Source organism: Myodes glareolus, chromosome 19 (assembly GCF_982192425.1).
Source record: "Myodes glareolus chromosome 19, mMyoGla1.1, whole genome shotgun sequence".
Lineage (NCBI taxonomy): Eukaryota > Metazoa > Chordata > Mammalia > Rodentia > Cricetidae > Myodes > Myodes glareolus.
In genome coordinates this window covers 17,958,929-18,031,017 of record NC_142044.1, presented here as the reverse complement: position 1 = coordinate 18,031,017, position 72,089 = coordinate 17,958,929, and the positions used below count along the sequence as shown (strand labels likewise).

Here is a 72,089-nt window from a genome sequence, read left to right as displayed (position 1 = left end):
AAAACAACTCTGAGTTTCCATCTTATATTTATCTGAATGGCCAAGATCAAAAACACTGATGATAACTTATGCTGGAGAGGATGTGGGGTAAAGGGAACACTCCTCTGGTGTGGTAGGTCCTTCTGTCTATGTGTTGCTTTCATTGGTTAATGAATAAAGAAGCTGGCTTGGTCTGTGTGATAGGGAAGAGTAGAGCTAGGTGGGGAAAACTAAATTGAATGCTGGGAGAAGCAAGGTGGAGTCAGAGAGAACTCATGTAGCCCCATCAGAGACAGACACTGGAACTTTAACTTCATGGCAATACACAAATTAATAGAGATGGGTTAAATTAAGCTGTAAGAGTTAGCTGACAACAAGCTAGAGCTAATAAGCCAAGCAGTGTTTTAATTAATAAAGTTTCTATGTGGTTATTTTGGTTCTGGGTGGCCGGGATGAACAAGCAGCCTCTTAAAACACTCCTCTATTGTTGGTGGGAGTGCAAACTGGTACAGCTGTTTGGATATCAGTATGGAGATTTCTCAGAAAATTAGGAAACAACCTACCTCAAGACCCAGCAATACTGTTTTTTTTTGGGTATATATCCAAAGAATGCTCAATTGTACCACAAGGATACTTGCTAAACTATGTTTATAGCAGCATTGTTTGTCACAGCCAGAACTTAGAAACAACCTAAATGCTCCTTGACTGAAGAATGGATGAAGAAAATGTGGTATATTTACGCAATGAGTACTACACAGCAGAAAAAAATGACATCTTGAAAATTGCAGGTTAATTAATGGATCTAGAAAACATCATATTGAGTGAGGTAACCCAGACCCAGAAAGACAATTATCATATGTACTTACTCATAAGTGGCTTTTAGACATAAAGCAAAGAAAAACTGGCCTACAATTCACAACCCCAGAGAACCTAGACAATAATGACTGTAAGAGAGAGATGAATGAATCTAATCTCCATGGGAAGTAGAAAAAGACAAGATCTACTGGGTAAATGGGGAGCATGGGGATGACGAGAGAGTGTAGAAGGGGAGGGGAACAGAGAAAAATATGTAACTCAATAAAAACTATAAAAATTCCTAAAATAAAAATAAAGTCAGCAGTGTGAAGGCAGGAAGTGACCCTGCGTGGATGGTCAAATCAAGAAAGTATTGTAGAACAAGCTTACAGGTGACTGAGTTTGTTCCAAGTGTAGTGGGAAATTAGCATCAGACTTTGAAACAGATTAAAAACAAGTAACTGATCCCAATGTGTCTTTTAGGATACTTTATTATGGTGTGTGTATTAGGAACTGGACAAGAGCTGAGGGTATCAGACCAGAAGGCTGTTTCTCCAGGAAACGAACAGTGGTAATTTGTGTCAGGCATGTGCACACACACACACACACACACACACACACACACACACACACACACAGAGAGAGAGAGAGAGAGAGAGAGACAGAGACAGAGAGAGACAGAGAGAAAGACAGAGAGAGACAGAGAGAGAGACACAGAGAGAGAGAATATATATAATCAGGACTTGGAGATGAAATATAATCTCGATAAAGGAGTTGCTGGCAGTGTGTGTGTGTGTAAGAACAGAACAAGAATATTTGAACCACAACTGAGTCAGACATTTGAATTGCTATGGTTTGCTAATCAGGTAAATGAACAGAGGGGCAGAACTGTGAAAAAGTAACCTGGAAGCAGTTTTTCTTAGAACATGCCAAAGTTGAGATTCCTGTGGGAAAACCAAGATACTGCATTCTAAGAAGAGGGTGCAGAGATGTTCTTAGTAAAATTAGCAGATGGAACTATTTTCCTTGGAGTATCCTTGATAATTTTTCATGGGTCATCATCAGTTCTATTCAAACACTCGAAGATTTTCTTTTAGTTATGTATTTCCTCACAGATTCAGTGCTGTACTTGGATCTAGCTAATGCATTTGTATCAGGTTCCGAATTACTCCCACAGCAGTCAAGTTGATAAAGTCAATGGCATTTAAAGCCTCTCTTTGCCATCCTAAACATCTAATCCAAATCCTTATAAAACAGACATGAGCTCACAGTGTGGCTTAAAAATGGAGGTGCCAGACCTAATGGGAAATAATTCAGAGCTATAATTCCCTTAGCGACTATAAGTCGCTGTGTTCAGCTGATACGCCCAGTGTAGTTAGAATAAACAGTGGTCGCAGCAAGGCCGTGGTGACTGTTGAGGAATTGTTCCTAAGGAGAAGATTTATTTGAAGGTCATCATTTGGATTTTATAAGGTATTAGCTTTTTTCTTGCGTTTTCAGACCAAGTGATAAATAAAAGGAAAATGTAGTATTAAGCTATTCGGAATATCTATTCACCTTGGCAAGTGGTAACTGTGTTCTGTCAAAAGACTGAGCTCTTGGTTTGAGAGAAGATTGCTTCACGGTTAATACTGATGACTCCTATCAGAGTGTCAACTACGTGAGTAGCCCACTAAGTATATTTAAAGTTAAACTTACAGGGATTCTGGCCATGTGAAAGGAGGGTGAACATCTGTTCCAGATTGTATGGTATTGAGTGTGATTTGGGGATGACAAATTTGGACTTATACTAACATGGCTTTGGCCAAAAGTGGATAAGATTTTCCCTTGCCTAAAGTGAGTCTGATTTAACTATGGTCTTTAACTGGGTGGGTGGGTGGATTATTGTTTTGAAAGTACTAAAATTCGTAAGTATCTCTACAAGTCACTTAAAAATTGAGCTGGGTGAGGTGCCACATGCCTATAATTCCAAGATTTAGTGAGGCCATGGCAGGAGGATAATGAGTTCAGAGTCAGACTGGGCTATATAGTGAGTCTCTCTCTAAAGAAAAAAAAAAGGAAGAAAGAAAATCAGTTAAAATGTTAAAATTGAATATCCAGCTACAGAGTTGGTTCACAGTTAAGAACCTGTATTAGTCAGGATTCTGTAGAAGTACAGAACTTACAGAATGAATATATGTATACACACATACACACATATGCACACATATGTGTGTATATTGCATGTGTGTGTGTGTGTGTGTGTGTGTGCGTGCGCGTGTGTGTGACTTATTAGAATGGCTTACAGGCTGTGGTCCATCTAGTCCAACAATGGGTGTCTATCAACAGAAGGTCCAAGGATTCAGTATTTGTTCAGTTCACAAAGCTGGGCTGGATGTTTCAGTTAATCTCCAGTTTACAACAGAATTTCTAAGAAGTAGGCTCTAACGCCAGTGAAGGAATAGGCTTGGTAGCAACAGTGGGAGCAAACAAGCAATGAGGGCGCAAGCCTTCTTCCATGTCCTTTATATACGCTGCCAGCAAAAAGTGAGATTAAATGTGGATCTTCCCACCTAACGATCTGGGTTGGAAGTGGGTTTTCCCACTTCAAATGGTTCATTAAGAAAAAAAAAATCTTTCACAAATGTGCCTAGACATTTGGGTTTTAGTTAATGCAGGTGTAGTCACATTGGCAATGAAGAATAGCCATTATAGGATCTGTACTCTCTTGCAGAGGACCTGAGTTCAGATCCTCAAATTCAGATTGTGCGGCTCATAGAGCCTGCGATTCTACCACCAGGAGATCTGGTGTCCTCTTCTGGCCTTTATAGACACCACACTGATGTGCACATATCTCTATCATCACCAAATAAACAAAACTAAAAGAATGAATGCATAAATAAAGTAATTAAACTCTTAGTTATTGAAACGCCCATGCAGAAGTCAAAGGCAGAAAGGTGACACACTGGAGCCCGGGTAGCCTTGGTAACAGATCATGGTCATGTCTCAATAATGAGAAGAAACTAAACAAATGAAATATGCTAATTTTGAGATCTTAAAAAATGAACATTTAGCAATCTCTAACAGTTTCTTTTTAATAAGTTTCAAGGTGAATAGTGGTGGTGACTTGCACTTTTTACGTAACTTCCACCTCAGGACAGTGACAATAATAGGCTCCATACATATTGGCCACACAGGGCAGGGATTTATCAAGAAAATTAAGAAAGGCAGCAACAATCATGCCAAAAAGAATTTCCCGTCTTTGTATATGAGGTTCTCAAATTTACATGAAAATGGAAAATCACTGTAACATAACCTTATAAAATATTCTTGGAATACTAATGTGTGAGAAAATTTAAGCTCCAAGACTAAGCTGTTACAAAAAGCTGTATGAGCCAAATGAAATATCTGGCTAATAAAAATATTTGTGCAGTTAGATGAGGGTTTCTATTATCACAACAAAGGCCTCCTTTAAGACCATAATTTTCCCTTTATTTTTCTAAATGAAAGAATTGCTATTTAATATGTTTTCAATTTTTAATAGAAGTGTCTGACATGTAGAACTTCATAAAACCAAAATTAAAGAAAACATTTGCGTTTAGTTTCTTTCCATTAAATTTCATAAAGTACACAAAACTAATCAAACCAGTTAGTCTGCATTCTTGGTAAAGCATTACCTATGCCTGATACAAGGAAGTAAAAATACCTAACGTATATAAAGCGGTATTGGATCACGTTCATGTGCTTTACCGCCCCCAGTGTCATTGTAATTAAGGCAGAAAACATAACAATAAACTCAACAAAATTAAATTAAAAGGTAGTGGAAAAATAAGATATTTATAAAAGTTTCACATTTCATAAATTGAGGAAGTAACATTTCAAATAATATGTAAATAAAGGAAGGAAAAAGGAACTAGAAATAAATTTTGAATGGAATGATAAAATCATGGAATAAAAATAATGTGTTGTGGTTTGTGCTGAAATTTATCATCTCAAAAGCTCAATATTACAAAAGAAATGACCAAATGACTTAAGTTTCAATCACTTGCATCTAGATAAAATTAAACCAAGGAAAGAAGTAAGGAAATAATTAATATAAAAGATGAAAGCAACTGAAAAAAATCAAAAAGTCAAAAGTCAGATCCTCAAGGGCCTGGGGTACAGGTTAGAGGTTGGTAAGTTACTTGCCATATAGGAGACCTTAGAGTTGCAAGGAAAAAGCATACTCACAAGAAAGACCAGATAAAACAGTAACAAGATTGCATGAGAGGAGGACAAAGAGAGAGGAAGACATCTAGACACATGCACACAGTACCCACACAGCAGTTCACAATTGTCTAAAACTTCAGTTTCAGGGGATCCAGTACCTTCCTCTCACCTTAGCAGGCACAAGTCATGCCCAGGGTGGAGCACAGGCATCCATGCAGCAAAACACTCATAAATGCACAAAAGAACAACATAGTATTTTAACAAGTATAGAGGGATAGTTTCTACCTTGTTGCATGGAGTAAACATAAGTTCTACACATGCGCACACACAGTGATTCACAAAATTGGTACTCATCATTTAAAGATGGGATTGCTTGACTCTAATTAATATACTATGTGTTAATTAATTTAATATGTGTGGCTTTCTCTTAACATGAGGACCAGGATGTCTATTTCCAGTTTCCACCCAGCATTGCACTGGAAGTCCTAGCCAGAGCACTGAGGGTAGAAATCAAACCTTAGAGATTAGGAAAGAAGGAATAAAATTTTATTCACAAATTTTGCGCTATATAGAATGTAGAAGAGATGTGCAGCCCTATGACAGCTAACAAACATGTTTAACAGGGACTCAGGAGAGACAAGAGACAAAGGAGAGACTAATCTTGAGCAACAGACGCTACAAAATAGATTTTATACAGTCATATGTGATGTGGGAGAATTGTCTGTATTCTGTCAATCATGAATTTTAATAAAACGCTGATTGGCCAGGCAGGAAGTAGAGGCGGATCAACCAGACAGGAAGTAGAGGCGGGGCAATGAGAATAGAATAAGGCTACGGAGGAGGAAGGTCCCTGAGCCATTCCTGTGCAGACCTCCGAAGAGGTAACATGTAAGCTGTCAAACTGAGAAAGGTACTGAGCCCATGTGGCTAACATAGATAAGGATAATGGGGTAATATATGTTATAAGAGTTAACAAGAAACCTGACCTAATGGGCCAATCAGTTTATAACCTAATGTAGACTCCGTGTGATTTTCCTTGGAACTTGCTGGCTTGTTGGGGTACTGAGCGGGATAGAAACCCCAACAAGCTGGCCCCCATGTTACACATATGACTTAAAATGAAGAAAAAATCAAGTATCTTGAAAAAAATCAGCAAATCTTTTTGTTTACTTATTTATAATTTATAATTACTTAACAGATAATCTAATAACATTTCATTGGGAAAAAAGACTTTTATTGGACTGGAGGGATGGTTCAATTGTTTAGAACATTTGTTGCTCTTACAGTAGACTGAGTTTGAGTTCCCAGGATCTCCATGGTAGTTCACATCAATCGGCAACTCTGCTTTCTGAGGGTACAGTGATCTCTTCTGGCTTCTGCGGGCATCAGGAACGCAAGCGGTGTTCCTAATGTATAGACAGTTTGCAGAAAAGTCATACAGATGCATCTTTTACACAAATGTATGTGTATGAAAGGTACGGAATCAGTCAGAAGGGTAAAGAATGCCTTGAATAAATCACGCCCTGGTCTTGGGCAGAATGTTCTGTTTCTTCCACCCTCTGAATACTGTCCCACTCTCTGTGTGCTCCCTCACCTTGAATGTCCCAAACTACAACTTCAGTGTCCCAAACTCCAAACTACAACTCCCAGTATCTTTCTTTCTGAGCTTCACTCCTGCCTCTTTGCTCTTAGTGGGCATCTTCAGCGGAGTATCGGGTACCTCAAACTCAATATTTCAGTGCTAGAAATAATTAAGGAATAGCCTCCCCAAATCTTAGCACACGTGCTTGCTTACTATGCACTAACAATTTCCCTTGCTTTCCACTTGATTCAAGAGGTCATGCTCAACTGAAGAGCTGTGACCAAGCAGCTGCCTTGGGGTCCCATACTAGTCCACACCCCACAGTCCATAGTCTGCCCACATCTTGACCTTCATTGTGTTTGCAGTTGAGCTCACTGCCAGGGTTTCATTATCAAATGCAAGTTGGCTTTGGGGTAGGATAAAGAGCGGTAGGACGTGGGTACAAGTCAGGCCACACATTAGATGACGCTCTCTGTTTGCGATGTGTAACCTTGGGCAGATTATTAACTTCTATTTCCTCATGTGTGCAATGAGGAAATGATAGTACTTAACACCAAGGTGCTTTGGGAGCTCAAAGGATTCAGTAAATGGTGTCTGCTTTGTTTGGGGACTTCAACTAACTATATGGAATTATTTTAGACAAACATATTAAGCATCTATATATAAAATCATATATACACATATACACTCTTCTATATGTTATATAATGTGTGTGTGTATGGTGTGCTATATAAATATTACTCTCTTCTCAAGCTGGACTATGAAGCTGTTGTCTTTGATTTTTGTTTTTATTGACTGTTACTACTTTAAGTGTGTCTACATGATGTGTATTTGGGGTATACATGCCATGGCATGTGTACAGACCTGGCATAGCAGGCTATCTTTCAGGAGTTGGTTCATTGCCTCTTCTGTGGTTTGTTTGACTCCAGCTCAGGTGTTCAGACTCACCCTTTAAGAGCTTTTCCCTGCCCATCCTCTTAGCTACCAGCTGCCAGTTCTTCTGACTAACAAAACTCGTTTAGCTTATATGTTAGTTATCTCTAGTTGAGTTTGTTTTGATAAAGTTCTATGGACAATGCCACCACCTTGACCTTTTTTTCTGTGACAGTGCCTTTTATTTGCCACCTGCTTTCCCTGAATTCTTAGATATCTGTAATCGTTGTAGAAATTAGTGTAGGTCGCTCTGTTCTGTTTACTGAGTTACATCACTTTACCCACCAGGACATGTAACACAAATGTGGTGTTTGAAAGACTTAACCAAGGGTGAAATACACCTCAGTCTATGTGCCATAGAACCACACCCAATCAATCCCTGCTGTAACAGACTATGTCGCCTAATTTTTGAACAATTTGTAATGAGTTTGCAACAAGTTCTTCTGGCCAAGAACAGTCTCTCTCTCTCTGTCTCTCTCTCCTCCTTTCCTTTCTCTCATTGTCCCTCTCTCTCCTTCTCTTCCTCGATGACTTCCTCCCTGACTTCCTTCCTTCCCTCTCTCCCTCCCTCCCTCCCTCCCTCCCTCCCTCCCTCCCTCCCTCCCTCCCTCCCTCCCTCCCTCCCTCCTTCCTTCCTTCCTTCCTTTCTTTTTTCTTTTCTTGCCTTGCCTCCTCTTCCATCTTTTATTTTGTCTTCTTCCCCTCCTCCTCTTCTGAGAAGCTGTTTAAACTGAAAAATAACATCATTTTCCATTGATTTCCTAGTATCCGCAGAAAGGAAAAGATGTCCTAGTCTGTAAATTGATGTGCAGTATAGCAGGTGTGTGAGTTAACACATGCTAAACAGACAAATCCTGACTGCATTGGCTCTTCAATGTTTCCTTAAATCCACATGATTAAGACTTGCTCTTTAGCCTACGACAATATGTTCCAATACAACAATAAGGCAGGTGAGTCAATGCATGGATTCTAGAGGTAGGGAGTTAGGTCTCTTGGAGGTACACCTCTAAAGGGGAGTTGGGGAACCTGGTCCCCTTCTTCCCGAGTTTACTTCCTGTTGACATGAAGTAAGCCACTTGTTCTACCACTGGATTCATGACTTAGGTTCTGCTTTGCTAAAGGACCAACCCACAGGGTCAACCAATCACGGACCAAAGCCACCAAACTGTGAGTCTAACTAAATCTTTTCTTTAATAAGTAGAGTTATCTCAGATGTTTTGTTACAGTCATAGGAAACAAGTGGCTAACACAACAGTACATCATAAAACCTCAGTAACTGCTTATGTATATAATTTTATTATATATATAATCTGATTATTCCCATTAATGCTTGACATTGTCAGCACTAAAACTCTATGGTGTTGCAAATATGGCATTGCAATAGATATGTGTGCATCTAGAAAACATGTCAAAGGGAAATGAACATGTGTATATATTTTGATATTACTATTTGTGCATAGAACACAACATGTAGAAATATGCCAAAGATTGCAATTAATCTCCTTTGCTGTAGTTTTAATCCTTTGCATTCAACAGTTTGTGATTTTTTTAACAGATAGTTGGAGGGCTTGTGAACTGCTTCCCTTGTACCACTGAGGTACCAGACACTTTTTTTTATGGCATTGCCATAGAGGACAAATAGTTGCTAATACATCTCTGCCATGTAAGGTTTAGAATTGGACAAAATCAGGCCCTGATGGTGCAGGCCTGGAATCATCCTAATTACTCACAAGGATGAGGCAGAAGGACTGCAAGTTCAAGGTCTGGCGGTGCTACATAGAGGGTTCAAGGCCACCTTGGGCAACTTAGTTAAGACTTGCTGCAAAATAATTGTTAAGTGGACAGAGTATCAAAATGTTTTCTAAATAGTTAGCTGTATACTCATAGATGAGTGCTGCTCTCAAAATCTCGGAGAGATAAGCTGCCCCCTGTTTTACCCACAGTGGACATAAGTTGATGCTGAGACTCACAACTGATCAGAGACTGTGGAGTGCCCAACCACAAATGGGACATCTGTATCACACCCCCTACTCCCAAGGCCAGGGAACACTTAGAAGAGGAGGCAGAAAGACTAAGAGGTCAGGGAAGAGCACCTTGCAACCATGTCCTCTGGACATGGCAGGACCACTGCTATCATGACATCACGGCAGCTCAGGTTGACTTCAGTTTTGTTTTTGCTCTAGCTAACACTTCCAGGGCTAAATTAACTATGTATGGAGAGAATGGACAACCTTATCTTGTTCTTGATTTCAGTAGAATTTCTTTGAGTTTCTCTCCATTTAATCTAATGTTGGCTGTAGGCTGGTTGTAAACTGATTTTATTAGGTTTTAGGCATATCTTTTATATATCTAGTCTCTCCGGGATGTTTATTATGAAAAGGTGTTGAATTTTGTCAAAGGCCTTTCTGAATCTAATGAGATGGTCACGTGTAGGCAGACTTCTCTGTCCTACCAGCCCACTCCCAAATAACTACACAGAGAGTTAATATTAATTATAAATGTTCGGCCGATAGCTTAAGCTCGTTTTTAAAGTTTTAAAGCTTAACCCGTTTCTGTTCAACTGTGTGATGCCCTGAGGTTTGTTTACCTTTTCTATGTACTTCCCATGTTACTTCTGGCTCAGACTCCTTCCTTCTTATTCCCAGTATTTTCTCTTTCTTAAAAATCCTGCCAAGCTATCAGCCAATCAACTCTATATTGACAACGAGAACAGCACTCCTTCACAGTGTTACAGAAGGGCTCTTCCACAGCAGTGCGTGTTTTCCCATTTCAGTTTGTTTATGTGGTGGATTCCATTAACGGATTTTCATATACTCACCATCCTTGCATTTCTGGGATGAAATCTACTTGATCACAGTGTGTGATCTTTTTGATGTGTTCTTAGATTCTATGTGCAAGTATTTTATTGATCATTTTACATCTATGCTCATGCAGATTATTGGTATGTAATTCTCTTTCTCTGTTGAGTTTTTATATGGTTCAGTGTCAAGGTAACTGTGTCCTCATGAAATGAATTGGGCAAGGTTCCTTCTGGGTTTTTTTTGTGTGGAATAATTTGAGGGGTATTAACTATTCTTTGAAAGCTTGGTAGAAATATGTGCTAAAACCATCTGGCCTTGGGTTTTTTGGGGTGGAAGACTTTTCATGCCTGCTTCTATCTCGTTGGGGTTATGGATCTGTTTAAACTATATTTAAACTTCAGTTTTGACAATTTACATAGTTGTGCCACCAAATACTACAGAAACAAACAATGTTCAGATATCATAACTATACTGCATTCTTCAAAGATACTACAATGCTCTTCTGGGCATAGATTCTCTTACTGATACATTGTACTCAAGACTAGGTAAATGGTTTGGGTTTTCACTCATTTGGATAACTCAGAAAGGTTTTTTTCTAATGTATTTGTCTGTGTAACCATACCTTTATTTATCTGTTCAACTTGGTGTCCAGCTATCATTTGAATTTCTGCAAGGTTGGCAGTCATCATTTAAAAGCTTATTTTGAATGACCTGCTGTGTGCAATGCTAGACTTGTCGGGTTGGTCCCTGGGCTCAGTGAGTCATGCTTATGACCTCAAAGCAACTCTCTAAATATTATAAAATGCCTTAGTCATTCAATGACTCAATGATGCTGAATTTGCATGACTGAATTTCTTAGTTCTCACGACTTGGAAAGACTAAAAATGTAGTCTGGGAAGAATATTTTATAAAGCAATGAAAACAATTTACATATTCAATTTTTTTGTTTGCTTGTATGTTTTCTCAAGACAGACTTTCTCTGTGTAGCCCTAGCTGTCCTGGAACTGAAACTGGCTCTATAGTCCAGTCTAACTTTGAAGTCAGAGATATCCACCTGCCTCTTCCTCCTGTGTCCTGGAATCAAAAGTATGCACTACCATGCCTGGTTTTACATATTGATTCTTTTATGGTTGGAATTTGAAACTCAATATTATCATTTCAGTTATAAAAGCTATAATTTCTGAATTGAAGTTTTTGTCTTGATTTATTTCATTTTCATTTGATACATCTTCAAGTATATAAACATAATTATACTTGTCTATTCTTAAGTAATAAACTAACATGCTACCCTTTACATGACAGCATGTATGCTTTCTAACTTGTATATGTATACTATATACCTGCATTATGATCATCTGAATGTGTTCTGTGCACAGACTCATATGTTGAGTTTATTCTTAACCTGATGATACTGTTTTGGGAGATCCTGGGAAGGAAGCAGATCATGTGGATGTGTCTTCAGTCACTGCATCTTGCCCTGGGTTTCTCTTTCTTTCTCTTTACTTCTCTGTCTCTCTGTCTCTTTCCTCTTTTTCTGGCCACTATGCAACACATATTTTTATTTCTGTGATATTCTACTTTATCTTACATCCAAAACTGATCTGTAGTGAAATTTCTGCTGGACTCAGGAGAGCAAACACATCTTTGCTTTTCAAAATTTTTTCTTAGGTGTTTGACAGGAAAGTCGTACAGCACCCTGCATATACACAGGTACATATGTACATGTATGGCTAGTCATTGTATACTCTAACACCGAACACTAAGCTATTTTTGTATTAAGGTTATAATAAGATACACTAGCAAATGCCACAGATAAGAGAGCCAGTGAACTTTAATGCAGGGTGTTTTAAGATTTCATCTCTTAATCCCAATCTACTTGCAATTTCTCTTCTTTAGCAAATAAAGTCGCTAGAGTAATAGTGATTGGTTATTAACAGCCTAAAGTGCTCAGGCAATAGTATGAGAAATGTCATAACTCAGTAGAAAGGGAAATTAAAAATTAAAATCCAGGCATCAAAATTCTGAAAGCACAGATATCTATGATCAGTGAGAAACTCTATAAGTTCCCATCTCTTTCCTACTTTATAATTTATAATAAGTGCTTCAACTGTCAAAAATATTTTTCTTTCTCACAAACTTTTTAAAAATATAGCAATCAAGTGCATATTTTTTCCCAAATATTTAACGTTGTTTAAGGATTGAATCACTAATGAGGCTAGATCAGTCCAGGCACTTAATGGTTTATTTTCTACAACTTTGATTAGGTAAAATGATCACTCACTTTTATTGAGATCTAATTCTCTGTGTTTGTTTCTCTCTGGAGCTTCCATTTAAACTGCCACCTGTTAATCATAAGATTTCCTTAAAAACACCACTTTTAAGGTCTTAATAAAAGAATTGCTGGTTAGATAAGGGGGCATCTCTTTGAGCTTAATATACTTTGTCATCCCTACTCACAAATTTCTTGAAAGTTCTTACTATAATAAACATAATTTCAGAGCCATCCTATGGTTGCAAGTACATGTGTACCATGGTAGTCTTTCAGTGCAGGATTTCTCCTATCAATCTGTAGCACTTTTGTCAATGTGTCCTCTTCTCTGAATGACAATGGCGAACATTTCATGGTCTTGATGTCACCACTGCTAGAATCATGGAACTAAAATGCAGGCCTTCATAATTTCTTAAAAAAAATCTACGGTCACTTCTGATCTATCTTAATTTTTTTTGACAAGCATCGATTTGGGTAAAAAATAAATTTTCAATTTAGATTTAGTGGCTTTTCATATTCTTTTTTCCTCTGATATTCTACTTTATCTTACATCCAAAGCTGACCTTGGACTGAAATTTCTACTGGACTCATGAGAGCAAACTCATCCTTGCTTTTTGTAAAAAAAAAAAAAAAAAAAAATTAAATGTTAATTAAATGTTGCAAGGGAGAGGGCTGCTTTTTCTTTTGTCCTGGCTGCCCAGCTAGATCAGCCCTGAAATAACCACATGGAAATTGTATTAATTAAAACACTCCTTGACCATTAGCTCTAGTTTCTTATTGACTAATTCTTACATCTTAATTTAACCTATTTCTATTAATTTGTGTATTGTCATGTGGCTGTGACCTACCGGCAAGATTCTAAATGGCATCTGTCTGAGGCAGAAGATCCATTACTTCTCTGGCTCCACCCTTCTTCATTCCAGCATTCTGTTCTGTTTTCCCTGCCTACGTAAGTTCTTCCCTATCACAAGGCCAAGGCAGTTTCTTTATTCATTAACCAATACAAGCAACACATAGAAAGAAGGACCTCCTACACCAATAAAAGCTTGCAGTTTTCATTTTCTCCAAACTTAAAATTCCTTTTCTCTGCTGACGTTCATGTTCATCTCCTTCCTCCACTTACCTCAACACTCTTCCTCTATGGGATTCTCTGAAATTTCTCTACTCAGAGATGTTGAAAGCTCCAATGGCTGAAGTTAAATTAACATATGTAAATCTTAGGAACAGCCAGACATCCAGCAGTGAAAGGTGTGACAAAAAAAGCTTCTTCCATAGGATAAACATGACTATCGTGAGTTATTCTCATGAACTCCTACTGTAAATAGCTCCTACTTTGTCAGGACAGTTGACTGCTCCCCCTCCTTATTTGTTAGTAATGCCAGAGGAAGGAAGATATATGATCTCTCTCATACTGGAAATCTGTATATTATTAACTCATGAGAATAAGGAAATTGGCCTTGTATTTGGGTCAGAAGACCTTTTGGGACCCAATCACAATGGTTGGGAAAAGCAGTTGATCTGATTGACCAGCCTGGAACATTAACCTGGCCATGAATGAGTCAGCTAATTACCAGATACCTCATGACCACAGGGAAGCAGATATAATAAGTAACAGTGTCTATTATAAAGTGGACCAGAAGACATTATTTAAATATCTGTGTTGTTCATTTGTTCATTTGTTTGCTTGTTCATTCATCATCTACTCACTAACCAAATGCTTCGTCCTCAGGTGACAACCTGAGCACTCTAGTTTCATTATAATACATAATTCAACTTTGAAAGGCCTGCCAGGCAGTGGTGGTATACTCCTTTAATCCCAGCACTCAGAAGACAGAAGCAGGTGCATCTCTGAGTTCGAGGTCAGCCTGGTCTACAAGAGCTAGTTCCAGGACAGGCTCCAAAACTACAAAGAAAGCATGTGAAAAAAAGAAAGAAAGAAAGAGAAAAAGAGAAAGAAAGGAAGGAAAAAGAAAAAAAACCTGCTTCCTTGTGTCTAAAGTCCATGGTGTAAGCATAAAACTTCGCATTAAGTCTCTTTGTTTTCTAAAATGCACATGATAAATTGCCACCCTGAATATAGACTGACTTTTAAAAAAACATAAATTATATATATATGAATATATATATATGTATATCAGTCTATTGATAGTGTCTAACTGCCTAACAGTGACAAATAATGACACGTAAACAAGGAACATGCAAGTCAAGATTGCCTAAGAGTTGAACCACGTAAGTGTAGTGAAATCTATTTTAAATCCCTTAGAAAGGCTTCAGTAGGTAACAGTAGTGAGTTTTACAGCACCCAAGTCAGAAACACCAAGCAAACCGCTGGTTCACTACACAGGACCAATTAATCACTGTGCCTGCAGAACTGGTCTTTTAGAATGGACCACACCTGTGGTGGGGGAGATGTCGGTCTGTGGGGAGTTCAGACAAGAGCCCACCCAAATGTTAAGCAACAGCGACAGCTTCCATAAAAAACTGAAGGTTGTGATGCCGCCAGGAAGAAAAGATTAGGAGAAATGACTGAAAACACCTTAGCAGACGAATGATTCTTCATTTCTAGTACCCAGCAAAGATGGCCCCATGCTCAGCATGAAACACAATGACGTATTTGCTCTCTTCCCTGCCCTCCAAATCTGATTGGCTGGTCTTACTGATTAGCTTTGTCACCTGCTGAATCACAGGGACTCTTTCCAGTGACGTCAGAATCCCCTCCTCCCCCCCACACAGGGGTAGGCTTCTGTGTTCCACCTGCATGCTTCGGCTAACATCCACGGATGTGGGTGTTGACTCCCACGCCTTTTGCCTAGAAGCTGCTTATGCCTGTTCACTTGTTACTGTAGTAAAAATAAAATAGTTTAATAAGTGTGAGTAATACTGACCTAAAAAGATACTCATTTCTGAGAAAATTTAACGCAAGTCTATTGCAAAATCCGAGTTCAAAAACTTTTTGCACTGAGGGTGTTTCTTCAGTATCTTCTCAGAGTCCGTTTGCTCCATCTGAGCTTAAGCAATTTCTGATGATGTTTCCCCAAGTTAATTCTTTTGGTCTCATCCTCTTCTGGAATCTCGGAAGCTGAACTGGGAAAAACTAATTAAATGTTTAACAGGCTCCCTTGCTGTCTGTGGCTTCCGCACATTTCGGCCAAGGAGAACCTTAGGAAGGGGTCAAGGGAGGTATCGAGTGTTTGTTCTCCTCCTTGCACCTTTTTTCTTAGTCCCACTAGGCTGTACCCTGGACCAAAGTTCCCACTTGCTGACTCACAGCTGTCTCTCGCTGGTGACCACACCCTCCCAGTTCCTTGCAAGTGTATGGGTGCCAACACTGCTCCATTTTTTGATCTCTGTGTTTGCCTGTGCTTTGCCTATGTTTTATCATCCATCCCTTTCTCTTCGTGAGTGTCCTTGCTGTTTTGTGACAGGCACTGGACTTGGAGAGAGGGAAAACAAAAAACAAAAAACATGTCCCCACCAGTCAATCCTGGTGGCAAATTTGGCTTCATCATTTTCCATGCTGATAGAAGAAAGCAAAGCATTAAAGGAACCTTTTCAAACTCCAGTTTCATATTCATAAGAATATGGTTAATGAGTGCTTCACAGGCACACATTCTGTTCCTACTGCCACAGGGGAGAATGCATTATTTATAGCTTTATTTAATTCAGCGTCTGACACCAAATTTAATAAGCACTCATTACTGGTACTTTTTTAGAATTTGGAAAAACAATAGCTTAATTTATGATTAAAGGCAATATTTTTCTCAGATGTATGCCCCAATAAAGTCACCAGTCACTGACCAGATAACTTCTCCATGAGATTTAGGAGTAATATTTGTAAGGCACAAGCAGATTAGGTCATATAGAAAAGTTTTATTCATGTATCTTCACATTAACAGAATTGAAATCGAATAAGTCATGTAAATATAAATGTGTTAAAATAATGAGTCATGAAAGTGCATGTTATTTTGGCATTAGAACCACATGGGTCATGTTTACATATACACATATGTATATTTTTATCTGACTCTTTAATGTATCAGAAAATACTGTATTTGCTAATTATCTGATGTACTGTGTACTGTTCTTTCAACATTTTTGTGTAGCACTTAAATTATCTGTGTGTGTGTCTGCATATGCATGGGTTCACATACAAGTACATGTCATCATCATGAATGTGTGAGGTTAAAGGATGAACTCAGGAGTCAGCCCTCACCTCCCACCTCGTGTGTAGCAGGGTCTCTTGTTGCTCATCACTGTATGTCAGAACAGTTGGCCCACAAGCTCCAGGGGCTCAGAGATTCTCCTTCCCTAGCATCCTATTTTACCACAAAAGCCTTGTGATTTCAGTTACTTCTACTACATATAAATAACTGTACGAATCTTCCTGAGATCTGAATTGGATACTTGCACTTATGTGGCAAGCATTTTACCCATTGAGCCACCTCCTCAGACCCAAAATGATGTGATGCTTTGAAAACCACTTACTACAGACATACTTCCTTTTCTTTTTACTTTATGTAAATAAGACCTATGGCCATCTAGTGTGGCAAGTCCTTCAGTATTTGCAATTTAAGGGAAGGGACCTGAAACACAGACGTTGAGTGATTCCCTGTCTGTATCCTTAGCCTAGACCTTTCAGTGCCGCACGCAGGCTTGGCACACCTGCCCTTCCAGAGTTCACAAGAGAGACACCTTCCTTAGGTCATCCTACACTGAGAACATTTAATTTTTCTCATTTAAAGCTCACGTGATTCGTTCTATTTTACTTAGTTACTCAGAGACAGCATCTTACTGTATAACCTTAGATGTCCTAGAATTCACTAGGGTGGCCTCAAACTCATAGAAATCCATTTGCCTCTGCCCTCCCAGGGCTGGGATTAAAGGTGTGTGCCACCACATCTGACCACATGATTGATTTTAGATTGAATTCCCTTTAGCGGGAAGAGACATTAATAAAAGTTCACCCAGTTGCTGGGCATAATGGGTCATTTCAAGAACACTATTCTGTTTCAACTAAAAGGAATAAACACTTCCATCTTAAAATGTCTCCTTAGAATATGTGTGTGTGTGTGTGTGTGTGTGTGTGTGTGTGTGTGTGAGAGAGAGAGAGAGAGAGAGAGAGAGAGAGAGAGAGAGAGAGAGAGAGAGATTGAGACCGCTTCCTGTCAAAGAATTTAGTGCTTGCACACAGGGCCAAAAAGCCAGCAGACCAGAAGCCTTGTAACTTCTAAGGGTGTACACTGTTAGGGAAACCACAATTCTTGTCTTTTAAAAGCCTTTGATGGTATGAAACCTCAGAGTATCCCTAGATACCAAAACTTTTGAAGAAAAAGTGTCAAGCTTCAAAGATTGTCACAGTCCAAGTACAAAGCGTGATCTCCAATACCCACATCAAATGTGGCTGGGGCAAAGAATGGACAAGGAGGATGTCCCTGCCACAGAACAATGACTAGCAGAACACCATGCTTGAAGGCATTCTCTCTTTTCAGAGTAGAGCCCGGGTGATGGGGTCAGCAAAGCGAAAACGCGTACATGCACTTCTTCTATTTCCCAGAACAAGTCCCAGCTCTCCAATTGGCCATATTGTCAAGTTTCCAGATATGAGTCATCTTAACAGCAAGATCGCTGCTTTAAGTAACAGAAACAAACCCTGTCTCATCCCTGAAATGTCAGCCTGAAATAAGTGTAAATAGGCAATAACATAATGATGGGCTTTGTAACAATTTCAAATACCTCACAGAGCCTGCATGCTTGCTCCGCGGAAAATTGTAATTGCTAGCTCCCCACTTGGAAGTCTTCCAGGAACTGTTAAAACACCCGAGGAAACTAAAATTTCAGTGACTCTGAAAGCGATCACTGCATTATAAGATTGACTTCTGGCCAGCAGTCACATCTTTATGGTCTTATTCATGTTTGTTTTCTGTGTATACAGTAAGCATTGTCTCGCTGGCTGGATTGAGGTTCAAACCAGTGTTGCCAAGGAGGAGCAGGGCAAAGGGAAATGTTGCCCATACTTCTTTACTACCAGCTTTATTTTAAGGCTGAGTGGACTCATTATTTTACACTAAAATAAATGCTCTGCACTGTGGAGTAATAGATCAAATCTCTCCGAAGGAGTCTTGAGTTGCGACACGTAACTGCAAATGAATTCATGCTTACAGCAGTGCCCCCTGACAACCTCCCTGGGTGGAATCACTTGGCAGGAACAAGGTAACTGAGAACTGGGGTGGGGGTGAGAGGGAACAGAAGGAAAGAGGGAGTGTGGGAGGCACTCTACAGTTTAACAAGTTAGCTAACGATGCCTTGTGATAGTTATATATAAAGTCCCACTGAGCTTAGAACACTGAGTAGAAGAATTCGATAGAGACAGGACTTCTAAGATGGAAAACGCTGAGTAACTACAGTGGTGAAGTCATAGTATACATTTGCCAGTGAACTGCATTTCACATTTTTGCCTCCCTCCTAGTCACATCTTCAATTAAATTTAAGTCATTACAGAACAAACACTAGTACTTCATATGGGGACTAATGTGTCTCTCTCTAGACAGATAGATGAATAGATAGATAGACAGATGATAGATAGATAGATAGATAGATAGATAGATAGATAGATAGATAGATAGATAGATGGGAAGAGAGACATAGAAATACATTAGCTCAACAAGCTAATGAAATCCTCCATCAAATCCTTATTACCTTCAGACTTGTCATGATGATGTGTCAGAACGGAGTCCAAGAATGGAGTCATGTAAGGAGGATTCTGAATGCTTGTGAGAAAATCCAAAACAAGATAAGACTCTTGTGATCTTGGTATCTTCGGGAACACAGAATGTTTCTTGGAGTGTGTTTTCACACAGTGGGTAGGAATGAGAGTTTGCTTCAGATCATTCATTACCACTGGCTATTGTTACAATTTGTTTATATGTCTCCATGGAAAAATATGTTTTTGCCACATGGGGCTTGTCTGCTGTAGGCAGCTTCTCCGCCATGTGCAGTTTGTCCTTGTGATAGTACACTTTATTCAGGTGACTCTTCTTAACCCTCCCAGTACAAATTGCCTGATGCTCTGAATAAAGTCGGCTACTGCATGAGACTTTAGAATGCTTCATTAAATGTCTCCGTTCTCTTAGGTTCCACTGCCTCTAGAGTGGAGACAAGGATGGATGTAAGATCAAGACCAAGCATTTGGGGGCAACCACAGGACATTGTGTCGTCCTGTAGGAGGCACTGTATTTTCTCTGAGTTGATAAAGAGAAGAATGAGAGTCTGAATTTACAGATATAATTTTTCTGAAAACTGAAAAAAAAAGATCAACGAAGGGCTCTAGAGGGGATGCATGGACCTCACTGAGAATGGGAACTATAATACATTTTGCAAGTGAACTGGGCGCAGGCAGGGATGAGAGTGGGAAGGAGCAGGTGAGTGAGGGCAAGAGGGATGGAGGAGGAGAAGGCGGAGTGAAGCAGTTGGAATTGAGGAGCATTGGGAAGGGGCAGAAATACTGCAGTGGAAATTTCCTGGAATCTATAAGAGTGACCCTAGTGAGATCTCCTAGTGATGGAGGATATGGAGCCTGAACTGGATGTGTTTTGTAGCCAGGTAAGACTTCCACTGGTAGGACTGAATTACAGAAGGAATAAGAAGGAAGGAAGGAAGGAAGGAAGGAAGGAAGGAAGGAAGGAAGGAAGGAGCAGAAGCAGAAACAGAAGCAGAAGCAGCAGAAGCATCAGCAGCAGCAGCAGCAGCAGCAGCAGCAGCAGAAGAAGAAGAAGAAGAAGAAGAAGAAGAAGAAGAAGAAGAAGAAGAAGAAGAAACAAATAAATAACTACTTTTATTTTTAAAAAAAAAAAAAACTAAGAAAGCCCAGAATTTAAAAAAAACAAAAACAAAAACAAACCCGGAAACCCGGATCCAGATGTGTCATAATTCAATCATGGCCCTGCTTCCTGTTTTTTTCTCCCTGCTTCAGTTTGTGTGAGATGGGTTTCTCTGTCTCTTGTCGTTGAAACTCTTCTAACTCAATATGACTTCATCTATTTTCTATTATGTCAAGTTTTTATCACTCTTCTCAGTTTTTAACTCCAAGCCATGCCAGGACTGCCCATATTACTCTTAGCTGTCCACTGCTTGCTCCTGTTTGGATTTATAAGTTCTCCAAACTTTCTGATTCATATAGAAATATTCCTCACAGGCAAAGATTAAGCTCTTCTGGCTAAAGAAGCAAGTTTGGAGTTTACTGTTTTGAGCATTTTATTTGTCCCTTTAATTTTGTCTGTCTGGCTCCAGAGGCTGGATTTTATGCAATAAATGGATTAACTGCCCTCTGGCTTCTGGTTTGAGTTGGTCAATATGAAGCACATCCCGGGGAACAGAACAGGAGGTTCAAAATAGCTGAGGAGCTGTTGCGTTCCCTCCCTGACTAGACGCAGTATATCTCCTTACCTCACAGGCAGTTCCTGTCAGCTAACTCTGTGTGAGTCTCTCTCAGGGTCTGTAAGTTGTCTCCTGACTGCCCACGCTATGACTTCTCAAGGTCTTCATTATCCAGTGAAGATTTCCTTAAGACCTCTGTAAGCAAATCATCTTAAGTACTCACCAGACTACCTTGTCTACATGGACCACATCTCTCAAAGTTTCCACAATAGCGTTTTACCCCAAAGTAGAACCCAGAGGTACCAAATGATTTTACATTCTTTTCTCAGCTTTGCCATTCATAAAGCAATGATTGGATAAACACGATTACTTGTTATATCCTGGACACTTCGCTTTGACTTTTGTGCTACAAAGATGAATGAGGCACCACGAGAAGCCATCCATCTAAGAACTCGGAATTTAGCTCCCAGCAGACACAAATCTGCAGCGCTTTGAATTTGGACTTCCCAGCCCTCTAGACCTATGAGAAATTGTCTGCTGTTTTCAAGCCATATAACCTTTTTTTTTTCTTTTTTGGGACAGGGTTTCTCCTGTGTAGCCCCCGACTGTCCTGGAACTCACTCTGTAGATCAAGCTGGGCTCAAACTCAGAAGTCTTGCCCCTGTCTCCCAAGTGCTGGGATTAAAGTCGTTTGCTGCTTGGTCTGGCTATCAGCCACATAATTTATAGCATTTTGTTATAGCAACCCAAGTGAACTAAGCGAGTAGCTAATAGGCAATGGACAATAGATACACCAAGTTAATAAGCGTAAATCAGGGAGATGATTATACCATGAAAACTACTCTAATAGATATATAGGGATGGCAAATGATTGGGATAAAAATTATAGGCAGAGGTTATGTTACAAAAAAGCATATTTGTTTATTTATCCAATTATTCATCAATATGCAAGCATCGCAGATGTTTAGAGTTCATAGCTCTATTTTGTAGGGCTATGTAACAGTGAGAAAATGATTGTTGTCATGGATAAATTAAATGCACTTCATATATTAAAAAGAACCAACACAGCCCTGGTACAGACATCACTATAGTAAGAGAGAGAGAGAAGCTGCTGTTATTTCAGAACTGACGAGGGTATTTTCAACTCTAGGATGCTATTTCTATAGTAAAGGACTTAGATACTTTAGAATTCCCAACAAAAGATCACTCTTCAGCCTTTTGGGTAAGATCAAGTCTAGAATCCCAAAGAAAGGACCTCACGTCCTTACCGCTGTGTACCCGTAAGCCTGCTTCTCCCCAGTAGCACTCACAATGCCCTTTTAAGAGGGCCCTCTCTCTCCATCTTTCTGTCATACTCCACTCCAGTATCCTATTGTCGTAGCCCAGGGGACCCCAATACATCATCTTCCCTCTTCTGCCTGAGCAGTCGCCTCTCAAGTTCTTTTTGGAAACTTTATCATGTCTGACTTTAAGTGTTTCAACCATGTCCCCTTAGAACACTCTATCTCTATTAAAATCAATTCCTTTATGTGAGGCTGTATTTTAACTTGCCTTTTGAGGGACAGGGAAAAGAATAATCTGCAGAATTCTTGAAATATCTATTTGTTCCTTTTAAGAAAGAGATGAAATAGTCCGATGTTTCAAGCCTTCCTGTGACTGATGGAAATGTAGTGAAGTAGCAATGTTTTCCCGCAGTTTTTCTTCCCTGGTATACTCCATGAATATATGTGCTATACATGCAAATAAAAGGCTTAGAAAGAACTGAGAGAAATCACACAGACCACGAGTTGCAAAGCCGTATAGTATAAATTCACATGAGAGTATTGGGGTGAGACAGAATAGTACAATGGTTTACTAATACTGCACTGGATAAAGTGGCTGCACCGAATCTTTTTTATATATACTTCCCTTAATGACTCTTTGAGGGTTTTCCACATCATGCACCACCCAATTCAGTTTCACCTCCAGGGTCCCCCCACATCTTCCCCTCATACCATGCCACACAACCCCCACATAAGGGAAAACACATCTAAGTAATCAATCAAGTGAACAAAAGCAAAAAACAAAACAAAACAAAAAAAAACCCCCAAAAACGAACAAAAAAACCCACAACAAAAACAAAAACAAAATCCATAACAACAAAAAATCTTTTTTGTTTCTCCTCCTTTCCAGCTTCTCCAGCACCTCTTCATTCGTCCTGGTGGCAATGGAGGTTCTGCAATGAGTCACTGGTCTGGTTCAAGGCCTCTGGTTTCTGGTACACACCATCATCACTGGATCCTAACAGGAACTCCTCTGGGGTATATCCTGTGGCTGCAACCCAGTCTTGGGATCTTTGTGGTATCATTCCACAGAACCCAGTTTCTTCAGCTCTTGTGTGTCCTAGATGGGGTGGATGCTATGGTGGGTCAATCCAAGGCCCAGCTGTGGGCCTTCATAATAGGCCAAAACTGGTCAGTCCAGGCTCCTGGGGCATGCAACTTTGGGCGAGTCGGGGCGGAGTCAGCTCCCCCAACATACGTGTTCTCAAGGGTCGGTTCACCCCAGCCTGTGGTGGGGGTGAGGGCCATCTCTCCAGCCTGCAGGGGTCAGTTATCTTGTTGTAGTGTTCAGTGAGAAGCAATGGCCAGCTTTCCCAGGGCCCAGATAAGGGCGAGCTGGTCGGCTCAGCATGGCCCCTCTGATTTCAACTCATATGTTCCTAGGGGCCTCCTGACGGCTGACACGGTTCACCGACATTTTAACAAAGTAACCATATTGGTGTTGCTTAGTCTTTGTGACTCAACTCTCCCTATATAAAATGGTGATTAATAATAAAAATGAAAATTGCAATATAAAATTGCTTAGAATCGTGTTCACATTATAGACATCATTATGGTAACCTGTCCTTATTTGCTGATAACTTCCTATCATTTCATATGTTGGGGCTCAATATGATTCACAAAATTTTGAATGGAAAAAATCCCCAAAATAAGTAGTTAATAATACATGTTTACCATTCTGAGCAGTGTGATGAAATCTTGTGTGTTCTTTCCCTCCCCCCAACCCAGGGTATAAATAATCTCTCTGTAGAGTGTATGCACACTGTACATTGTCTGATCATTGGCCGCTTGGAAGCCCTCTTGGCTGTGAAGCTGTCATTGCTTGTGTTCACGTAACTCTTGTTTCCCTTAGTAAGAGCTCCAAATCATGAGGACATGGAGAGAGGAACTTTGGATAAAATAAAAAGAAAGTGTAAGTTATTGCCTTTATGGAAAAAGGTGAAGTCTCTGTATTCAATAGGAAAAATGTTGTAGCTGAGGTACCTTTGGCAAGCATCGTTCTTTTGTCCACGAAACTGTAATACTAATACTGCTTTCGTGGCCTGCACCTTAAACTCTAAGCGTTGCGGCCTTAGTGCAGGATAAATGCACGAACAAGACATTGCATTTGTGAATGTGGTGTGTGTGGGGGATGTGTCCCACGCTACCCGTCTCGCCAGCAAGAACCACGCGGGACACTAGGATTCTTCTGCAGAAAAGCTTTAATGCCCCTTGGGAGCTAGAGCATAAGCCAACATGGCCGGGGACCCAGATATGAAGGAACCCATCCCTTATATAGGAAAACAGTCCTTGCTTCAGGACGTGTCACTCTTGAATTGGTCTGCTGCCCATAATCCCAGATGATGCCTCAGGAGTAGGTGGGGACAGCAGTGGAAAGTTACCTGGCACATGTGCGTTCACCTGGCGGTGAAACCGGATGCCAGCGCCATCTTGTAATGAGGCATTGGATGCGGCCCCTTCACAGGGATGTGTGTGATATAATTTGGGTTGGGTATAATCTTTGGATTGGAGCATCTCTTGAGGTCTTGAAATGTAACCTTTGGAGTTGGAAGGGAACTACCACACTGTTTTTCTGACTGCTATGCCCAGGCACCATTCTGGGTTTGCTTACTTCCTCTCCACTCTACAGGAAAACTCGAGAAAACACACACACTCATCCTTCTCACAGCTTATTTTCCCTACAGTCTTACCCTCTTTGTCTGCCACCTCTGTTGTGCTATTGCCAAACCCAACAGATACTTTTAAGCATTTTTAATACTTAAATTTGCAGTGAGATTCAATGCAATTGACCCGTTTTCTCCTTTGAACGTTTTTGAATCTATGAACATGTTTCTGACTGTTTTTTAAATATCTTCCTAAAGAAATACCCTCATTGTCCCTTTTGAACTTTCGGTGCACCTGACAGGAGACCAGCGCACCTCTCAACCCTCACACTAGAAGCTTCTATTTGCAGTAGATGGTGATTGTCACAGTGGCCCACAACTGGCCGAGGTGCAGAGCGTAAGAGAGAGCAGAATGCTCAGCCCTAACGGGAACATGTGTATTGCACCCCCACAACTTAGGAGTCATTGCTGAAAGGGGGGCCCAAACAGTGCGAGAGCAAGACATAGTGGATGACTACAAAGAAATATGTTATGGATGCAGCAGGACAGCTGTACATCTGAACTCAAAGCCGTTTTGACAGCACACACAAAGGTTGTGAAAGCACAAATCAGAGCAAATCCCAACCCGGAGAGGGAGGTAAGGCACACAACTCCATCCTTAGTCACAGAGCTATTGCAATTGTTAGCTGTTAGGAGGGCAAGAGACATTCTTCTCCAAGAGCACAGTCCCTGGTAAGTCAACCATTCTCCAGCGGAAGACCACATATCCAAAAATATTTAGGCGATATACACTGGTCTTGAAGGATTAAAAGGAAGATACAGAGTTGGGTGAGTAAGAAAGAGGTGGGTCTGGGATGAGTTAGGGAGATGGGAATATCATCAAAACCCATGATATGGAAGTCTCAGAGAACTAATAAGCATATTAAAATATGTTGGATCTCAAGTTAATTTGAAAATTCAGCATCTTTTCTTTAAGCAATCCCACTGTCCCATGAAGTCCTAATCTATGTGCATGGTTTAGACAGTACTCGATAGCCAAACTTGCCCATGGAAAGTACCAAGAAGAATGTAAGTAGAAACCATCTAGGTTTATTGCCCAAGCTCAGTTAATACGAGATTGCAAAGTTGACATTAAAAACATGTGAAGCTTGAGAATGTGGTCTTTAGGTGTATGTGACATCGCTACTGAGAAGCAAAATCAAAGTCTTATTCGGTAACATAAGTCGTTTCTGACAAAGCCTTTTGAAGAAGAAAATTGATCGCCCAGGGCCTTTCTACCATAGTGTGCGTCTTGTCTTATGTGAGTTTGCTGAGCACCATTGACATGAGTGAATCCTAATGAGTAGTAGATAGGAGACTTGCTTAGATGTATAATTTGGTAGCTATCACTCTTGATTAATTAATCAAACATGCATGCGTTTTATTTCTCCCACACTTTAAGTCATCCCTTACTCCTTTGATCTAGGTCTAAGACATTCTTAGAATATGAACTGGATGGTAAAAATAATCTGAAAGTTGATTGGAGATGAAAGGGAAGAAGGGTAACATGCCCTCTGGGTCAGAGAGGCACCTTGGGAGCCGAGTCAAAGTCTTATTGGGCTTTATTCCATTAACGAAGAAAAAGAGAAACTGTCTTGTTGTTCCTCAAAGGTGGATCAGAAACTTACCACTGCCAGCTGCTATGGAATAGTTGAAAAGAACAATTTGAACCCAGAAATAAGGTTTCGAGAAAGTGAAAGCAGAGACCTTGGTTTCTTCAAGTCCGCCAGCGCCATACAGAATTGTTCTCTGAGCCAAAATGTCACCATCTCTACTAGATCAGCTGTGTCCGTCAATCACCAAAACCCACAAAAGAAAAACCCAGTCTTTGTGGTATACGCTAATAACCCTGGCACTGGAGAGGCAGAGAAAGGCAAACCTCTGTGACTTGCTAGCCATCCTGCTTGGCCTACTGGCCAGCTCAAAGCCTTTTAGAAAACTCAAAAAAAAAATGTTGTGTTTGGCTTCTGAGGAGCCATACCAAAGATTGTCCTCTGATTTCCATATGCATATTTCCTCCCTCAACCCCACCCCACCCCTGTGCATGCACACACATGTATCACACATACATACAAGCACCAACTTCTGAATGAGTTTGAAAATATTTCTAATTTGCTAACTCTAAATACCCCTGCATAGTGAGAATTTTTAAGATTTCAAGAAGTTCACACATCTTTGTGTCTCACTCTGAAAATACAAACAGAAAAGCCAATAGGGCCCTCTTCCTCTTGATGATCAGTGTCATTGGGGCAGGGTTGGGCTTTAAGCCTCTAGGGATCTCCAAAAGGACTTTTCTTACATTTTCAAAAATTTAACAATTTGATTTGATTGGGCAATGAAGTCACATGCCAGCACTCAGGAAGCCGAAGCAGGCAGATCTTGGTAAGTTTGAGGCTAGCCTGGCCTACAGAGTGAGTTCCAGGACAGCCAGAGCTATGAAGAGAAGCCCTGTCTCAAAAGTCAGAAGAAAAAGAAAAAAGAATTAGATTTTTACTAATATTTGGACTTTACCAATTCCCATACCACAAATTATCAAGATAATATTTGCACAGAGATATTCAGAAAACATGGGCTGTGTCTTCTGTAAGCAAGACCTCAGTTCTGAGTGGAGAGAAACCATTGTGTGTCTAGTTCCTGCTATTTGAAACCTCTGGGAGTTTTTGCTGCCAAATTCTTTACATTCCTGAGTATTTTGTGAGCTTGGGGTTCTGAAGCATTCTTGCTTTGATCATAACTTTCTTTGCCATTAATTCTTGGACACTCTCAGACACACTGTTCGGAATGTAATGAGCATTAACCTGTTGGGACAATAGGCTTTTAGTTCCTTCACTCTTGAGGCAACTTCTTTCCTTGTTATCAATTGTGAAAAAGAATAAAGTGCATGCCTACTAAGGCCTTTGGAAGTTATCCCCTCCTTCCCCATTTACATGTATGGCGCTGTATGTTAAAGGACTTTAGTTTAAACCTTTGAACTAATGAATCTCTTTCACCACAATTTCAATAAAGTCTACCTCAATGGGTTCATCCAACCTGGATAGCAGGTACTTTAGCAAGTGTTTGTGTTTGGGGAGTTGTTTGTTGGGGAAGAAATCACATCTCACTTCCTTTTCAGACACCTTTGTCAAACTCCTCCTGGAAGAACATGGCTGTGTTCACAGCTCCTGGGTGTGAAGAAGAATGGCAGGGAAACTACTCCATGCAGTGGTAGATGGCCAAGACCCTTGGGCACCCATGGGGTGTTAGAAGTCTTGGAAAAATCATATCTTTAAGATTTTCCTAAATTTCATCCTTTTCTGTAGCATAGTCTATTCCTGGGAATTTGTTCAGAAACTTCATGTTTGGCCACCTAGGTCTCCATTTCAAATATCTATTAGGCCCATGGTCCCATCACTTACGTGAATATCAGTTTGACATATGGCCCCTTCTGGTTTACTGATGATACAAGAATTTTTAGCTCCAGGTGATGGTGGGAGGCTGGGTAACCTCTTACTTCCTCCTGCTCTTATCCCAGACACAAACCGAAGTTCAGCTGCCCTAAAGTGCAGCCTGGGGAACCAAAGTTTCTCAGTGCTACTTGCAGAGTTTGAGTGAGGGTTATTAACACAAGCTCGGGTGACCATAAACAGACACAAGATAGGATAGATATGGAGTATTTTATCTGAATTTGTCAAATGCAAATGGACTAGACATTGTTGATGTATTTATTGCCTTGTATATTGTATATAGTTTTTGCACTTATTGTATATAGTTTATATTATATTAAGCTGTATTATCTTAGTTATAGCCTTCTTTTCATTTTAGACAAAAAGGGGAAATGATGTGAGCTGCCCCTCTGTATGCTGTGAATATGTTTTATTACCATTGGTTAATAAAGAAGCTGCTTTGGGCTACAGCAGGGCAGAATATAGAAAGGCAGGAAATCCAAACAGAGCTAGCGGAGGGAAGAAGGCAGAGTCATGGAGAGGCAGGTCAGCCACTGAGGAAACGAGACATGTAGAAAATGAGGTAATGCCACGGCCACATGGTAATACACAGAATAATAGAAATGGGTTAATTTAAGATGTAAAAGCTAGCTAGAAATACACCCTGAGCCATTGACCAAACAATGTTGTAATTAATATAGTTTCTGTGAGATTATTCTGATCAGCCAGGAAATGAAAGCACAGTCTCTGTCTACATCCTGGGACATGTGCACCAGCAAGGATCTTGTTCTTTCTCCACTCCTGCCTGACCTGATGTAAGATGACAGCAGCTGCTGCCCACTCCTGCCAGTGAGCTGCCCACCACCATGCCTTCCCTGCTGTAATGGACTCTATGAGCTCAAACTGTAAGCCCAAATACATCTTTCCTCTCAAACAAGGCATTGTCAGGAAGACGTTCACAGCCATGAGCACAGTGGCAGACCCCTGTTTTCATCGACTCTTCTTTGTGTCCTGGGCTTCTTCCGGGCAAACACATGTCTGCATTACATGAAATGGGGGAGCTATGGGGCACACAAGTGCCAGTAGAATAATCCCTCAGCATCTAAGAATGTGCATCCTTGAAAAGAATAGAAAAGTCAAGGTTAAAGTCTCAGAAGGAATTCGAGGAAAAGGTTTATAAACATTAACATTTCTAGAAATTGTCCATTTCCAAAACATATCATTTCTGCTGTCTCACTTTCTCTAGGGTTCCATTGTGTGCGGTGGTTCAGTAATAATTGTGTAAAGTTGTGGGCAGCCAGGGAAGAGCCTCTTGTCCCTTGATTTTTTTACCACACAGACTACGCTTCTTAGTTTAATATTTGCAATCACTTTATTGAATTGAAAACGAATGCTACTTTATTTGCTCAAGACTTGGCTATGCTCCTGTGACTTCTTGTGTAACATGAATAGTAAAAACCTAGAGACAGATATTGGGGTTCAATCTGAAAACCAGAAAAGCAAAGCAGCCAAGCCACTAGAGAAGTCTTAGGTCTACCAAGACTGGGCAACTGCAGGCTAAGCAGACTAAGCAGATAGAGCTTCTCTCCCCTCCCATTTTATATTCCCTCTAGTGTTGGGATTAAAAGTGTATGGCTCCCTAGTACTGGGATTAAAAGTGTGAGGCACCACGACCTGGATTTGTTTCTGCATTGATCTTGAGTAGCCCAGGGTGGCACAGAGATCCATCTGCCTCTGTCTTCCAAATCCTGGAATTAAAGGTGTGTGTCGCCACTGCCTGACTTCCAGTAGCTTAGTTTTTGCCCTGATCTTTAGGCAAATTTTATTTATTAAAATATAAATAAAATACCACTATGTTCTTGGATATTTTACACACCATGGTTGAACTTATAAGTACTTGTTCCATGACTAAAATTCTCCCAGTACATAAAAAAGGGTGGACTGTGACCAGTCCCCATCTTCAGCCCAGCTCCTGGAGGCATACCGACCAGATATACACAAAAAGCAGCAATTAACTGTTGAGAAATTCAGTTAAGATTCACGAGAAAAACACACATGCCCAAACATTACATAATTTTAAATTGTACTGTTGTATAGGAATCTGCTTTATTTCCCAAAATGAATTGCTCATAATAGGTTTGGTTAGCTACAATCACAGTTTAGTCTATTATAAAATGATGGTATCGCTTCTCTCCCCACTTCATCTTACACTAGAAAATGGACAATCTGCAGCAAATCAGAGTTTTACCAACTGCATGGTCTAGGTCATGAAAGGAATCCTATTGGTTCAGGACACCCAAAGTTCTCAGCACAGAGGAGACTTATTTGCCACAGAGGGACAGAGGGCAGGGATAAGGGACAAAGACAGCAGATAGAGGAAGATGGAGAAAGAGAAGGGACCAAGGGAGAGGAGAGAAAAGGGACAAAGGAGAGGGGTAAGAGGCATCTGTCCCAGGGAGACAAAGGACTGTCTCTGGACAGAGAGGAAATAGACATGGCACATAGGAAAATATATAAACCACTATAAAAGTCAAATGATAAACCCTGTGTTCAGATGAGGTGTTTAATTTTAATTAGGCATGCTAATTAGGTGAGCCAAAGGGGGCTTTTGATTTCTGAGCTTCAATACTTTGATAGCTGGACCTTGATAGTCTCAGGAGGAGGAAGTGGTCAAATAAGGGAACAGACCTTGGTGGCTAGCTTCAGAAATGTAATCTAACGGTTCTTTAGCAAGGCAGAAGGAATCATGGAGAAGAGAAAGGCCTGCCAGAGGTGTGTTTGCCAGGCCCATGCTGGCTAGAGTACCTTCATGTCAGCAGAATGAATACTTGGCCCCTGTCAATATTCGTTCATGTACAAACACAAGGATATTCTATCTTGTAAGGAAATAGTGTGGGTGGATGTACACAATGACATGGGAACTTCGTGTTCACATAAAAATGAGTGAGCTGAAATAGATGAATTAATATATTTGAACAGATGTGTCAATGTTACTCTTTGAGAAAGGGTGATGTAAACCCTCCTACAAAAATTCTTCAGCCAATTTATTTTAGTGTACTGCAGAAGAGATATTATATTATAACAACATGATGCAAAAGCAGCATGCCTTTATATAATCTTGGCAGTTCCTTCAGTCTTGAACCTCATTATCATAGGCTTGATGTACAAAGAATCTGAAGTAAGTTTTGTTCACGAGGCTGGAAATCTGAGCTTCCATGCCTCCTCTATGTCGTTTCCAGATCTCACCACGATACTAGATCAACACGATACCACCCAAAACATATTAGAATAATAGTATGTATGATAGAGGCTGAACTTAACGAATCCTGCTGTTATCCTAAACACAGCACACAGTTTATTTAGCTGTTCTTCATGGAAGCTTCAAGCTTTCCTGTACAAGGATTTTGATTTTGACTTCATTATCCCACTGCTCCCAGACACCTGTCCTTGACCCTCCCTGTGGGTTTTACAAGCCAAGATGCTAGACCCCATGTAACATACTCACTCCATCCATGAATAAATTACCCATGATTGAGATGTTGCAATGACTGAGATGTTGATTATTACACATGCTTTTCATCTCTGCTCTTGTGACTCGTGAACACAATTTAAATTAATTGGTCATGTTGCACACTCTTTAGGATTTGAGAACGATATGGTACTGGACATCATTTTGATGATGTTTGTCATGGCAGCGACAGTTCTTTCTCTGGCATCTCCTTCCCTTAAGAGCTTGCTATTGATTCGCTAGCTGATGTCAGGATTTGACTTCTCAATTATAAAAGTCATATTCAAACTCATTATCAAATCATAGAACAAGGGCAGTGGGTGCAAATTAGATGAAATGTATTTTAATATCCTATAAGAGCTTATTAAATTACCCAAACATTCAAATACAGACTCTCATCTGTTAGAGTTACAGTGAAGCACATTCTTATGTTATATAAAGATCTATGCATACAGGACCAATGGAAAATGGCTATTCTGCAATCTCCATTCAAAATTATATAATAGATGCTTTCCCTCATATGTGAAAGGATTATGCTGTAGTATGAAGGCATAATAATCGACAGACAATACAATTAATAGTTTTACCTTTAAAAACATTTATTTTACTTTTAAGGTTATGTGCATGTATGTGTATCAGTGTGTGGGACTGTGACCAGGTGACAGTGGGTGCCCATGGAGTCCAGATAAAGGTGTCACACTGCTTAGAGTTAGAGTTACAGGCAATTTTTAGTCACATATACTGGGTGCTGGGAACTTAGCTAGGGTCCCCCGAAAGAACTGCATGGGGTCTTAGCCACTGAACTATCTCTTCAGACCCCAATGATTTTACTTTTATCCTTTGAAACTCATATTTTATGTAATTAAATATAGATTCTCTATTTATAATATATCTCTCAAAATATTCTTTGATTTTGCTCACGTATCTCATAGCGCATGTAGCTAGTAGTAATATCCAAGTCTTGCGGCACGCATATAGTGTGTCTAGCTAGTACTTTTCTAAATACCTCACCACAGTTCCTCTTTAGGTCATGGTTCTCTATGAGAGAAAATGATAAGGGCATAAGGGATACAGAATATTTAAATTATCCCCATAGTGCAGCTAGGAAGGGTCACAGTCACTAAGGACATTTAGGTAGTCATGATGCCAGATCGAGAGTTTGAAATTTTGAGCAACGCTGTCACATACCTGTCACCCGAAATGAAACCACCCTACCACCTTCTCAGCACCGACAACACCTGCAAAACTACATCCTTCTGTAGACTATACTGTGAGTGACGCTGCTCACTTAATTTCTCCCTGCCCAATGCACACCCTGTCCCCTTGCAAGCATGCCATCTAGGGATCTATCAGCTTGGTCCGGCAGAACAGTAGCTTTCCTTTCTCTCAAGAGCACTGACTTTGTTAATGTCTTTGATTTCTTGAGCTACAGTATTTTCACTGGGCAAAAAATGGCAGTAAAACTTCTTGCCTTTTGTAAGTCTCATATTTTAAGGATCAAACAAGGAAGGAAGTGCAAAGGCCTTTACAAAACAGAAAACACATCACAATGGTACAGTAATGTACCATTTTCAGCTGGGTACAGTAATGACCCCTGTTACCCAGCACCCAGGAGGCTGAGGCAGGAAGACTGAGAGTTCAAGGACAGCCTGGGTTATATACTGATGCTTTAACTTATGATCAAATATGTTATGTCTTAGGAGGTTCTTCCAGGCAAGGTTTCAGGATGGTTTCTATTCTTTGAAGCTGTCATCAACTCTTAGAAGTGTTTTCCAAACTAAAATGAGTTATTGAGAGAACTGTTAGCATTATAACATTTGTAATAGAAAGGATAGCATTTGCCATATGTTCAAAATATTCAGACTTCAGGGACACAGAGCAATTGTGAACAAGGATCCAACAGGAGCCGCCCTAGGCTCTGTTTGCTCTTGGCTGCCTCTCTCGTCTCTCAGTCATTTCTTTAGCTCCTTCTTTTCCTCTGTGTGTTTCTGGGTGTTCCCATTCTCTGAGATCTCGACTGGCATTTGGCATAGTGCCCCGGTTTGTAACTGTATCAGACTGATCAGCTTTCAAAATTTTACTCTATGTCACATTCTCAAAAGGGACTCTAACTAGTCTAATAACCTGGTAAATGTCAAAGGTTTAACAAATTTCTCCCGTTGAGCTGAACTGAATAAGGCATCCACGAGAGACCTGACTTTGATGTCATCATTTCCTAATGACACCTGACACAATTAGAACTTTCCCCAGAGGATGGAAATCGAAAGCTCACAATTTGGGTAGCAGACGTTTGTAGGTCTAAAAAAATCTAGGTTAGATATTGATTAATTGTCAACACTTAAGAATACAGAGGTATAAAGTTGCAGCTGTCTGACTTCTGTTCAAATGTCAGTACTCTGGCTGGCAGCGATGCTGGGTCCTGCGTGGCAGCCGCAGCGGTAGCTAATGAGGAGTTGGTTCCTTCAAAGGGCAGGCTGTGCTCTGCGGTTAAGGAGCCTCAGTCCTTCAAGTTCATCTGTTTATGCCGTCTCTCGGGACTCTGTAGGACATGGGTTTGTGACTCTTGGTGAATTCACCGAACGAATGTCAGTAAATCCCATCTCTCACCCAGTTAGTCACGGGTGACGTCATGAGCAGATGGCTTAAGGAGAACATATGCTGCCGATCTGCTTCTCTTAGCCCACTGATGGCTTTGCCAGCATTTTAAACAATTGCATCGTGTGTCACAACCTGTGAGTGGAGCATCAGTTTAGAAGGAGAGAAGCTGGAGATTTGTTCAGCTGTTTATTTTCAAATGCCAGACGAGAACGGCTTCGAGGTTTGATCTGGAGCTCGAGATAGCATGCTGCCAACTCGGTAACTGAGGAGTCTGCACACATTCCAAATGCTGTACCTGGCATAGCCCTCTGATGTCAAAATAGCAGGCAGGGCGTCTCCAGCAACGTTAACGTACGGAGTATGAAAGGCCTCCGGTGAAATTTCTACAGGAGTGACACATTCCTTGGAAGGGGGCGGGGCCTTAGAGAGGGTCGCACTTTAACACTTTTATAGAGTTTTATCCCACCCCTATTCTCTTTGCGGAAGGTGAGAAATGTCTCCCTGAATACATTCATGAAAAAAGATGGAGCCATTAATAGCAAGGGCAATTTCACAAAAGGGCTATATACCTCATGCTCTTTAGGAATAACCCTCCTTTTTCCCCTTGGAGTTCTAGAGTCTTCCTTCATTAAATCAGAGGGTTAAATGGAAGAAAGAGACAAAGATCCCCAAGAATGTCCCAAACAAACATTATGTACATAGTTGTCACAATTGACACAGAAGAAGAAGCTAGTGGATAAGGGATTCTTACGTCATTTTAGCAAGGCAGTGTAATTAGGGAGGCGGGGATGGATAGAACTGCTGGGGAGCCTAGGAGAAGCATGGCTGTGTGATGTGAGGGAAGTTATCTTTTCTTCTTGACAAACTCACAGACAAAATACATGGTAAGATGACACTCCGTGTCATTCCACCTGCCTGAGCTCAGCATCTCCACACAGTCCTCATGGCCATAGGGGTCGCTAGGCTCCCCCTCCTTCCAGTTGCTGTAGTTCTGCAGTGGGCTGTTGTCCGTGAACACATGCTGTCCCTCCCTCTCAAGGTCATTCACTCCAATGAACACTCGGAAGAAGCCACTCTGGGCGACATAGTCTGCAATAAGTGTGTTCACAGCCTCGTCCTTGGGCATGGCTAGCATCCCTCCCCGGATCCTGCAGTGGGTCAGGGATTCCCTGTAGTTCTTCTCCTCCTGCACGAGGTAGTAAAATTTCTCTTCAGTTTCTCGGATCCCTGCTATAACTGAAGGGAGGAGAGGAAGAATGTCATAATCAAGACAAAAAGAAGCGAGCACCTATCTAACGTCCGATCTTAGTGCACTTGCTCAGCTTCAAGAGCTGTTTTTGCAAGTCGTAACGAGGTAGTCACTCAAATCATTTCTTCTGTGCCTTTCTGTTTATCAAATGAAAACAAAAGTTTACCATATGTCCTCCTTCCCTTTCCTCCTTAGCTTCCCACACATCTGTCCAATAGCAACTCTGGTAACAGAGTCCAATTAACGTAAGTTACTACCTGGAGCATCTTACCATTTTTTTCAACCTAGTTTATGTTTCAGGTATATTTTGTTCCCCTTTCTTCTTCATCCACACCTTGCATTCTGGGAAGACCCTGATAATCTTTTAGATCTCAGAGAAAATGAATTTTCTTATATAAAGTTTTTTCAATGCTCTCTGCTGGACATGGAGTCTTCAATGTTCCCATTCTCCCTTCCAATCTCATCTCTTTTATACCACTCAGAACATTCTACTCTGCTTGCTTGTCTATATCTTCCCTTGAACTGTGAAAGTCTTGAGGTCAGTGCTCATGTCTGATACTCTGCAATCCAGTGCCTAGAACAGTCTAAGAAATGGTAAATGCTTATTAAAAGTAAATTCAATGTACAATCTAGGAATGATAAAATTTTTCCACTCATGTACTATAAGTGCAGATGAAAAACATTTGTGGGCCTTGGTTTTTTTTGGCTGGATTTGGTTCCAGTTCCTAGCACATGCAAAGGACTGTGGACTGCTACCCTTACGGTGAGTTTATCCCCAAGTCAATAAACCTTTGTTATACTCCATGCCAGGCTATTGTGGAACTCTTTGATAACACTACAAAAGTGTCTCTTTATTCTTTTGGCACAAATTACCCAACTCTGCTCTTTTCTCCTTCCCTTTGGTGGACCAGCCTGACTTCATTTTTCAGAAGCCATCTTGTTACATGGTCAGAATAAGTTCATTCCTGTTTTCTATAAAACTTGGATTTGACCAGGTCTTGACCCATTTTCCCGAAATTTAGCATGTTCCACACCTTATACCCTAACCTCCACTCTGAGAAGATATGATGTTCTGCTGCCATTTACATACTGTTCTACATAGCTAAAACAAACAAACAAACAAAAACAAAGCAAAACCGAAACCTTGGGAATCCCCTAGCTTTAGAGTTTGAAGGCTATATAAGCCCTACTTTTTCTTATGTTTAATGCAGTTTTCTCAAACCCCATTTTATGCAGACAGCCCTGTCATACAGAAAAATTAGACTTGTTTAATTTTACCAAAGAATTTAAGGAATGGTCTTTATTCCCGTTTGAGAAGATTGACATCCTCTTTTAGCAAAGATCCTTTCCCTACCAATATACCATACCCACGTGATTGAATCTGTGCAGTGAAGTAAAAAAGTACTGGAATTTGAGAGGATAAGCAGTATTTTGAGAGGCTTTTGAACTGTGATACTTGCTTGACTCAAGGCATTTCCTGCTAAGGAATGTAGTGTTGAAAGACCAGATTGATAAATAGGAAGCAGAGCAAGGAGAAAGCTATGTTTACCATTCTTGATGAACTTCATAGATGTCTTGAGACGAGCGACACTAAGATCCAGTTGTCCCACCACTTTCCGGTATCTTCCACAGTCGCAGACGGTGCCTTGGAAATGACAAGAGCTGTGAATTCACACTGAATCACACGAAGACCCACTGGAGAGAACTTTTACTCTCTTCTCAATGTTCTCTAGAATTTTCTAGTTCGGTTGCATCTCTTTATGAGCCACCAAATGTTTAACTTTTCATTTAAAACAGGGTATCTACTTTATCATTAAGAATTCATAAAGTATCTAAAAAATATTGGAAATGAGTTTTAAAAAAAACAACTTTAAATGAGAGTTTCACAAGGAATGAATGAAACCAGCCTCTGTGCGCTGTGCACACACAGCGGGCCATTTGCCATTTTTGTTGACTATAGAAATGGTCGGCCCAGCCTCAGAAGAAATTCTTTGCAGCTTCCTTAGAACATATTTGCAGCCAGGCCTCTCGCCTGCTACTGCATTATTCACAAGCTCACACAGCTCTCCCAAGATAGAAGAAACTTTTCATGATTCAACCACATGTTAACTCTGATTATCCACGTAAAGTAAAGCTGTCAGGTTTCAAAGGCTACATTTAAATACTGTGAAGAGATGCAGTTTCAGTTTTAAAAGGCATCTGTCTAGTTGGACAATGTCTAATGGAGTAACTATTATTTTAACGTGTTATACAACTGCCTTTATTCACCCAGTTTTCTAACTACGTTGTGTTTGAGCGAGGAGGAGCAGAGTCCAAGAAAATAGTGGTCAACTCAAATGATTCTTTTATTTCTGTTTAATGGGTGCTATGTGTAGTTTTCCATTTCTTTATTTCTTGGCAGTATGAGAAGTTAACCTAATGTTATTAGCCAAGTGGACAAATACCTCGTTCTTTAATTGATCCATGTATGCAGATAAGCACAAGAAATATAAGACAATTAATTCTCTGGGTCTTCACTAGCTCATTGTAAATAGACACAACTGAAATTTTCCCCAAACAACCTACTTGCTTCCTCATATCAAACATTACAAGATGAGTTCGCTGAGGACTGTCCTAGCTCACTCAGGGCAGGCTCTGTATCTCGGTAGCCTAAAGGATGAGCATAGGAGGCCACTCACGGGCTAGTATTTGGTTCAGATTCTCAGGACGCAAGGCATGGCTGCTGATGCAGTTCCTGGCGTGGACTTTTCCCTTGGTCACAGATGCTGAGCCCTACTCCCTGATATGCTGGGCTTGCCTCTCACCATGAGCATGACAGGGATGGAATGTGCCCTCATTTCCTTCCCTGGGGTTTGGAAAGTCACCAGTGGGAAGACAGGAAAGTTCTCTTTCTCCAGGTCCTCTAATCCCGTAGAAACAAGGTTGAATGCACGGGAAAGGGTTCTCTTTTCTTTAAAAAACAGTGTAGTTTTGAGCTGGGTACATTTGGTGAGGTGTCGTAAATCAACAACAACAACAAACCAAAATGAGCATGCCGTTCTTACCTGCTTTGCCTTTTTCTCCAGGAATGCCAAGCAGACCCTTTTCCCCTTTGTCACCTAAAGAGAAACAACAACAACGAAAAACGCACAATAAATAAACAGTGAGGAGTCTGAAGCTGACAAAGCACCTGTGTCTCTAAACCCAGAGGAAACGCCTCCAGAATGTCATTTTCATCCTCTCCACCTGATATCCCTTCGCTTTTTGTAACTGATCTGCTTCGGGTTGTTCACAGACAACAGACAATCAGGTGAGCCACAATTTATTAAGATTGATCACTGACATTCTTGCAGGATATGTAAAGAACCTTTGAATTGGCGGTGCCCGTCTCACCGCTAGTATGGCCTTTGCCTTAGCAACAAGGCCAATACAACGTGCAGCCTAGTTTTAACTTTGAAAATACAATTGGCTTGCAAACCTGTATTCACGAGTTAACCACATTGAGCTGCCTGTAGTTACTACTTTCCATGCCATTCTATGTGATTTTTACCTTGGTTTAAAAAGAAAAAGCACAGATTTTTTTTTCAGATGAATCCCACAAATATTTGCCATTTACTTTGTGCAAGACTAATGGCTAGGCACTTGGAGAAAATGCACAGAAGGACAAGATTAAACTACCGACTTCAAAGCATTTCCAGTTTTTAGTCAAGAAGCGACACATGCAAGCATCTGCCCTGCAAAGTCGTTACACATTAGCCTGAAATGTCAACCCTGGTAATTTTTCTTTCTGCTCTGCTTCCCAGGGGACCATCATCTTACTCATTCAGAGGCCTCCAAAAAATAATTCTCAAAGAAGTAGGCTTTTTGAAACAGAGAGAAAGAAACAACAAAAAAAATAATGCTTTCTTTTAAACTTCAAAATAACTCCTGAAGTCCACATCAGACGCAGTAATTGACAGGAAAAAGCTTTTGATTTATGAGAGAAAATGTTCGGCTGAGGTTCTTGAGGATCAAAAGAGAAGACATTGAGAGGAGTGAAATAAAGTTTCATGCTTCAGTGGTGATCTGGCAGTATAAGAGAAAAAATTATGACGGATAAACACAGGCTGAAGGTCACCCAGGCTCAAGGAGAAGGAGTCCTACATGGGTAAGAAGTAAGGGAAGGCGGGAGGCTGGGTGTACGATCCAACAGGACACAGTAAAAGACAATGAAGTCAGCACTGACATTCTGCTTGATGTCATCCTTCCCGAGGCCACTCTGCAGCTCACAGGGTCCCTTCTGTCACTCGCTCCAAGGGTGTCACCCATTATTCTCACCACTGGCTATTGGATGCTTCTCACTAAGAGCCTCTTATATGTTGAGGAAAGTACGTTCATTAGGATCCCATGGTTTTTCCAAGCATTTCCAAACTGATCTGTGCAGACATGATCTTCACAGTGATATCAGACATCGAAGTGCTTGCCTAACAGAAGGAAAGAGGCTCTTGACCTTCCAAGCACTGTTTAAGTGTGAAAGCAGAAGCCTCAGAACGTGCAGGCAAACAGTGCTGGACTGTGTGATCACATAACATAAGTCTGAGAGAGATGCTTCAAACTAAGATAACATACTTAGAAGGGAGTGAGAACAGGTAGGGCAGTAGGAGTAGGAAAAATGGAGTCCTGTACATGTAAACCTGACTATCAGCAACTTCTGCAGCAGTAGATAAAAGAGTTTGGGCAACAAAGAGCGGGTGAGAAACCGGCGTGAGAAGACATCAACTGCCTTGTGAGGAAGCTTGCTCACATCTTAGCTCCCTCCTAAAGATTCCATCATTCCCTCGAAAATCACTTAGGGAAGATAAAAAAGGTAGTGAGCAGTTAGTAGAAGAACGGGAGCATGCATTTACTAAACATAAATAAGTTGCCCACCATTCTGCACACTTCACTCGCAATATATTAAATCCCACAAGGTGGGTGTACTGATTGTCTTTATTTTACAGCTGAAGGAACTGGGGTTCACGGAGGCAAATGAAATGCTTGATGGTTTGGCAGTGTTGATGTCCAAATCCAGCTATTACCGACTCCCCAGTTCATAATGCCTCACAGGTAAGTTGGCTCATGTTTTGATGAAAGAAAGTGAAAACATTATCAAAGTGAAGGAAGCCAGGTCCCGAAAGACAAAGACCCTGGGATCTCACTTATAGAAGAAACTGAAGTCAGGCTTGTCACGATCTCACTTATAATAAGAAACTGAAAAAAGTCAGGCTTGTAGACGTAGACAGTGGTGTAGTGATTAGCAGATGCTGGAGAGGATAGGATCAAGGAGAAGCTGGTCCAGGAGGATGAAATTAGCATTAGTAGGAGCAAGAGCTGATGCTCTGTTGCACGACCAGCTGATTGTTGTTGTTAGTAATGTATTCTCTCCTTCCAAATGGCTAGAGGAGATCTTGACTGTTTCACTGCAAAAGAAACATTAAGTGTTGGAGGTGACAGACATGTTATGTGCATATGTATCAAAGTATCATATCACACCCCTTAATTCTGTATAATGGCAGGTAAAAATAAAACAAGAAAAATTTCTGGAAGACAATAGCAGTCTTTGTCATAAAAATATTCAGTTAAAAGATCATGAATATGTATTTATGAGATTCAAAGGTACTATCAGTTAGCACAATACCTCTATGAATGTGCATTTAATACTTCAATGTCTTATAATTTATATTTTGTTTGCACTTAAATCTCTTTAAAATTGATATGGATTAAACGTGGATTCTAATTCTGTTATAGTACCTCTTCTGAGTCAGTCTTATAGCGGACTTAAAATAAATACAGAGAACAATAATCTTCTTTAACTGGCTCTTTTGATTTCCATAGTCCCCCGAGATCAATCAAAGCCCCAAATTATTAAATGGAAACTCCAGAAATAAACAATTCATGAGTTTTAAATTATACACCATTCTGAGTAGCATAAAATAATCTCATTTTATTTTCCAGAATGAATCTTGCCCTTACATTATATCCACTCTGTATATGCTACCCAACCATTAGCTAATTGTTACCTCAGTAATCAGATGGACTGCCACATTACAATATTTTTAAATAACCCTATTTAAGCATTATGATCCTTTGTTACAATGCCTGTATATTTGTCTCTCTTAGCTCATGTGTGGCAACACATCTTCTCATATCCCCACAAGAAGGACCCTTTTCAGTGTGATTTTTTTAGATAAAAATAATTTGAGATAAATTTGAGCTATTTTGGAAATTAAAGATATTTTGAGAGAAAGATAGAGCCAACATTCACACAAACTTTCTCAGAAAATATTGCAACCGTCTTTCCCAATTAAGTTAGTGTTGTTAATCTCTTATTATTTTACATGATTTATATATTAAATTCCATCGTAAGAATGTATGAATTGGGGAAAAATTCATAGTAAATAAAGGATCTGGGTTATTATTTGCAGTTTCAGCGTCCTTTGTAAATCTTGGCTGTTTCTGTCAGAAAGAAGAGTGCTGGGCTTTTAAGGAAATAAAAATAGAAATAAATAAAAAACAAAATGACATACACTGCGATGTACTAACATTTCAAAATAAACCAAAAGCCTCGTAGGTGGTCAGAACAGGAAAGACCCCTGTGGACTGCAGCAGTAAAGACAATGTGGAATCACCCATCAGGCCTGATCGTCATGTGGGAAGTGGTTTCCTAAGTCAGTATCTGCCTTGTGACTGCTTTTTGGTGTTTTGACATGGAATTCTTTCCTTTTGCGACCAATTGAGAGACAAAGCACTGGAAGTCCAAGGGTTTGAATTCTGAACCTGCTGCTTTGTGGACAGGCTCTCGAATTTCCTTTAGCCTGCATTTCATCATCTCCTAAATGGGAATAATGGTACCTAATATGATGAAGTCATTAGCGGAGTCAATGAAGCCATCCCATTTTATAATGGAATCCACATTGGCTTCCATTTAGAGGATGCTGAGCCAACCTAAGCCACAGGGCAGCTAAATGCTGCAAGCTGTGTCCTTAGCTCGCTTACAGAGGATTTGGGTTTAGAATATCTATCTTTCCAAAACTAATTATGATTTCAAGTCACCCACAAAACTTTATTTGGGCCTGTGAATGGGAATATGTCTACAACAAGTGTCTTGAGTAAAGAATTGGAGGTCACATTCGGAGGAACAAAAGAAATCAGAATGCTTTCAGTGGGAAAGGATTATTGGTCTTAAGCAAAAACATTTATTTTGCCATGAGATTGGATTTACCTACACTAAATCATTCTTATTTCTTATTCCTAAAATGAAATATTGACATCTGGAAAGCTACCTTAACCATGCAGGTGACAGCATTAAGGTCAGCCTAGAAAGAAAGCTGACATTAATCCAAGTCAATGAAAAACTTTGTAGGGCCATGGCCAAATGAGGACAATACATTTCCAAGCGCTGATTGAAAATGAAATTAACCCAGGTGAGCCAAAACACCGTGTCTCCATTTTTCTTAAGACTTGCTCATAAATTTTGATGGCACATCTCTATAGGGGAAGAAAATCTCAGCACTCAATGGTGGAACTGCTTGTGTAGAAAAGCAATACATAAGGGAATAAAGAGTAGAAAAATAAGGTTACCCTATATAAAATAGTATGTTTTATCATTTGGATTTTACTCATTTCTATATATACCTGTGAATATCTATGTGTGGGTAAACGTTTATACTAAGCAAGCTTGCTATCATTGAGCTATATCCACAGCCCAGTTTTCTGTATTCTTGATACAACAAATTCCTAGAAAGTTTTTGCTATGTTGTAGGCATAAATGAAAAATTCTAGTCTTCAGTTAGTTTATGGATGTACACACACAGAGAAACTTTGTGGGTGTATGTGTATTTATGTGTGCAAGTATGGTGTATGTACACCTGTTTGTGTGGGTATGCATGCCTGTGTATGTGTGTGCTTTCAGAAGTCAGGAGAGGACACTGAATGTCCTGTTCTGTCATTCTTTGCTGTGTTCCTTTCAGACAGGGTCTCTCACTAGACCTGGAGCCTTACTGGTGACCAGCAAGCCCCAGTAATCCTCCTGTTTTCACTTTCTTTTCTCCTCGTCATGACATCGTCTTTGAAAATTGGACTTCAGGATTTGAACCCTGGTCCTGGGCTTCTCCAGCAAGTGGTACTACCTATCACGTTATCTTTCCAGCATCTTGTTCATATGCTTCAAGTCAAGAGACCCAGTAAGTTTTCATGTTTTACTCCCAGAAAGCAATTCTCAGGGACGAATAAGAAGATGCAGCCTGGGAGTGACTGCAATGATGGAGGTGCACACTGAACACTGCAGACCTGACGGTGAAGGGAGAATTGACCTGAAGAAGGAAAGCTTCATTAGCACCCTATTGCCGAACTTGATTATCAAACATTTCTGGAAGTCCATCCACTTTGGGGCGTAGTCATGTCATGCTGAAGATCTTTCACTTTTTCTTCTCGCTGTCATTTACGGCTGGGTTTCTTAAATTGTGGGTGGTGACCACATTTGGGGTTACATAAGCAAATGTAGGTGTCCTACGAAACTTGACAAGAGAGAAACGTTTCCGAAAATGCCAAGAACAAAACCTACTTCAGTCAGATGAAGAATCTGATGTGTTTGTAGCAGTGCTCGCCCCTACTGCACCCCGTAACTTCACTGCAGCCTTGATTCTGAGCACACAGCAGGTACACTCTGCGTAGTGTGTTGTCATATTACACAGTACGGCGGGTCACTGAAGTACCTTGCTTCAGACTCAAAATGACTGCACGCTATGGGTTTTACTGTTTTTATTGTATATAAAAAGTTATATAAACATAATGTTTCATGTGTGGAAAACAAAGAGCACATTTTCCTATCGTCATTCCTTAGCAGGTAAATATCAACTTAGCATAGCTTTTGCTTGAACAGTGTTAAAAGGTTTGATATTGATAATTAAAAGTTTGAATTGTTGACTTGAGTTTCACAAAACATCATTAAGTGAAGTTTGGCTTGGAATTTGGGCAGAATTCTCAACAATTTCTGAAATGACTCTAGACATAGTCTGCCATTTGTACTGTATATTTATGCAAAGCAGCAAACACCTTCACACACCGAGTCAACTCAGTGGCTCAATTATTACTTTTAAAACATAAATATCCAACTAACTCAGTACTGTTTAGTGTTAGGTTGCAAGTTTTCCATTGAACCTGTATCAACCTTGCATAAACCATTTGGATGTTTTTGGATTTTGTTCATTTCCTTTGGTTTCTTTATTTTAATATTATAAGATAATTTTACAGTAAGCATTTTAATTTAGTGATTTGTGTCTTCCAACACTTTTTTATTATAAGACTGTCTTGAATATTCTTAATACTTTTCATTTACACATACATTTTGCATTGGCTTACTGATTTTCAAAAGAATATCTCTGAGATTTTGATCAAAAAGCTATAGAATACAAATATCATATCTCCAGGCACTAACATAGAAATAATATAGAGTTTTGCAATCTGTGATTTTGCTTCCTTTTCCTCAGGTACCCTTTAATTTCATTACCATTGCATTGTATTTGCTACGAAGAGTTTATATAAGTTTTATTAGATTTATTTCTAAGTGCACAATAACTTTGATACTATGATAAATAGTATTATTTTAATTTCATCATTTATAATACAGAAATTAAATTGATTTTTATTTGTCTTTATAAAAATCATATCTATACAAATAGCTTATCTTCAGCTTATTAGACTTTTCTGGTTATACAATAAATCATCTACATATAGTGATTCTCAGTCTGTGTTCTACTCATGTGTTTCCTGGCTCTTTTTCTTGAATTTGTGCTCTTGCTAGGAGCTCAAGAGAAATGTTGGTTTGAGCTGATGCTAGGGGCCGATACTAATCTTGCTACCAATCTCAAGAGAGACGTTTTCATCTTTTTATTATTCAACATTTTTAAATAATTTTTTTCTTGTTGATATTGTCTTTTTGACCAAAGTATTTTCTTGTATTTTTGGTTTGCTATGTTAAAAAAAGCACAAATTGGTCAATGTCTAATTAAAAGTTTTTCAGATTTTCTGGAGTTTTAATTAAAAATATGGAACGTTTTCCTGGGCTTCCATTCTTTAGCAAACCTTCAGAAACAACTGAATCTGAGCAACTCTCTATTTACATATCAGACCCTTGGCGCTTCGTTCCCCTGGACATAGGACACTGTATTTGGACTGGCAAATAGCCTAGGACGAAATCATACAGGATGCTCAACTTTAGTGGGGCCCCTTCTGCTCTAGAGCATGGTTGTCATGTTCCTATTAATTTGGGCAGTTTTTTCACGCCTTCAAATGTATGTATGTTTATTTTTTTAATCTAGTCAGTTAGACTTTTCAGAATGTAACCTGACGCAGACTGTAAAGTCTTACCCAGGATTTTCGTTTTGTTATTAATTATATTAGTGTGCTTCCATCCTTGCAACTTGTTATTGCCAAGATATGCATGTTGAGATTATCCTCAAGTTTGAGAATACAATCTGGTAAATCCTTTGTTGTGTGTACCTGAGATGTCTGATTTGGAATACTCCCGAATATCTCTGGCTCTATGTCTGTCAAACATTTTTTTCCCTTGTCTGTGTCTCCACATTTCTAGTGCTGAATGTCCCTGGGCACAGTCAGTACTTTAGTTTCATGACTCGTATTGGTCTGCACAGTGGGAGGCTGGAGTATTCTTGGAGGCCATCCCTACATTGTACTTGTTAGTAATAACTTAGCTGATTATGGAAGTAACTTCAAACTACATAAACATATGACCTTAAGTCCAAACTAAATGTTTTTCTTCACTTAAGCCTTAGTTCACTCCCAGAATACTTGTGTCCACTCCCAAACCATTCAATACAAGAAGGAAATTAGATAGAGGGAAATTAGAGCTGGAGACAGTGGTCTTAACCCATGCTTTGTCAGTGGCAATATATCACTTCAGGAATGTAAATGTCTTAGGGCTTAAAAAGAAACATACCTTCACACACACATATATGTATATATGTGTGTGTGTGTGTAATAAATAAACTCATTTATATTTTATATATAAATATACCTATATTCATATATATAAATATAAATAAGTAATATATATCTATACGTATTTATATATGTTAGACTTATTGGAGGGTCATTCATTTAAAAATTTTAAAAATAATGTACCACGGGGGCTGGAGCGATGGTTCAGCGGTTAAGAGCATTGCCTGTTCTTCCAAAGGTCCTGAGTTCAATTCCCAGCAACCACATGGTGGCTCACAACCATCTGTAATGAGGCCTGGTGCCCTCTTCTGGACTGAAGAAAGAATACTGTATACATAATAAGAAAATAAATAAATATTAAAAAAATAGGGTATCACTATTTCAGATAGATCTGACAGAGATAAAATGTATCAATTTACTTTTTTTTTTTTTTTACCAAGACATATGGCCATGTAAAACTATGTTAGGCCTCCTCTCAGGGTTTGGGGAAGGGCCTGCCCAAATGAAGAGTTCTGAAGCCAACATCTCTCAGTTTTTTGATAAAACCACAGAGCTAAGGTGGCTTTCCCAAGCTGTGAGGATGTCAACCAGTGGTGAATGTACAAGAGAGAAGCCCATCCACGTCTTCAAAGGCAGCTGAAGAAAGTTCCTTAAGGAATCAAGTGTGGAAAGCTGAGGTGAGGGAGAAAAGAGGAAGTACAGAGCCTCCAGCTGAGACCAAAGGGCACAGCCTCAGCTCAGATACCACTTGGGCAGCCTGCTTTGAAGAATCTAGTGTGGTGCACAATGAGACACTTGCTAAATTATTCAAAGGCTCAAGTGTTTATGAATGATGGGGAGCACATAGAGGATGCACTGTCATAATATTCATGGCACTAAGCTTCTTCCAATCTGAGCCTTAGTAGAATTATTTCTTCCATTTTCTCTCAAATGTCTTTTCCCGGTGCATAGAAACATGTTACCATTCCTTAAGACCCACTTCAGTTTCTCCCCACATCCGTCTTGTTTTCTTTTTCTCATTTGGAGTCTCTAGTATGCATGTTGTTCAGGATTAGAATTCTTCTTGAGAAAATCTTATCTTTCTGAATGATCTCCGAGCTGCTGAAAATGCATGTTAGTTCTCCTGCAGCTTTGTGTTGCCAAGCAAGCAGAACAATGCCTGTATACGAATTACTGAATAGGAGAACAACTGGGACTTGTTACCATTGTGAGGACTTATGAGAAGAGTACAGGGAAGGAGAGACTAGGTAATAAAAAGTCACTATCTCTTTTCTAATATCGAGGCTGCGAGGCTGCACTTACAGCGGAATATGTCCGAAGAGTAGGCATTTTTGTATACACTTCCGTTTCCTATCCTGCTAATAGATTATGGAGACAGTAGTCTTCATTTCTCTACTTTATACATGTTTACATTGTGTTTTGTGAACAATCGTGACAGTATTTAAATCATGGTATCCTTGGGCCTTAGCAAGAGTTAATAGCTAGCGATAGATCCAGGGAGAGAGCCTACCGGAAGTCCAGGCTTGATTCTTTTTTGAAGTCTTGTTTAATTTTGCTTCATAGAATTCTGTCTGAGCTATGAGAGTTTTACTTATAGAGGACTCAAGTTAGGGAGTCAGAGCAGACGCTGCTTAAAAGGAAGAAAAGCAATCATTGTCATGACATAAAATGTTTAAAATGTGCTCACCGTGTGCTCCCTTGCTTTATTTTGCACTGAAAAGTAGCACAGCGTTACTTACCTTTCTTGCCAATGGGGCCAGACTTGCCAATATTGCCCTGGGGTCCCATATCACCCAGGTCTCCTTTAACTCCTGAAAAGGAAAGCAATTCATTCTTAGAGCATGAGGCGTTTTCTTTAAGGATGTAACTAACAAGAAAACAGCAATATATATATATTCCACCTAAGATACCTAATAGTGGCAGTTAGTTTTCTCAACACTTAGGCTGACCTGTGGGCCATATCTGTGTGGGGTTGTCTTGGCTCTGTTCACTGAGTTGGGAAGACCCATTCATTGTCGGTGGCAGCATTTCCTGGATTTGGGTCTTAAACTATAGACACACATGAAAAGGCAAAGAAGGAGCCGGGCGTACACACACTAGCACTCCTTGCTTTCTGTTTCTGGCTATGGTTGCAATGTGTAAGACCCCCCCCACACACACACAACCCTGCCCAAGCATCAGCTGCTGTCGCTTCTTGCCTGTGATGGACTGTCACTGCACCGAAAGCTCTTCCCCCTTCAAGTTGCTCTTTCTCTTCAGGGTATTCTATCACAGTACCAGGAAGTAAAAGCAAGACACTAACTTGTATCCTATGCTACGTGTATTATATTTAAACAGACTTAGACACTATCTATTAATTGAAATATGAGGGATTCTGAAAAATCCAAGTATGTTGGTATAAAATATATTCCAGTAGTCTTCTCAAATGCCCATAGCAGGAGGGGTCGTAAAATAAAGGGTAGGTAAGCAGTGGGGTTTGTTTTAGATGCGTTCACTTCTAGGTACATTCTGGCTTTGCTCTAGGATTGATTTCTCTCAGCTTTCAAACAAGATTTGACAGTTTTAGCTACATCAAAACAGGAAAGATAATGTGGAGCTATAAAATCTGGTGATGAAAGAGATGCCCGAAATTAGCTTGCTGAAGTTCTGTTGCTGGTTTTTGTCTTTTGAGACAGCATCTCGCGCTGTAGCCCAGATGGGCTTGGAGCTCCCCATGAGTGCCAGGCTGACCTCATATACAGCAGTTCCATCTCAAGCCTCATGGATGCTGGGACTGCAGATGTGACAGACCACAGCTCTCTTTTCTGCTGATCTTGTAATCCTAAAACTTACAATCAGAGGCCCCTATAATTTTCGAAAGTCATTTCTTGTCTTAGAAAATGAAAATAATGATAAAAATGATTTAAAAATTTGGGTATGGTGGCACACACTTTCAATGCTAGTACTCAGGAGACAGAGACAGACAGATCTGTATGAGTTAAAGGCCAGCCTGGTCAATACAGCCAAAGCTACACAGTGAGACTTCTAATAAAAACAAACAAACAAAACGAAACAAACTCCCCACGAACTAATAAGTAAGAAAAAGTGATAATATAAAACCATTTACTAGTTACAAATTGGTTTTTTGACAATAACTTAGAAACTAACATAAAACTTAAGTCAGTCTTTCTCAAATTGAGGGTCTAAGGGTTTAAGTATCTTTTCAACTCTTTAAATTATTCAAAAATTTAAAATGAGCGATCAATGGGAGCCATTCGGTGAGGGGTGGAGCAACTCAGGTGTTTAGACAATACATGGCGACAGCCAGAAGCCTTTTCTTTCTTTCTTTAGCTTTACTAAGGTTTTACTCTTAGTTTTATTTGAGAACATCCAAATACCTTTTGTGTTACACTTGTCTGCTTTGCTTCCACTCCCTGCAGGACCCACTACTGCCCGGTTATGTCATTTGTTTGTTTGTTTGTTATAAGAAAATAGAAGCAAAGAAATACAGAGATTGGGAAAAGATGAGCACTTCAAAGGACCAGGCAGCCCTTTCTACAGACACAGTTAAGTTTCTCATAACTCACCCTCCTCTCTTTTCTCAGAGACCGCTACTCCCTGAACTGCTCAGACCAGCATTAATGATACGGCTTGAGAAATATGACAAAGTCTAGCCATAGGTGCGTGGGCTGGTCATGGAACTCACATCTGAAGCACATTATATATATATAACTTTGGGACGAAGAGCATTGTGAAACTGCTAATTTCCAAGACAAAAGACGGGGAGAGTGAACGCTTGCACATTAGAACGGCCATTGCAGACAGGTTAGCCTACCTTTGGGTCCCCTGCGCCCCACTTTGCCATCCTTGCCTTCTTCTCCTCTGTCTCCTTTTTCTCCATCTTTTCCTTTTAAAACAAGACAAGAGAGAATTGTAGATCATATTAAATAAGGACTAAGCACATTGTCCCCATGGAAGGAGATAATGCTCCAAATGTCATTGCAGCTTGGATGTGAGGATCTACTAAGGCCACAGGGGTTGCACAACTGCAAAGAAAGAACGTGGTTTGCAGTCATTGGTGTCACTGCAGCTTCCTGCACTGAACTCTCACAAGACCAACTGTCTTCAATTTGTCAAGGGTGGGAGAAGGGCTCCTGGGTCCCTGTCCCTTATTGCTGAACTCTCGGTCACTGACAGATGCTGGGAGTGGGGAACGGCTCATTTTCTTTGCCTTTGAACCCATTCTTGATCCCATGAGACTTTAATAGATAGTCCCAAATTTATGGTCACCTAGAAGAGATCTCCAAACTCATGGCTCCATGGAAGGCATTGGTTAGACTCAGTGAGTCACAGAACACAAGACATAGACACGGATATAAGAAATAGATATTTTTTGTGGAAGAAGAGAGGTAGATAGGGGTGGGAGGGAGTTAAGACATGATAGGGTATTAGAGAAGTCATTATGTAATCTACCTATGAAGTTGTCAAATTAATTAATTAATAAATTAGTAAAAGAGAAGTGGGTAGTCTAGTTTATCTTTTTACTTTTCTCCTATTAGCATTAGAGGAACCTGACAGATGAGACATGGACTGGAAAGCTAGGAATAGGAGCCTAGGAGTAGCAGTCAGCTGACAAGCAGCTGTGTGTGGCGGTGACTTAGCTACAGGTGAGTGTAGTGTCAGCACCTTGAACCATTCTAACTGGCTGAATGAAAGGCTTAATGAGAGGTGGAGAGGCATCTTGGACTATGAGTTAGAAGCTGTAGATTATAATATGGTGCTAGAGACTAATAGTTTGAGAAATTCTTTGATAAATCAGTGATAGAGATTTTTGATTTTGAAGGAAAACAAGGTTCAAACTTGAGTCCCAGCCCCTTCACTACATATCTGGAGGAATGTGAACATATTACCTTCTTTCCTGAGTCTCACATTTTTTTCCCTGAAAATTAAATAAAAATACCTACTTGAATGGGCTCCTAAGAAGTTTACACAGGCTAATATACACAGAAGATTGGGGCACAACTGGTATGTGATGATAGCAGCTAACGTTATTTTCTCCTTTTTTCTGTGTTCCCTCTTCCTTCTTGTGGAATATCACCTGCCCTCCCTGATTTGTCCAGTTGTTTTAGAATCAACAAGGTAAGAATGTGAATGTGCTTTGGCAATAAAGAGCATAACACATACTATGTTGTGACTAGATACCCACATTATCACCACGGCCATCTCAGGACTGCGGAAGCCAGAGGAATGATGGGAAAATTAGATACCAGGCTGTGAAGTTATCCAAGCATCTGGCTGTTTTACAAGAGCATCTGCAGGATCCTTCTGGATCTGGCTTTCATGACAATGCTTAGATGATCTCTGTGGTCAGACTGGAGGAGTTAAGGGTAGACTGGAGAGTATTTTGCAGTTGATGTTTATTTAGTGAGGTTAATATGTGCTGTGCAGTCTATTTTGACGTGGAACTGTGACAGTTTCAGGAGGTAGAAACTATGCTTGCTCTATTTCATAAGTGAAAACAAAAACAAAAAACAAGACACCCTCATTAAGATCCTGTGTCGTTAAGTACTTTTGAATTATCATAGAACTTCTGAGTATTCCAGCGAGAACTCTCCCAAGTCTATTTCTGCCCTCCTAATGTAAACTTGGCACATACATTGCAGACATTTGTGACTCCTAGCGGATGGTGGATTTTAGGAAAGTTGGCACTTTGTCAAAGTTTTCAGAGGGAAAAGTGGAGTTACAAGGAAAATAATTTGACAATTAGGATTACCTTTTAAACAAGAAAGATAGCAGGAATTATATTAGTATCCCAAATTGATTAATATAGAATGTATCTTTGAGGTGGATTTGTTGAGACCTGGGTTGCCACTCACTACTAGTTGAGGGATTCCACCTCCTGGAAACCACTTTATCTTTCTGAGTATTGTTTTACTCAGTGATAGAATGGATAAAGTAATTTTTTTTATTTGTGTGCATGTATGTGTGGTGTGGGAGCCCCTCTGTATGCTATGAATGTGATTGGTTAATTAATAAAGAAACTGGCATGGCCTAATAGGGTAGAACAGAGCTAGGCAGGGAAAACTAAACCAAATGCTGGGAGAAAGAAGGGCGGAGTCAGGGAGAAGCTATGGAGCTGCCGCTGGAGGCAGACGTGCTAAAACTTTGCTGGTAGACCACGGCCTCATGGTGATGCACAGATTAATGGAGATGGGTTAAATTAAGATGTATGAGTTAGCCATTAAGAAGCTAGAGCTAATGGGCCAAGTAGTGATTTAATTAATATAGCTTCTGTGTGATTATTTCAGGTCTGAGCTGCTGGGCAACCGGGAAACAAACAAGCGGCCTTCTTATAGTGTATATGTTTTCCAAGAGACTTTTTTTGTCCCTTCATCTCTTCCTTTCTTTCTTCCATCATTCGTACCCCTAAAGTGACATTATATAGAAAACAGTGTCTTCTCTACCATTGCCAGATTGAGTTAAATTCTTCTGATTACCTTTGTTGTTTAAAATACCTCTTTATATTCAATGTGTCAGCTCATTTCTGTTTAGAAATCCAGTCTTCTGTGAGTTAAGGGATAGGCTGCCATACTAAACAATTTTTTTTTGCTTATACATAGAGAATTTAGCACTGCCTGGTACTTGAAATGTAATGGAATTTGCTATGCTTTGTATAAAGCATATGACACTTTACAAATGTTATGATAGTGTTATTGAATATTATGAGCCAAAGTGTCCATACTAGTTGGCATGTACTTTATCATTTGAGTCCCATGACAACCGTTCAGAAGGATGCTGTTCTCAGCTTCAATTTACAGATGAGGGGACGAGGTCAATTAGAGGTCATGTAACATCTGCATGGCTGAAGCATGTGTAAATGGTAAACTTGGGATGAAAATTTTACCATTTTAATGGGTTTCTTTCTTCAAATCCCATGTTCTGCCCAAGGGCAGTGATTTTGGGTGAGGTCTTCTCCCACGCTTGGGACCTGGATCACTGATCCAAAGGGACTAAAGAGACAGACACATCCTGCACAGTAAAGGGCAAGATTGTAAAGCCACATGGATGTGAATATTGGTACCATTATTGTTTCTTTTCCCTGCTTCCCTCCCTGTGGTCTTTCCTATTCAGTTCCACGCAAGTGTCTCACTGGAGGAGGCAAGGTGAATGGCTCCTGAAGGGAGATTCTGGAGGACAGAAACCATGGTTCTTGTGATCTGTATGGCTGTACCCAGCCGTCCTGCTAGAGCCGAAGTAAACAACGTGTGCCTTTGCCTTACACTTGGGTCCTGCTTATTTAATCAATGAAAACAGAGGGAGACATAAAATCAAACACTAGGGAGGACCCCCATGTCTCACTGTTGACTTTTAGTCTCTTGGAAATATTTCACTGGACTGCTGGGCATATTTAGACCACCATTCCTTCATTAAAAAAAGAAAAAAAATCAAAACAAACAACAACAACAACAACAAAACACATTTGAAAAACCAAGGAAAAGCTAAGCTGCACTAAGCTGAGTCAGAGTTTCTAGAAGTCATTTGTTTGCCTCTCCAGGCCATCCGCATGCTGTAGTAATCTTCGCTGCAGAATTCCACTAGAGCAGACAGTTAACCATATTTCCTTAGGTAGAATTTATTTGAAATTAAAAAGCAGAACTCAAAGTCTGTGCCATGAATTCACGTGGAGTAATTACGTAAAAAAAAAAAATTTCTTACATCCATTTTGTATGTCTTAAGTCACGGGTAACTGTGTCCTTCCTATTGCTAGAGTAATCTGAGTGACTGGAGAGGCATTGTCAGCAATCTGTTCGCCGTTCAAATGGAGTGGCCCATGCAGCCCGAGCCCCCCAAAGCTGCATTCAGTCCTAAAGCAACCTCCTCGTCTGCCTTTCATTCTGTTTTCAAATTTGCCAGTTCTGTCTCCTGCTTTGTGGCTTTCAGTGCCTCCTAGAATAAGGTTGTCATAAGGGACCCGCACTGTTCCTTCTCCAGGGATTTGGCTGAAATACTTACACCTTTGTGGGACCTGAAGCTTTTCTTTTTGCTCACCTTCGTCTGTTTACCATTTCCTTTAGTGCTTTAATTTGCCCCCTGTCTGCTGTTGTTTCAATCCAGTCCCTTCTACACAGCTCTTCCTAAGGCAGAGGGACTGCACAGGATTGTTGAAAGGCATTGTTTCAACTCTCTGAATCTTAGTGGTCTTACGTGTAAAACTGAGAAAAATCCATCCTACCCCATGGAATGGTTTCAAGAGGAAGGTATCACATCCAATTGGTTGAAGAGTATTTGCTACCCATTTGGGGTGCCCCTCTGTTGGTGTTTTAATAAGAAGTCATAAAGTGATCATCCCTGTGTATTTACTACCCCAGCCAGTACCCTGTAATCTTTATTGCATTTCGCTTGGTTACACGGTCTTTTTGTTTTCACAATAAAAATTTTCACTGGAAGATGAAAGACAGATCCGCCAGCACTGAGACATAACCACTAACTTGATGCTTCTGATTCAGCTATTTATTTCTGATTAGAAAAAGACAATTACAGATATGACTATATATTATCCTTAAACACTTCAACAATGTCTCTAAAGAGTAGGAACGGCCTCCTGTGTAAACACATCCCTGTCGCAGCAATAACGCTTTCTGTTCAAGTACTTGTTCAGATCAGCTTCATAGAATACTGTGAACACTCCCTTATTTTGAGTCTGTATTGTTATGCTCTTGAAGTCCAATCTAGTAAGAAGGAGAAATGAACAGTCAGAAGTTTATTTCTCCTTCTTACTAGGTTAGTAAGAAGCTGAAGTTCACAGGTGTGAACTTGAGTCCTTTGAGAACAAATCATGGACAATAAGACCATTTTTTTTTCTGTTGAAAGAGTTGCTAATAAACCAAAGGAAGCTTGTGGCAAGACAAATCCCCACTAGTTAGTTATAGAAAGAAATAATCTTTAGAAGGTTGAGTATAAACTGATGAAGTCCACAGGCTCTAATCTTACACATCACAAGTTCAAGTTCTCATCATACCAGCTCTATAATTTGGAAGGACAGTGATCTCCTGCAGTCCTTGTCTGAAAGACTTGGGAGGTGGTAAGGCCTTTAGCAGGTGGGACCTGGTATGAAGTTATTTGGTCTTTGAGGACTTTCCCTCGCATGAAATTTAGGACTCTAGCTCCTCCTTCTTCTTTTGCTTCTTGTCCATGATCTACAAAATGTGCCCTTCCATGGACTCTGCCATTGTCAGGTATGTCACCACTCGGGACCTGAAAGTAATGGATTGGCTCTAAAGCTGAGCATTAGAGCAAACATTTTTTTTTACCTCAGGAACTCTGTTATGGTTATGAAAAGTTGACTAATACTCAGATTTTTTTTCAGCTTATGTGTGCTACTTACCTTTCCAATGTCTTTGGTTTTTTTTTTTTTTTTGCTCATTGATAATTTTAAATTACTGGAGTATCTACCCATGTTAGACTCTCCCACACTGAGGGCAATTTCGTTCATCCACAACCTATCACTCTTTGAAGAACTTTGAATAGCTCTGGGATGGAAATTGGCAGCAGAGGAAGAAACCAGTAGAACAGTCTTCTACTTATTGCTGAATGCAGTGGGGAGTAAGGACTGTCCTTTTTGCATTGCTACCACTGATTGTCTCCAGGAGGGCTCCATCAGCTGCCTAAAGAGTCATGTCCTTTAGCAGTGGTACCATCACTTAGTTAATGGGAGTCAAGATAATAAGGGGATGTGGAATGTAAAGGAGACCTTAAAATCAGGAAACTGGACTCTTCGTCCTCCCGAGGGAGCAGTGGATTACTCTGTGGTGATCATGGGACCATGGTGATGTTTTATCACAGTTCTTTCCAGCCTGACACACTGAGGGGAAGTTGTCCTAACATTTGACTTCAGCAAATCCTAAAAGGAAAGTAGCTAGATCAGTAAAGGAAGGGTGTATTGCAGGGGTTATAGGTCTGCTCTCAGTATCTCTGCATGGCAGAAATACTGTAGAAAATACTGTGTAGGAAAGGGGACGCCAAGTCTTGGTTACTTAAGAACAACAAACAACAATGTGTTGCTCAGAAACAGAACTACAGTTTACCTGGCAGCGGGGCAGGAGATGTCTGGGAATTTTCCCAAGAGTCTCATCTTAACTTGCAGTTACATCATCGTACTGAATGTACATGAATACATGATTCTACTCACATGAACACATTCCTGAAGAGTTTTCCTAACACAGCTAAAGTGGTCCAAAAATAATGATTCTTCTAGACCTACAGAACAAAAGAACCATCCTCATCTTAATTAACTGGAACGCTTGCCCCTAATTAGAAAGGCCACTCCAGGGAGAATTTTATAAGATAAATAGCAACACTTTAAAAAGATGTGACTTAGCGCTACCAATTCATGAAAAGCTATGGCCTTGGCATGGGCAATGACAAATTAAAGATATTGATGAGCTCTGAAAAATGTCAATTTACTGACTTGGGTATCAGAGAAGGATAGAACTGTGTCAGCAACACACACTTGAGCAACTTGTCATGGGATCAGTCTTCTTGCCTTGGCTTTGTTCTCCTCTATAACTAGATTGACAATCCATTGAAGATGCTCGTTGCTTTGTAGAATTGCATATTTAACCAAATTTAACTTTCTATGTACAAAATAACCATGTCAATATTAAAATGATATACTTTTCTAAGGATTCCAGCATTGGGAAGCATATGTTTATTAAGTGCTGGGTAAGACATTCAAATCTGTACCTATTAATGTACATATATGTATACTTTGGATATTCATATATTATATGGACCTATACAAACAGGCTCAAATCTTGAATTTCCCAAATAACAGCTAGTTAACCATATGTTAAATAATATATACTTCTACTTCGTCAGTTCATTGCATTTAATAAATAACTGAATCATAATGCTAATAAATGACTTGTCACGTTATTTAATCGATTATTTAAAGCTAAATGAAATTTTATACTAAAGAATTTACTTCTCTTCTTAAAGTTTTTCATTGAAAAAGATGGTGCCTTTCTTATGGAGCTACTTGAAGATTATATGAGATTGTGGATGCTAAACTCATAGTGGAGTCCTTGACTCAAATGTGCTCCATTTGTAAGGATTGTGTACATCTTAAATGCTCATCCACTGATTTTACTTTTTTTGTATGTATTTTTCTGGAATTTTGATAACAGCTTCATAATGTTCTGTAGGAAACCACACTCGCTCATTCTGATGTGGTTTGGAGCACAGATTGGGATGTGACCCACTAAGAAACCAAGTGTCTCAGTGTAAGGATTTTTAATTAGAACTTTCAGAAATGAGAGGGGGAGCAATCTGTCTCTAGGGGTTGCAGAGATTCTGACTATAACCTCACAGCCTGAGGAAGAACAGACTTTACACTGAAGTAATTGAAGGAAAGAATCATAACCAGTCAAGAAGACTGAGTCTAGAACAAGTTGCTCACGTGTGTGGCTCTAGCCTGGCTCAGTTCTTTCCTGATACTCAAGTCTGTAAATTAGCTTTCTCCACTGTGTTTGCTGTTCTGGCATGTGGTAGAGTCTTTCACTTGCTAATACAAGTTTCCTAATAATATAATTACTAGACGATGATTAAGACAGCAACACCCTTCTCCATGGCAAGGGCAGAGCCACAGGAAGCCAATAATTACTGTAACAAATGCTGAAAGAATCTGTTACAGGAGCAGAGAAGAACCACCTGCCTCCATTTGCCCACATCCAGCTCTTCCTTCTCTTCGTTAGGAAATAAGAGCATTTCTGAGAGAACTTCAACAGAATAGATTTACATCTAAGACCGAAATGAGCTAGAAGACAAATTTATCAGTATAGTAATAATCACAAGCATGTGCTAAAATGTTCTCATGAATAAAAACTTGTGGATTTTTATGTTAATTTGGGTGATATGTTCTTCACAGGTCCAGGTCAAGAGTCATCTAGGTACAGGCATTCCGAGATTAGGTGTACTGCACTTCAGCAGAGAGAATTAATGGTGCTCCCCAAGGGGTGTTCCTCTAGGAGTCTATAGCTTCCGACCATAAGGTGCCACCCAGGATTGCGTAGATCTGAAACAACATTCTGTCTTCCTTGTATCCCTGGCACTTGGTACCAAGCCCGAGCTGCCATAGGTGCCCACTCAATAAAGGATCTTGAAATAAAAGAAGCAACATCCCCAAAGACAAGATGGATAAATGTGAGCTTAATGACAATACAGTCAAATGAATCTGTGATGGATTGAAATGCCATTCTCAATACTGTCTGATGAATGAATTGGCCTCAGTCTGTAGTAACAGCCTATAAAGCAATAAGGCAGCCCAGGAATACACACAAAACGCCGTCCTTGCCACTGCCCTGCTGTGTCTTTGTTTCTTCCTCTAATCTATTTTCTCTCCCAGTATTTCTATCATGCTCAAATTTCCCAGGGTCAATAGTCAAGCCCGTTTTATAATTTATCCTTTCTCAGGCCCATGGGGAGTCTTGCTGTTTCTGATTTTCTACCTTACTTTTTTTTCTCTTCTTCCTGTTACCCCTATCTGACTTATCCCTGCTTCATGCCCCAAATTATCAAATAGGCGATTTCTAAATGGTCTTCCTGGTGCTCAACTAATTGATGCATCAAGCACAATTACAACAGTTTCTGCTCAACAGTGGAAATATGGTTTATAGTTTACATCGATCGAAATTTTACTTTATCAAGTCATCTTACTAGTGAATTCTGAAAAGCACATTTCTTTCACTATGACTGCCTCATCCAAAACTCTCCAGCAGTTGTCTGTTCAGAGGCTAACGCCACAAACATCTGTTTAGTCTAGTAGACGGCCTTTCGTGCTGACACCAAGAGAACTTTCCCACGTTATGTTCTGGTCTTGAGCTGTATAATCTTGTCTAAGTTGTTTGTTCCCTGTTCATCAAATGCCCTTCAGCTCTTGCCATCACTAAATGGCACATAAACTTTCTTTTTCTATGTGAAATTTATTCACATTAAGAAGAAACCGAAAGCTAGAAATGATAGGCCAAACATACTGACCTGATGAGAGTTTAAGTAAATATACATAAATCTACAAGGTTTATAAACAAATAAATGGCAAAAGGAAAAGTGAATATTAGACATCAGAAACAAACAATTGCCATAATATACAAAGAACTTAGGAAAATTCCTTTGCCAAATGGCAATGAATGATTTTATATATAACACAGTTTTTATGGCGAAAGTAACAATGATGGACCAGAGAGAGTGACCTGCATTTTAGTGTGTGTAACATGCCTCCCAGGGAGTGTAATGGCATTATTTGGAATAAGAAAGATAAATAGAATGAATATATAGGAAAGCCTCAGTGAGAGAAGTGGTTCCCAGAAATAGAAGATATCTGTAAAATAAAAAATCATTAGCTTTTCTTATACATCAACAATTTGAAATGTTCTCACAATTTGAAAAATATTCCAAAAATAATGTAAAAAGATCTAAACCCTTTCTCTTCCTCTACCTTTATATTCTGTCTTAAGTTAATTCCTGCATTATCCAAGTTTGTTGTTAGCATTGCTTCCATGGTAAGTCACCATCTGGTTCCTTGTTACTACTCTCTAATTGCTGCTTTGACATTTTACTTAAGTAATACACTTGTAATTTACTTCATATTAATGTCAACTACTTAATTTGATTAAACTATTTTTGTGAAACACTTGGATATCAAGTGTCATTCACAGTCTCAATTTTGCTTTCTTATTCATTGAACAAGTATCTCTTGCATTTCTGCTTAGTTGGCTATAAAGTACTGTGTTAGGCCCTAAGAAATTAAACATTGTCTTAAAAAAACCGAAACTGTGCCCAAGACATTAGTGAAGGACCTCTGAATGGCAACGCTGTTTAACAAATGAATCTTTGCAAAGATTAAAGACCCTGGAGGTAAGATGCTGGTTTTTCTGGTCAAAGATGAGTTCAATGTAGTTGATCTCCTTCCCAAAGTTCATCCCTCATTCTCCACTCATATTTCTTACTATTCTCCTACAGTATAAAACAAGAAGACATTGGAGACTACGCAATGATAGGATGAATTTGGAGAGAATCAGTTCCAGTTAATAAAGACACGTGGACAGATGCAGAGACTCTGTGAATGCAGGACATTAGTCGTGCATATATAATGTGTTCAGGATTTAATTATTCTTAAATATTAGATAATCAGAAGAAAGGGCAACAGAAAGTTATTTACTAGTGCAGTAGGGAAAACAATATCAGAATTTCTCAACTGATAATGAAAGGGTAAGAAAAATGCCATAAAAATGAACAAACTGAGAGTTCATCTTTTTTATTCATTTTACTTTTATTAAAAAATTATTTTTCCATATAATACATTCTTATTACAATTTCTGCTTCCCTAACTCCTCCTGGACCCTTCTTGCTTTCCCACCCCCTCTAAATCCACAGACGTTTTGTTTTTCCTGAGAAAACGAAGCAGCTTCTCTAGTGAGGGAAGCGGGTAAGCTAACTGCAGCTCTTCAGTTCCGCTTCAGCTCCTCCCAAATCAGTACTCCAGTTTCTCCAGCAGCTCTTGAGCAGAGCACCTGCTGCAGCCTTCCTGCCTCCCAGCTTGTCCCCTATGCAATGGATCCCATAGATCTTCCCCTCCTAAACCAGATTCCCTTCCAGTTTTAGTCCTTCAATCACATATTGACTCACATACTGATGGTGGGAGACTTTAATACCCCATTCTAGCCAGCAGACAGGCCATTCAGGCAAAAACTAAACAGAAATTCTGGAGCTAACTGACGTTATGAACTAAAGGGAACTAGCAAGTATTTATAGAAGAGTTCACCCAAATACAAAACAATTTGTCTTCTTTTCAGGATCTTATGGAACTTTCTCTAAATTGACCACATACACAAAACAAGTCTCAACATATAAAAGAAAATGGAAGTAACTCCCTGTATCCTATCTGATCACCACAGAATAAATCTGGATATCCACAACAATAGAAATCTTACAGACTCGTGGAAATTGAACAACTTTCTACTCAATGAAAAATGAGTCAAGTCAGAAATTAAGAAAGAAATGGAAAACTGTCTAGAACCGAATAAAAATGAACACATATACAATATACCCAAATTTATGGACTGCAATGAAGGAAGTTCTAAAAGGCTCTAAGAGTTCATATCACTAAGTGCCTACATAAAACTACTGGAGAGATCTCCTACTAGTAACGTAACAGCACACCTGAATGCTATAGAACAAAAGGTGAGGGTATACCCTAAAGGGGTAGATGACATGAAAAAAATCAAGATCAAACTGAATAGTAAAAGAATTGCTGGAGGTCCTACCATCCCTGATTTTAAGTTGTACTACAGAACTATACAATAGTAATAGAAACAGCATGGTACTGGCACATGGTACAGGCATGTTGATCAGTGGAATAAAATTTAAGACCCATACATAAATCCACACACACCTATGGCCACCTGATTTTTGATAAAGAAGCCAGAAATACACATTGGAAAACAAACTTTAACAAATAGTGATGGTCAAACTAGATGGCTATATGAAAGAGAATCCAAATAGATCTATACTCATCATCCTGAACAAAACTCAAGTCCAAAATGGATCAAACACCTTAACATAAATCCAGATACACTGAACTTGATAGAAGAGAAAGTAGAAAATAGCCTTGAATTGACCGACACAGCAAAAGACATTCTGAATAGAACAACTTTAGCACAGGTACTAATTTTAGCAATTAATGAATGTGACCTCATGAAAAAACTGGAAAGTTTCTGCAAGGCAAAGGAGATTATCATTTAGACAAGCAGCAGCCTGTAGTATGGTAGAAAAAGGCTAATACCTAAAATATATAAAGAACCCCAAAACTGGACACAAAGAAACAAGTAATCCAATTAAAACGGAGTACAGATCAAAAGAGGAAACACAAATGGCTAAGGCACACTTTAAGAAAGCTTTAGCAGCCTTAGCCATCAGAGAAATGTAAATCAAAATATTTTCAGAATTTACCATATCCCAATCAGAATGACCAAGTTAAATAAAATCAATGACAAATTATGCTGATGAGGATGTAGAATAAGATTCATCCACTGTTGTGGGAGTGCCAACTTGTACCACCATTATGGAAATCAGTGTGGCAGTTCCTCGGAAAGATGGAAATCAATCGGCCTCAAGACCCAGTCATACCACTCTCGGTACAAACCCAAAGTATGCTTCATCCTACTGCAGAGACACTTGCGCAGCCATGTCAATTGCTGCTTTATTCATAATAACCAGAATTTGGAAACAACCTAGATGTCCTTTAACAGAAGAATGGATAAGTAAATATGTGGTACATTTTCACAATGGGATATTACTCACATGCTAAAAAAAATGAAACCATGAAATTTGTAGGTAAGTGGATGAAACTTTACAAAAATCATCCTGAGTGAGGTAACCAAGACCAGAAAAGACATATATAGTTGCTAGCTTCCTGCCAGTGATTCGGTCTGTGTGTTTTGCACTGACTTTGCTACACAATTCCTCCAAGACTGTCTGTCTTGTTCCTTGAGGATGATCTCAGTAAAAAGCTGACACTGATGAATTAATAGTTCCAGAAGTCTCTTTTCTGAGGGCACTTTCAGTTTGGCTTTTCGCATATTGCTATGCCCAGTTCACTCCATCTCTTAACTTGGCGTAGATTTATGAGTCTCCTATCTTCCATGCCCTGTCACCTGATGACCCAGCACATGGTTCAAGGACACAGAAATGACTTTGTTTCAGTTTTTGTCTCCATATAGCTTTGTTTTCCCCGAATCTGCATCTTGAGTGCAAAGCACAGTACATGTAACCTCTTCAAAGACGTTGGAATCAGTGTTCCATCTCCTCTTCCTTCTTAGGGAGGGACTAGTTCTTGTGATGTGACAAGATTCAGTTGATATATACTTGGTTTAAGGTATCAGTGATGGTTACATGAGCAGAATGGGTCACTGTGTTGAGTGATAGTTCAGGAGAACCATAAGCAAGAACAGTGGGCATAAATTTTCTTCTCTTCAAAACATGGGAATTGAACCCTATACATGTCAAGAGAGCTAAAAATGAAGTAATGAATGAGCCTTTATATAAACTCTAAAGTGCATGTAATTTGTTAAAAAGATACAAGTATTTCCAAGTGGCCACAAGAGATGTAAAATGATGCTTACAGAGTTCTCAAATCAAGCACAATCACAGTAAATAACACAAAATATTAAATTATTTAGATGCCATTTCACTTGAATATCTGCAGTCCGGAATTTTACTGCATCTATTTACAATTTATCCTTAAATGAGTGAAGGTAACTATAAAATATAATTTAAAAGACACTTATGCCATGGCAGGAGACTGCAGATCAAACAATTGATGCATAGAAGCAGGTAGGCTTGTTAGGAATAAAATGGCATGTGCTATTGAGGATTGATGAAGACATTTTAATAGAGTTCCCAAGTAGGGTTTCAGAGCTAAACTGAGAAGAGTAAGAGATGGATAAGTTGTTCTTTGACTTATGCCTCCCAACAACTGGAGGTCAACAGAATGTGTTGCCTAGAATAGACGAGAGATAATGTATGCTTCCTAAAGAAGGTAAAAGGAACAAAGCTGTAAAAACCAGGCTCATTCTCCTTCAGCTCTTGTTAAACCTCCCCAAGTTCGGCCTGTTGTTGGGCTGTGGGTCTCTAAACCTGCCTCTATCAGTCACTGGATGAAGGATTTCCCGTGACGACCTGGGAAGTCACCAATTTGATCACAGGGGATGGCCAGTTCAGGCTATGTATCCACTGCTACCAGAAGTGTTATCTGGGACAATCCTTGTAGACTCTTGGAAGTTTCCCTTGCATAAGCCTTCTACTTGACTCTGTGGAACCCCCCTTCTCAGTAATCTCTCAGCACCCCCTTCTCTCTCCAACCCCCAACCCTATTCCTCAAATTTCTACACCCACCAGCCCCTAGTCCACCCAGGAGATCTCAATTTCTCCTTCTCTGGGAGATCCATGTGTTCCTCCTTGGGGCCCCCATTGTTGCCTAGCCTTTCTGGATTTAAGGATTGTAATATGGTTATCCTTTACAGTAAATATCCACTTATGAGTGAGTACATACCAAGTTCGTCTTTTTGGGTCTGGGCTACCTCACTCAGGTTGATTTTTTTTCCTAGTTTCATCCATTTGTCTTTAAATTTCACGATGTCATTGTTTTTAACAGCTGGATAATACTCCCTTGTATAAATGCACCACATTTTCTTTATCCATTCTTCAGTTGCAGGACATCTAAGCTATCTTTAGGTTCTCACTATCACTAGCAAAGCTGCTATGAACATAGCTGAGCAAGTGTCCTTGTGTTGTCACTGAGCATTCTTTGCGAAGCCCACATTTTATCACTGTGCAAGAACCTGATGCTACGGCCCCGGGCAGTGATTTGAAGATAGTTAAATAGTTACATAAGGGAACTGGGGAGAAGAACAGAATAAGGGTTATGCTTTTATTAAAATGAGACAAATAATTTTTAAAGCCACTACCGGTCACTGCCCCCTGATTCATCTTTATACTCTGATGGAGTAGGGTTTTATACTTCCTCTCCTAGCCTAGCTTTGAAATGTTTTCTTGGCATCTACTCAAAGGGAAACAAGAAAAAAAATGGTTCCAGATACTTACAATGTGGAATATAAAAATCAAAGAAGTCACACTACTTGCTTAACTTCTCTGTGGAAGTCATTTGCAAAGAACTGGTTCCTTAATATAGAAAGGTGACCTACCTAATGTGACCCTAGGCCATGCCATACACTTATCTCATAGATCTGTTTTCCTGATGCTAACTTGTCAAACTAAATAATCATTTCAGATACAGTAAGGACAAGGATAATGAACCAGGATGGGGTGAAGAGAGTCTAGGATCTCAGTTCCAATTGTAACTTGGCCACCAATGGCCATGAGACTGGTATGGTATTATTGTGCCTCCTCAGACCCCAACTTTACAAATCAAAGATCATTGCGAGTTACCTGGCAAGCGATACGCCTTTAAATTTGAATGTGAGGGATTCAGATACCCCCAGGGTGTATCCAGACTTATTTATGAGGAAGTCACAGAAGCATTCTTCTTATTGGACATTGAGAATTATTTGGAGAATTGCGTCAGTTCTGCAATATCAAGCCATGCCAATAATAAAGAAGATGACCAAATATAGGTCCCTTTTCTTATGGTTAATGGAGGTTTCCAGAAAAGAGCTTTCTCCTCCCAGCAGGGGTGATTTCCTCCAATCTTCCCTCACGGAATGACCTCTCTTACTAAAAAAGAGCAATGACACACATGCTCCCGTTGCTTTGTCCTCCGATGCCTGCCCTTGTTTCTACCGGGTTCCAAAGGAGGCTTCAAGCAAAACCCCAAGCAGCGAATTTCCTGCTCCACACAATACTATGTCATGCTCCCCATGGTTTTGAGGGCTCTCCTTAGCGAGAGCATTCAGCCGACTAACTGGAACAGAGAATGCAAAGGGAACTGTGTTGAACCCAAGTTCACTTGGCCCTTTCCAGCTCAGTGGTGCTCGGCTACTGACACCGTAGCTATGAACCTCAGTTTCTTTATATGGTGGATGGAAATTATATATCTTTGGCAAAGTTTATTGAGATAATTAAAGTGCAAAGTGGTGGCAAAGTCCTTACATAGCTGCAAGTGGCAATGTTTTATTAAACATGTGTTAGACTAGAGTACAATAGTGCTTACTTCCAAATATATGAAACACCAGTTTTAATATGTATGCATCATTTTAGCATACTTAATGTCCAATACAACCAATGAACTGAGATGACATGAGTTCAATGTCCTGAGATAATGAACAGCCAGTTATTATCACCAGAAGGTAGCTAGTGGCTGTGTTGTTAAGCATAATATATGACTAAAGCAAACTAGAGCATGGCATAGAATGACTGGTCCTGGACCAGAGAGCAAGAGGCCACTTTCAAGACTAACTAATTGTGGCTCCGCTTGGCCTTTCTGAGATTATTTTCTCATGCATATTCTTAGGTTATTGATAATAGGTACGGATGCTGTGAAAATTAAACAAGGTGATGTACTCAGCGTTTCTCCCAGTTTGTCAAGCCTCCTCCAAATACCCCTTATAGATGTTGAAAGTTTTTTTTTCTCATCCATGTTGTTTTCAACTAAAACCACCAGAGGTCAGAATTTCACATAAGTTGCTGAAAGAAACTGCCATGGTAGGGATAAAAATCAAAAGGGAACATTTCCTGCCGAGCAGTTGAAAACAAACATTTCAAGGACAGAAAGAAATATAATGAGGACTTTCAGCAAAGACATCTGGAATAACCAGGATTCTTAACCCCAAAATTGTTACTCGATGCATTTGATAAGCAGGCAAAAGAAAGAGAAGCAAAATTTGTTAAATACACATTAATGACGTCTGTTCAAGATAAATTTATTTTGATTTATTTCATCTTATAAATAAGAAGTATGTATGATGAATGTCCATTTTTTCAATAAAGAAGCTGAGGCATAAGTAGATCAAATAGAAGCTACTGTTTTTCTGCTGTTAGGTTATGCTTTGGAAATAATGCTGATGAGTGTGTCTGTCTGCTGTACAGCATATTCTATAACTGGATAATATTATTGGTGTTTCATCTGCAAGTCTGAATAATTTATTTAGTTTCCACACTCCCAAACGAATTTATAGTTTAGTTCCTTTAATTGTCTGTTTCTCAGAGTATCTGGAAATTTTTGAGCAGAGTACTGCTGTGCTGGTAAACACAGAAATGAGATGATTAGCCATGGGAAAAAGCACCAGACATGGGTTTGATTGTAGCAGAAAAGATACTGAAGGGAAAAAAAACTATAATTTGGCTCTTTAAAATGCCTACTTGGCCATCAAAGTTTTTGTTTTCCTTGTGAGGAGCCCAGTATCCAGGCCTGCTTTCCTTGGAGTTGGGGAGGAGCTTTTGCAATTCTTACAAGGAAAGAGGTGTAGTTTACATCCAAGAGAAGGTCCCACGTATTTCTTGTGCATCCACCTCTAACACTCTGCCTGGAACGGAAGAAAGACAGCAGTAACCATGCACAGGTTGCTGCAGTGTGAAGGCAGGTTATAAAGATTCAGATCAAGTAAGAGTTCAGTCCCAGAGCTTGAATCCCAAACTTGCTACTTAGAGACAAGTCCTAAGATGTGTTCCTTATCTTAACTTCCAACCCAAGTCATTTGACATGGTGCTTGGACTTGAGGAGTATGGTACTTACAGAGTCATAGAAACTCATTACTGAGAAGGGTCTTACAATGCCTTTGGCACAAAGACCCTATGTCTCAGATGAGAAACTCTTATCCATATCTTTAGAATGAGAAGTTCTGAAACACAGTGTTCCACAGCTCCTCTCTCAGTTTCTCCTTCAAGGTGCATCCCTATTCCTTCACATTAGCTTATGGCCTGCTCGCCATTCTCCCTGGGCTGAGGAAGAGAGTTAAGCTTTAACAGATGGAAACAGTACCCAAGTTTCTAGTGAGAAGACTCAAGTTTTGTACTAGGTGAAGAAATGATGAAAGAAGATATGTGGGCGCTGCTGGTTTTCAATAAACACTATGTATAGATCTAAGTGATAAGTGAAATAATGTGGTTTAACTTTTTAAAAGGTAGGTGTCTTGTTTCTCCTTCTAAAGACTTTCTTTTTCTTTCCTTTTTTCTTTTCTTTTCTTTTTTACTGAATTCTATGCCCACAGTAGACAAGGATGACCCCGAACTTGTTCAGCCTTCTGAATGCGGTGGTACCTGACTGATTTTGGAAAAGATTTAAGATTTGGCTACATATTGCGTTCAGCCTTTGCTGAGTGCTTTTCTCAAGCTTCTCCTGTGGGCTTGCTCTTGTCTGCGCAAATGCTGTCTTCATTTGCTGTACAGAGTCACACCATCTCAGAAATCCTATGCAAAACAATTGATCTCTTTACTGTTTATGACACTAACATTTTATTTAGTGTACTGCTGTGCCTAAAACAGGGGGCCCAACAGTAAACAATTAATGTCCATTGGTTGGATTGCAGGAGACATGGTTGTTTGATGAAGATGTGTTATGTTTAGGGCATTTCATTAAGTTTCTTGTGTGTTCTTATTCCATTGTGAAAAGTGTCGCTTTTTCTTCTAGGGAAAAAAAAAAACTTAGCAGTGCTATTCTCGAGTAGATTCTGTCGGTGGCACAACAGAGGAAGCCTTCAGTATTCAGTCTTCCTGATACCACATGGAAAGCACAGTTTCCATATAGTCCGTGAAAAGTCCAGTAATGGATTTAAGTAAATACTTTATTTCTAACCAAAACTTTCTTTTCTGAACATTTGCCCTTACATTATTCATTTATTCACCCAAGAAATTATTTGGAAGCCCCAAGGTCTCCCTGTAACAGCCCGCATTTATTTTATGGTATCAAAGGTTAGAATCTGGATTGCGATCGTAGGAGAAAATTAATTCACTGATTAAGAAAAATGCACTTTAAGCAATACAAATTTAAATAGCTGACAAGAATTAAGTCATGTTTCTTTTCGTTCTTTCTCTTCTTTTTTTTTTATTAAATTCTTTTTTTTTTTTCTGCTTGAAATTTTAAGCAGCTACCATTGTTCCACACAGTAGCCTGGGGAAGCATAGCATGAATTACTAATAGGAGAGAAGCAGTCTGCAGTGCAGTGACCACTTTCAGAACAAAGGGGTAAGAACCGAAACCAGGAAAACAGATTGATTAAAAACAAAACAAAACAACAACAAAACCCAACCAGTGCCAAAAGCAAATTCGAACCTTAGACCTCAACTCTATTTTGGGGGAGAAGGGGAGCAATATTTGACCATTCTCCAGCTGAAGGCAGTTGACTTCAGAGATCCCACTTTCAAATAAAGAAATCCTCATTTATACACTACTTTTGGTCCTTAATTAAAACATAATCTTCCTCACTGGAGCTCAGGAGTCCATTAATTACAAAAGAAACACTTCAGAATACACTCTTATCTTTGACCTCCGAGATAAATTTCTCTTTTGAATCAGTATGAGGGGAGAAAGGGAGGAAGAAAAGTAGCTTCTAGAATGAAGGGAGGTGTTTTAATCAAAGTGATCATGAGCCTCGTCTCCTGTTAGGTACAGTGGAAGGGTTTCTTATAGCCCTCGGTGATTGCCATCAGACTCGCATTCCTGTGTTCCACCTCCCCTTACCTCCGCTTACCTTCCACCTAGGGAAGCCTACATAAGTAATTAAAAGTCCACTGGTTTCCCAAATAGACAGGAAGGCAAGGGAAAGTAGGGAGGAGAGGGAGTGAAGTCACCTAGCAGCTAGGGAGGATTTGAGGTGGGGGGAAGAGATTATAAATATTATTATATGAAGTCTGAGGTTTCCTCCTCACCTTTAGGTCCTGGTGAAATGGCGTGTGTGGCACAGACCTCTGCAGCAGGTCGACTATCAATATCCAGACCCAAGCTCTGAACCTGCAGGAGCAATAGCAACAGCAGGATGAATTGGTTGCTGCGAAGCCGGATGTTCAAGCCGTTCATGACTGCGGTTCTTCAAAAGAGGGTCTCCAAGACATGTCAAATAAACAGCATTATTTTTAAGTAAAACCTGCCACAGAGGGAGGAAAAAAAGAAGTAACTGAAAAGAACATTCCAGAAACGACTGCAAAAGCAAGCAGGGGGGCATTCCCTTGGTTGTTTATTTTCTCAGGATCCCAAATGGGCCATACATTGTCCAGACTGTTTCTTTTCAAGTGACAACAGTTTATTGAAAATTATCTCTAAACTAAACACTCGGATGTGCAGGTCACTGGAACTCTCCCCATGAGTGGAGAGAATAGAGATGCTTGCCGCTTAGCCCTCCAGCTGGCTTCTTAGTTTGCACTGAGCTTAAACACCACATTCCAGGGGTGGAGGAGGTTGAGACCCGAGACTCCTGCACATTGTGCAAGCACCGGGCCTGCCTTTGAGCTCTTCACAATGTGATGCTCGCTATTGAGTGTGGCAGTTGACCACAGATGCTCTCAGTATTCCCCAAGACCCTGCTCTTTCTCTTGAGACCAAAGATTACCTTGGGAGGAAGCCCCAAAAGAATGAATAACCAGATTTTCTGAAAATCAATCTGGTAATAAGTATGAAGACTATTAAAAATGCTACAACTTTGGACTTGGTAATTGCCCTTCTAGCACACAATGTCAAGGAAATGATGTGAAGACAGCTTTATTTGAAAAATGTAACAAAATGGGAAAGGAGATGCTTTGCCTCTCCACACAGCAATAGTTGACAAATTTAGGTGGAAGAGAAATGCGTGGGTATGATTTTTGTTGTAACTTCTTTACTTAGTAGGGGAGAAAGAGTTCAATTATAGCTCTTAAAAGGCAAGATTTTTCTATATATTGTATTGATTTGATATAGGCATGTAGACAGTATTGTACAGACTGAGGTCTCTACATTTCTGTGGTATCTTTATTCTCAGCTTGCTGTCTATTTCACTATGAACAGTCTAGACTTAACTATACATTTATTAGAAAATTAGAATATAAGTCATTTACATTGGACTCCTAATATTCTCTTTTATTTGCTCTCTGTCTCTGTATCTCTGACTCTCTGTCGTTCTCTGTGTGTATGTGTGTTTACATACATGTGTGCGTATGAAGGCCAGAGAAGCAAAAACAATTGCTCTCAACCTGTTTTTTAATTTTTCTTACTCGTTTTAACATTTTGATATTTTATTTTCATAAAATATAGAAATATTTTACAAATATTAATATTTCACAAAATATAGAACATATATTAATGAGAAAAGAAAAGGGTCCCAAATCCTGCACAGATTTCTTTTTTGGGGGCGGTGGAAGGGGTTTATTTGGTTTACATTTAAGCATTGCTGTTTATCACTGAGGGAAGTCAGGACAGGAACTCAAATGGGGCAGGATCCTGGAGACAGGAACTGATGCAGAGGTCATGAAGGGGAGCTGCTGACTGGCTTGTTTCCCCTGGCTTCCTTAGCCCATCTTATAGAACACAGGATCAGCAGCTCAGGGACGACACCTCCCTCCATGGGCTGGACCCTCCCCCATGGATCACTAAATGAGAAAATGCCTTATAGCTGGATCTCAAGAAGGCATTTCCTCAGCTGAGGCTCCTTCCTCTGATGATTCTCTAGCATGTGTCAAGTTGATACACAATCACACCACTATTAAGCCACAACCCTTCCTTTCTTATTCATCCCCATGATCTTAAATAATATTAAAAGTCCCACAGCCTTTACAAGTTCAAACACATTAAAATATCAGTTCCTTAAAAATAGTCAGTTACTTTAAAAACACAAAGTCTTTTAGAATTCAAGTCTCTCATCTATGGACTCCAGTAAATTACTTTCTTACTTCAAGAGGGAAAAACCAGGGCACAGTCACAATCAAATCAAAGCAAAACAAAATTCCACCCATCCAATATCTGAGATTCATTCATAATCTTCCGGACTCCTCTAAAGCACTTAGGTCACATCTCTGGC

The 72,089-nt window shown here is 39.8% G+C and overlaps 1 protein-coding gene across 1 annotated transcript; it reads right to left on the bottom strand.

The window, feature by feature from the left end:
- Positions 1–30,377: 30,377 nt before the first annotated feature.
- Colec10 (collectin subfamily member 10) lies at positions 30,378–70,245 on the bottom strand. The gene is made up of 6 exons (XM_048457261.3): positions 69,973–70,245; positions 50,432–50,503; positions 48,357–48,428; positions 38,706–38,759; positions 37,211–37,306; positions 30,378–35,648 (listed from the first exon to the last, which is right to left on the bottom strand). The coding sequence occupies exons 1-6, from the start codon at positions 70,118–70,120 to the stop codon at positions 35,257–35,259; spliced, it is 834 nt and encodes a 277-aa protein (XP_048313218.1). The 5' UTR covers positions 70,121–70,245; the 3' UTR covers positions 30,378–35,256.
- Positions 70,246–72,089: the final 1,844 nt, after the last annotated feature.

Bases quoted from the DNA above. Each gene is read 5' to 3' on its own strand.
- Colec10 (XM_048457261.3), bottom strand. From the start codon at position 70,120: ATGAACGGCTTGAACATCCGGCTTCGCAGCAACCAATTCATCCTGCTG. The intron at 50,504-69,972 runs GTGAGGAGGAAA...TTGTTTTAAAAG, and splicing joins CATTTCACCAGGACCTAAAG to GAAAAGATGGAGAAAAAGGA. The intron at 38,760-48,356 runs GTAAGTAACGCT...GTTTCTCTTTAG, and splicing joins TGGCCCCATTGGCAAGAAAG to GTGACAAAGGGGAAAAGGGT.